This window comes from Budorcas taxicolor, chromosome 11, assembly GCF_023091745.1.
Source record: "Budorcas taxicolor isolate Tak-1 chromosome 11, Takin1.1, whole genome shotgun sequence".
Taxonomy (NCBI): domain Eukaryota; kingdom Metazoa; phylum Chordata; class Mammalia; order Artiodactyla; family Bovidae; genus Budorcas; species Budorcas taxicolor.
Window position 1 is genome coordinate 70621815 of NC_068920.1, and position 60774 is coordinate 70682588.

The following is a 60774-nucleotide window of genomic DNA, read 5'->3' on the forward strand; positions in this document are numbered from 1 at the left end:
AATATCGATGAATCTGCTTGCTTTAACCACCGCAAAATTGTCAAGAACTCTTCTATTTGTCTACACATACTATTTCATAAATGGGTGTGCTTAACAAGGACTAAACTATTTAAAACTGAAGTAGAAACCTATTTGCTTTGGAGTCTGATTGTATTACCCAGTAATTGAATGATTTTGTTCTATTGCTGTCTGGAAGAGTACTCACAACTTCTTTAAATTCTAAAAATAGTTGCTATAATAAAAAACATCTTTTGCCTCATTATCTCATTAACTTACAATTTTGAATCTTATGAAAGAACTACTATTTTCATTTTGAGTAGGGTTTTCCTGCCAGATAGACACTCTAACACACTGACATTAATCCAGTATTCAAAGAGGGATTGCTGATCTGAAAACCTGGCTAAACTTACCAGGTTTTCTAAATCAGAGAAAAGAAACTCCTGAAAATTTCCATTGGTTTGTGTTACATTCTAGACAAAATTGTTGGCCTGAAGTATTAGACAATTGTTTTTTGCCTAAAAGACTAACTTTTTAATGTCACAACACCAAAAAAAAATGTATTGAAAAGGAGTGTTTAATCTCTAAGGGTCACTGTGCAAAGCAATGGGGACACAAATATCTGTATGACACAGTTCCTACCCTAAGACCAGGGCATGGTGTTTATTTACACCAAATACAGAGTGACACATTCTATTTGTGGATGTGTATATGTATGAATGTATGCACAGCCTCTTTCCAAAAAGTTCTGCAAGCCTACTAGTCATTCTGTCTCAGGACACTATCACCACTCCAAAGCTTTATGCTGTGGTTTAATAGTTTAGCTCTTGATTGTCATACTGAGTGAAGTAGGTCAGACAGAGAAGGAGAAATATCATGTGACATCCCTTATGTGTGGAATCTAAAAAGAAATTATACAAATGAACTTATTTACAAAACAGAAATAGACTCACAGACTTTGAGAATGAATATACGGTTGCCAGGGAGGAAGAACCGGGGAAGGGATAATTAGGGAGTTTCGGGATTGACATGTACACACTTCTATATTCAAAGTGGGTAACCAACAAGGACCTACCATATAGCACAGGGAACTCTACTCAATGTTATGTGGCAGCCTGGATGGGAGGGGAATTTCAGGGAGACTAGATATGTGTGCATATGTGGCTGAGTCCCTTTGCTAGCCACCTGAAACTACCACCACATTGTTAATCGGCTATGCGCCAATATAAAATAAAGGGTTAAACTCTCTATACATACTTTAAACCCCAAATTTTGAAAGACTGTCTGTAAGTTTGTTAGTGTGATGACATGACACTTCAAGGTCTAGCTTAAACCCCGGCACAGGTATAGCCTCCTCCACTAGGCCAGCATCCAGATCTCTAATTTCTCCCATTCTCAGTTATGTATATTTTTCTTAAATTTCCCTGGAGTGATTTTGCAGGGGCATTGGCTTTTTAGACTTATGGCTGAAAGCGCTTATCAGATTTTTTCCATTCACAACCATAAATATGCAAGTCGGTGCTAGGATTCCCCTGGAGGTGGGAAGGGGTGGGGTGGTGGTGTTGAAAACTTCTTTTGATGCTCACAGCTCAATTCCTAGTGCCTAGGAAAGGTTGGGACCCCAGATGATATTCAGTGAAGATCATTGGATGCTCAAATGTTGAAATAAATGCTGTCTAACTGTCCCAAAAAAAGATTATTGGGATGGGTAATAATCATGGTGATAACTGAGATGAACAATGAAAATAGTGGCCATTATGTTCTTGGGACCAAATCTTCTCTACAAGACAGTTAGAACCAAGAGCAGAAAGAGTCCAAGGCTAGATGCCTTCATTTATTGAGCAATTTTTTATTAAGTACCTATCATACTCATAGATCAGTGTCAGGCCATGGGTTTACAATAATGAAACAGAAAAACTCAGCTCTTATTCTTTTAAGGCCCTCATAGATTAAAGCTGAGAGCCATCAGAAGGAAAACAAAAATGAGTAAGTTTCTCAAGCGGTTGCTAGGTGATTTCCATGCATTGAGACACCAAAACAGTTTATCTTTAACATTGCTAGGGAAAGAGGATGCTCAGAAAGCAGAAATGGAATGTGTACTTAAGACAAATTATTCACATTGTTAAAACTTTTTCTGTGAACCCATTGGGAATATAAAATCACAAATTTGAATTCCAAAAGCAAGAATTTGAGAAGAAGAGACGTGAAAAGAGCTGTTTACAAGAAGGGAATTACAAGTACACTGGGATCTTTTACATTTGTATACTACGAATGCATGGAAATTATGTTCTTTTTCAGCTAGAGTTTGGAAATACATTATGAGGAGGTTCGTTGAGAAGCCTACAGAAAAACCAGTAACATAAAGGCGAACCTGAGGTTTGGGGCTCCACCTATTGTTAGTTTTGAAGAATGGTATCTCCTGTCGTCAAGAAACACATCTAGTCAGGAAAATGAGCTTTTATGCATGCTTGTAAGGTTTTAAATGTGTGTCTATTATTACAACTATGCTTAAATTTGCACATATGCGGTCAATTTTATTTGGCATATTTTCTTCGTTTGTTACCTGCTAGTTAGCCATGAGTTATATGATTTATTTCCTAATAACTCAGAGCCATTTGTTTTAAGTAAAAGTGTCATTCTCAAGGTTGAAATTTCAGCAAGAGTTAAAGAGATAGGGCTTCCCCGGTGGCTTAGAGGTTAAAGCGTCTGCCTGGAATGTGGCAGACCCGGTGGGTCCAGGGGGAGATCCCCTGGAGAAGGAAATGGCAGCCCACTCCAGTACTCTTGCCTGGAGAATCCCATGGAGGGAGGAGCCTGGTAGGCTACAGTCCATGGGGTCCCAAAGAGTCGGACATGACTGAGCGACTTCACTTTCACTTTTCACTTAAAAGAGATAAGAAGTTTTAGGACTATTTGAGCTGTACAATTTGGGCTGAGGGATTTTATCATTTTATATTTGATTTACATATTTATTTGGAAAAATATTGGCACATGACCAACCACTATAACTTTGAATGCAAGATAAAGAATTGCATGCCACTGTATTTATACTCCTTGAAAAACATTCATTTATTTATTCAATGAACACCTGTTTACTGACTACCTACTATGTGCCAAACACTATTCAAGGGATTGGACATATATTAGCAAACAAGCAGGCAAAAAAATTAAATAATGCTGCCCTCAAGGATCGTATATTCTAATGAGGGGTGAGGGAGCGATGTATTACAAACAAGTAAGTTACCTGTTAGAAGATTCTAAATACAATGGGAAAAGTGAGTTTGGGTGAAAGGAATCAGATCGAAGGAAAGGAGAACTGCAGGGGGTACAATTGCAGTTTCAGACAGTGTAGTCAGGTAAACCCACGTTGGAAAGATTTGAGTAGAGACTTGGAAGGAACAGCAAGTACAAAGGCCCTGAGCCAGGAGATGGCTGGTGTATTTAAGGACCGGCAATGGCTGAGTTCATGCACAGATGGGCTCGATAAAGGACAGAAATGGTATGGACCTAACAGAAGCAGAAGATATTAAGAAGAGGTGGCAAGAATACACAGAAGAACTGTACAGAAAAGATCTTCATGACCCAGATAATCACAATGGTGTGATCACTCACCTAGAGCCAGACATCCTGGAATGTGAAGTCAAGAGGGCCTTAGAAAGCATCACTACGAACAAAGCTAGTGGAGGTGAGGGAATTCCAGTGGAGCTATTTCAAATCCTGAAAGATGATGCTGTGAAAGTGCTGCACTCAATATGCCAGCAAATTTGGAAAACTCAGCAGTGGCCACAGGACTGGAAAGGTCAGTTTTCATTCCAGTCCCGAAGAAAGGCAATGCCAAAGAATGCTCAAACTACCGAACAATTGCACTCATCTCACACGCTGGTAAAGTAATGCTCAAAATTCTCCAAGCCACGCTTCAACAATATGTGAACTGTGAACTTTCTGATGTTCAAGCTGGTTTTAGAAAAGGCAGAGGAACCAGAGATCAAATTGCCAACATGCACTGGATCATGGAGAAAGCAAGCGAGTTCCAGAAAAACATCTATTTCTGCTTTATTGACTATGCCAAAGCCTTTGACTGTGTGGATCACAATAAATTGTGGAAAATTCTGAGAGAGATGGGAATACCAGACCACCTAACCTGCCTCTTGAGAAATCTGTATGCAGGTCAGGAAGCAACAGTTAGAACTGAACATGGAACAACAGTCTGGTTCCAAATAGGAAAAGGAGTACATCAAGGCTGTATATTGTCACCCTGCTTATTTAACTTATATGCAGAGTACATCATGAGAAACGCTGGACTGGAAGAAACACAAGCTGGAATCAAGATTGCTGGGAGAAATATCCACAACCTCAGATATGCAGATGACAACACCCTTATGGCAGAAAGTGAAGAGGAACTAGAAAGCCTCTTGATGAAAGTGAAAGAGAAGAGTGAAAAAGTTGGCTTAAAACTCAACATTCAGAAAACAAAGATCATGGCATCTGGTCCCATCACTTCATGGGAAATAGATGGGGAAACAGTGGAAACAGTGTCAGACTTTATTTTTTTGGGCTCCAAAATCACTGCAGATGGTGACTGCAGCCATGAAATTAAAAGACGCTTACTTCTTGGAAGGAAAGTTATGACCAACCTAGATAGCATATTCAAAAGCAGAGACATTACTTTGCCGACTAAGTTCCGTCTAGTCAAGGTTATGGTTTTTGCAGTGGTCATGTATGGATGTGAGAGTTGGACTGTGAAGAAGGCTGAGCGCCAAAGAACTGATGCTTTTGAACTGTGGTGTTGGAGAAGACTCTTGAGCGTCCCTTGGAATGCAAGGAGATCCAACCAGTCCATTCTGAAGGAGATCAGCCCTGGGATGTCTTTGGAAGGAATGATGCTAAGGCTGAAACTCCAGTACTTTGGCCACCTCATGCGAAGAGTTGACTCATTGAAAAGACTCTGATGCTGGGAGGGATTGGGGGCAGGAGGAGAAGGGGCCGACCGAGGATGAGATGGCTGGATGGCATCACTGACTCGATGGACGTGAGTCTGAGTGAACTCCGGGAGTTGGTGATGGACAGGGAGGCCTGGCGTGCTGGAATTCATGGGGTCGCAAAGAGTCGGACACGACTGAGCGACTGAACGGAACCGAACTGAATGGCTTTGTTGGAAGTGGAATGAGTGACAGGGAGCATAGCAGTAGATCGTGTACTGCAGGGGTCAGCAAGCTACTGTTTTGTAAAGGAAGTTTTACTGGAACACAGCCGTGCCCACTCATTTACATGGTTTCTATGACGGCTTTCATGCTACCACTGAAGAGTTGAACAGCAGAGACAAAGGCAATCTGGCCCGTAAAGACTAATGTATTTACTGTCTGGCTGTTTATTTGCTGACTCCTGGTGTAGGTAGGGCCTCATAGGCCATTGCAGGGCCACTGGCCTTGACTCTAACAAAAATGAGAACATGGGAGGATTCAAACAGGACAGGATCTAGTGTTTTTCAAGAATCATTATGGTGACTGAGTTGACAAGTTTTAGGCAGGAAAGGGTAGGAAGAGAGAAGTCAGTCAGTATTGTGGTTCACAACATACACTGGGGTCCTCCCAGGATACCATACAAATTCACCAGGCTGTAGCAGGATATTTAAAATTGTTGAAGGATTCACAGCAATATTTGACATCTATTAGAGACCACGTGACTTCTATCTGGTAAGTAGTTCACAGTTTCAACATTAGGTTGTGCCGTATTCCTTTAAATGCTGACATATAAACCTGGGATTCTGGCAGTAGCTGTAACAAAAGACAAGTACTATTTGAAAATCAGTGTGGAGCAGGACATGAGACTAGCAGCATTCAATCTGATTCCAGAGTTTGAGATGTTGCATAGTGCCCGACAGTCCCCCACATTCCATTAGCAAATAACTGTGGTTATTTCAGAGTAAAATATATATATATATATATATTTTATTTTATCTGTATTGTTTTCCAAATGTCTGCCTAGTTATTGGAACATTGTATTATTATACAATGGAACAGTTTTCCTGTGACTTCTCTAACAAATCACCACAATTATTGGCTTAAAAAAGCAGAAATTTAATAGTTCTGGAGGCCAGAATTCTGAAATCAGTACCACTGGGACAAAATGAAGGTGTCTCTTGAGGGAGATTTCATTCCTTGCTTCTGCCACCCTCTGGTGGCTGCTGGCATTGCTTGGCTGGTGCCTGCAAAACTCGTCTTTGCCTTTTCATCTTCTGTCTCTATCAAATCTCTTTCTGCCCCCATTTTGTAAGGACACATAATGACTGTATTTAGGGCCTACCCTGATAATCCAGGGTAACTTCCCCATCTCTGGATCCTTAATCTGACCACATATGTAAAAATCTTTTTCTAAATAAGGTAATAATATTTATAGGCTTGAGAAATTAGGACCTGATCTCTTTGGGTGGCCATTTTCCAGCCTACTACAAACATAAGTACTTATTTATTGTTGCCACCCAGCTTCTTAATAAGTTAGATTGTTAAGTATTTCTTTGAGCCTATAGGTGAGACAGCAAGGGCTCTGTGAATCTAGAAAGTTTGGGAAGCTTCTGAGTTAAATGTCTCTCCCAGTAATCCGGGCAGCAAGGAAAGAGGTTAGAAGTGGACAAGTTCTAGATACAATTTGAAGGTAAAGAAGACGGAATTTGCTGATGTGCAGTTGGGAACAACAAAGAGGAGTCAAGCGGTTCTGAAGGCCTCTGGGCTGTGAAACTGGAGAAATGGCATTACCATGAACTGAGATGAAGAAAACTGTGCATGAACCAATATTTTTGCTTGGTAAGAGGGCAGGTTGGAGATTCCATTTTGTACATGTTTAGAAAAGTCAATAATAAGAGAGAAGGAAAAGAAGGAAGGGGGAAAAAAGATACACACTCCTGACCAGGACCTGGCTCCAGACTCTCCCCCTGTCCCCAGTTTATTCTTCCTTTCATGGTGGCCAAATGTCCCCCAATCCATGAGCCATTTAGGTTGTTGTGTTTTCACTTCCTACTCAAAACATGGGCTGAGCAAATATTTAGATGAAACTTAGAGAAGACTCAGAAAGCTTCACCTGACCCAGAGTCCTAACGTAGAGCAAATAGGTCTCTGCTTGGGGAACTGAAAATTATATGATCCCCAAATTTCAAATAATTGCGTCAAATGATGGAGCAGAACTTCAGAAAGATGGAGGCCGTGGTGTAGCTTTTGAATCTCATCAAACCCTCCCATCTGGGAAGCAGATCTGCCAGACTGGATGTAGTCAAACAGGAGATGGCAAGAGTGAACAAGGACATTTTAGGAATCAGTGAACTAAAATGGATGGGAATGGGTGAATTTAATTCAGATGACCAATATACCTACTACTGTGGGCAAGAATCCCTGAGAAGGAATGGAGTAGCCCTCATAGTCAAAAAAGAGTCTGAAATGCAGTACTTGGTTGCAGTCTCAAAAATGACAGAATGATCTCATTTCATGAAGGCAAACCATTCAACATCACAATAATCCAAGTCTATGAAGACCTACAAGACCACCTAGAACTAACACACAAAAAACATGTCCTTTTCATCGTAGGGGACTGGCATGCAAAAGTAGGAAGTCAAGAGATACCTGGAGTAACAGCTAAGTTTGGCCTTGGAGTCAAAATGAAGCAGGGCAAAGGCTAAAGTGTTTGGCCAAGAGAATGCACTCGTGAAGTCGTGAAGTCACTCAGTCATGTCCAACTCTTTGTGACCCCATGGACTGTAGCCCACCAGGCTCCTCCATCCATGGGATTTTCTAGGCACGAGTCCTGGAGTGGGTTGCCATTTCCTTCTGGTCATAGCAAATACCCTGTTCCAAAAATACAAGAGATGACTCTACACATAGACATCACCAGATGGTCAATACTGAAATCAGATTGATTATATTCTTTGCAGCCTAAGATGAAGAAGCTCTATACAGACAGCAAAAAACAAGACCTGAAGCTGACTGTGGCTCAGATAATGAACTTCTTATTGCAAAATTCAGGCTCAAATTGAAGAAAGTAGGGAAACCACACTAGGCCATTCAGGTATTACTTAAATCAAATCCCTTATGATTATACAGTGAGAGTCTCAAGTAGATTCAAGTGACTGGATCTGGTAGTCAGAGTGCCTGAAGAACTATGGATGGAAGTTTGTAACATTGTACAGGAGATGATGACCAAAACCATCCCCAAGAAAAAGAAATTCAGGAAAGCAAAGTGGTAGTCTCAAGAGGTCTTACAAACAGCTGAAAAAAGAGAGAAGGAAAAAAATACGGAAATAATAAAGAGAAGGAAAAGGCAAAGGAGAAAAGGAAAGATATACCCATCTGAATGCCGAGTTCCAGAGAATATCAAAGAGAGATAAGAAAGCCTTCTTAAGTGAACAATGCAGAGAAATAGAGGAAAACAATAGAATGGGAAAGACTAGAGATCTCTTTATGAAAATTGGAGATACCAAGGGAATATTTCATGCAAACATAAGCAAAATAAAGGACAAAAATGGCAAGGACCTTACAGAAGCAGAAGAGATTAAGAAGAGGTGGCAAGAATACACAGAAGAACTATATAAAAAAGATCTTCCTGACCCAGATAATCACCATAGTGTAGTCACTCACCTAAAGCCAGACATCCTGGAATGTGAAGTCAAGCAGGCCTTACAAAGCATTACCATAAAGAAAGCTAGTGGAGGTGATGGAATTCCACTGAGCTATTTCAAATCCTTAAAGATGATGCTGTTAAAGTGCTGCACACAATATGCCAGCAAATTTGGAAAACTCACCAGTGGCCACAGGACTGGAAAAAGTCAGTTTTCATTCCAGTCTCAAAGAAAGGTAATGCCAAAGAATGTTCAAATTACCATACAAATACACTCATTTCACATGCTAGCAAGATTATATTCAAAATCCTTCAAGCTAGGCTTCAGCAGTACATGAACTGAGAACTTCCAGATGTACAAGCTGAATTTAGAAAAGGCAGATGAACCAGAAATCAAATTGCCAACATCTGCTGGATCATAGAAAAAGCAAAGGAATGCCCCCAAAATACCTACTTCTGCTTCATTGACTACTCTGAAGCTTTTGACTGTGTGGCTCACAACAAACTGTGGAATATTCTTAAAAAGATGGGAATACAAGACCACCTCACCTGCCTCTTGTATGCAGGATAAGAAGCAAGTTAGAATTGGACATGGAACAATGGACTGGTTCATAATTGGGAGAGGAGTACATAAAGGCTGCATTATCACCCTGCTTATTTAAATTCTGTGCAGAGTACATCATGCGAAGTGCTGGGCTGGATGATTCACAAGCTGGAATCAAGATTGCCAGGAGAAATATCAACAGCCTGAGACACGCAGCTGATACCACTTTAACGACAGAAAGTGAAGAACTAAAGAGCCTCTTAAGGAAGGTGAAAGAGGAGAGTGAAAAAGCTAGCTTAAAACTCAACATTCAAAATCATGGCATCCACTCACATCACTTCTTGACAAATAGATGGGGAAATAGTGGGAACAGTGTCAGATTTCATTTTCTTGGGCTCCACAATCACTGTGGATGGTGACTGCAGCCATGAAATTAAAAGATGCTTGCTCCTTGGAAAAAAGCTATGACAAACCTAGACAGCATATTAAAAAGCAGAGACATCCCCAGCAAAGGTCTGTATAAGTCAAAACTATGGCTTCTCCACTAGCCATGTATGGATGTGAGAAGTGGACCATCAAGAAGGTTGAGCGCCAAAGAATTGATGCTTTCAAACTGTGGTGTTTGAGAAGACTCTTGAGAGTCCCTTGGACAGCAAGAAGATCAAACCAATCAATTTTAAAGGAAATCAACCCTGAATATTCATTGCAAGGACTGGGTGCTGAAGCTGAAGCTCCAATACCTTGGCCACCTTATGCAGAGTTGACTCATTGGAAAAGACCCTGATGCTGGGAAAGATTGAAGGCAAGAGGAGAAGGGGGTGACAGAGGATAAGATGGTTGAATGACATCACTGACTCAATGGACATGAGTTTGAGCAAACTCCAGGAGATAGTGAAGGACAGGGAAGCCTGGAGTGCTGCAGTTCAGGGGTCACAAAGAATCGGACATGACCTAGTGACTGAGCAACAACATCAAAACCCTCTCATGGAAATAGAGCAGCCAACACCACATGCCCATGGGTGGCAGTTGTTGAGAAACTAGAAACCCCCTCAGTCTCTGGTGAGATTGAGTCATTCACAAAAATTACCAGGCCGTGGTAAAAGGAGAACAAAAATAAACCAGATTCCTGCTGATGGGCAAGAAGCCAAAATGAAGAATATTGGATCAGGGCAGTGTGATTAGGCCCACAGATACTATGTCTTCTGATAGTAGTTATGAATAGAAACCAAATAATAATTGCTTATAACATGTAGGTGACCAACCCTTGAGAGCTAAGGCAGAGAGAAGGAAGGATGCCATTACACCTTGTCTGGGGTCACTGAGTTTCCTGGGGCTGGTGTGTGATCATCTTAGGTAAAATCATTTAACTAAACCATTTTTGCTAAGCGTTCATGGGGTCCTTCTCTGAATGGTGTCTAATGATAAAGCCCACTGGTTTATGCCTCCTGCAAAAGTTATTGTTATTCCAGAACAGGTGAAATATTGATGGAACCGCCAAGAAGAACCTAGTTCCAGGTGGCCTCACATCTCTCTTTCGAAGTGTTTTAAAACTGGTTTCACCTAAAAGCAAATAGCAGAAAAGGATTGGGATTAAATCCCATACAAAAGCAGTGTAAGGAAAGAGAGAATAAGGAGCAGAATGTCATCTCTTCAGACAATAAAGGCAAGTTGGAAAAGATAGGGCCACAAAACAGATCAAAACTGTAGCCTATCATTTCAAAGTGGGTGAAAAGACAGTAGGAAAAATGATGCAAAAAAATGAAAGAATGTGGATCGTGAAGGGAATGGGAAGTTACTATTTAATGGTTACAGAGTTTCTGTTGAGGATGGTGAAAAAGTTCCAGAAATAGTAAATGCTGATAAATGCCACCCGTGGGTATTTGGTGGATCTATTTCCATGAAAGGGTTTGGGGATTCAAAAACTATTCTGCTGGGCCCATCTTTTTGAGGTCCTGCTCAATGTTTTGATATAATTATTTTGAATTTGGACAGTGGTGATGGTTACACAACATCATGAATTCATTTAATGTCACTGAATTGTATACTTAAAAATGGTTGAAATCATTTTATGTATGTTTTACCATAATAAAAGATGAAAAAGCAGTATAAATTAGAATTAGGTAAGATAACAGAACAGGACAGAACTCAAAATAAAAGAAATAAATGCATAAATGAAGTCTGTTTAAAATAATACAAGTGTATATAATGTCTTAATAGAAACAAGAAAAGGAGAAAAATTTTATAATTTGATTTATTTGTTTATTGTTGCTGCACGAGCTGTTCTTTAGTTGTGGTAAGCCGGGTCTAACTTTTTGGTGCAGGGTACAGGCTTCTCACTGTGGTGGCTTCTCTCGTTGTAGAGTACAGGCTCAATAGTTAGGGCACATGGGCTTAGCTGCTTCATAGCCTGAAGGATCCTCCTGGACCAGGGATCAAACCCATGTCTCCTGCTCTGGCAGGCATATTCTTTACCACTGAGTCACCAAGAAACCCAAAAAAGGAGAACAATTTTTAAAATAAGATGCAAAGAATTCTAGAGAAATGGGAAATATTTTAAAAAGGCAAAAAAGAAGACAATCTATAAAGAGTAATATAAATATGTAGAAGAATCTGTTTTACCATAAAGGTGACATCTCAAATCTGTGAGACAGATTAGTCAATAAATTGTGATATATACATGTTGGGGTATAAATATTTCTCTGGAAGCAAATCTCTGAGGAGGGAAATGTGTGGCTGCAGAACTTAGGGAATAGGGTGAATTTACATTGAATACGTTGTGTACCTTTTCAAACGTTTTGTCGTGTGAAGTTTGCCTGAGTTCTAACCCCAGCTCCCCCTGTTGCTAGCTCTTAATCTTGGGCAAATTCTTCCCACTCTCCAAACCTCTGTATCTGTAAAATAGGGTCAATAACTTATCCTGGTACTGCCTGGCACAAGATAAACTCTCGATAAATGGAAATTATTTGTGGAAACCACCCAAATGTTCACCAATGGATGAAAGGATTTTTATGTTGGATTACACAGTCTTGAAAAGGAATGACACACTGACACAAGCTACAATATGGATGAACTTGAAAACATTACACTGAGAGAAGCCAGACACATCGGTCACATTTACATTATTTCATATACATGCAGTGTCCAGAAAAGGGCAAAACCATAGAGACACAAAGTAAATTGCAGGGGCTGAAGGAGGAGGGGATGAGGAGGGCCTGCTGATGGTTAAGGGGGTTTCTTTTCGGGGTGATGAAAATGGTGATGATTGCATGCATAGGCTTGTGAATGTTCTAAATGGCACTGAAGTTGGAGTTTCAGAAGGCGAATTTTAAGGTGTGTGAATCACATCTCAATAAAATAATTTACAAATGAAAAGTGCCAATTTTCCTATAGTCACTATCCTCTGCTTCCATCTCTCCCTCCTTCTCAGGCCCACCCTCTGCCACTCCCCCCAACCCCTGGCCCGAATTAACCCCAGCCCCCGGCTCTGCCACGCCCCCCCACTACTCACCCTCCACCCCTGCCGCCCCACCTCCTCATCTTAACTCCCTTGAGCTGCCTCCCAAGGAACCTCTGGACTGCAGGATACCTGCAACCTGTGGCTGCGGGAGCAGCGACCTACTGCGCATGTGCCTACCGCTCTCCCTGTTGAAAAAGGACACTTGCAGAGGATTTTTCTCGTGCGCTTCAGTTGATGGCGATGATTTGATGGCGTTATTTAGAGAAGGCAGCACGCGCACGGGTCAATGGAGGAAGCCCCTCAAGTTAACGTTTCGGCCTCTGCAGAAGTTTGATCTCTTCTACCAGAAACCTCCGGATGCTATGCTCTAAAAGCCAGGTTGGCAGCCTACCGGAACTTCCAAATACTGAGAACTTTGAGGGGCCTTTGGGCCTCAGATTGAGGCCTTGTCCCTCCGCATGCGATGGGACCTCAGCCCGTTGCTGAACCTCACTAAGTGCAGGGGCACAGGAGTACTGGCCTTGCCTGTTGTTGCCAGGGTTCACTCAACAGTGTATTGCTGCCCTGGTGCCTAGGTGTTGAGTAAATGGTGCTTTCTATCCCAGGCCCTGTTCCTGAGCCTCCTGCTGCAGCAGTTCACTTGGCCCCCGCCCGCTTGTCAGCTGCCAAGATAACGCTGAGCCCTTGCCACTCACCTGGTAGACTTCCCAGTTCCCCTCTGTCCTCACACTTAAGTAACGCAGACCTTTCAGAGGGGTGTCCTGAACCTCTTGAAATACCTATCTGGTGGTGGTGAGACATAAGGCCAATTTCAGGGAGACAGTTTTTCGGTCTCTCCTTGTCAAACTAGACTCATCTTCTGTTATCTTCAACTCTACTCAAATTTTGTTCTTTCAGCCCTAACCTCAGATCCTACATTTTACTTCTACCGTTTCCCCCACTCCTGCTTCCTTTTATAAAGCCATAAAAGCTCTTGGCCTTCCTAGCCCTGGGCCAAGTTCCTTCCTCTTTCCTCAGGTTTCACACCTTTTCCCTCCTTCTCTCATTCAACATTCAGTCTTTCCTTTCCTGTGCAGACTTTGATTCCTGCCCCAACCAAAAAAAAAAAAAAAAAAGAGGCACAGTTAACATCATCTCAAATTTAAAAGTCTTCTTTATTATTTGTCTACTAACTCTATTATATTTGTTCAGTTTTAAGTTTTAAAATATATCAGAATAAATAGAGAAATTTATATCTATCTATATATGGAAAAACAACTGGTACCCCAGGTGGCACCAACAATCCTAGCAGCTCTTACATGGCATACCCATAGTATCGAGCAATTTCCATCTCTTTTTCCCTCTCAATGAAATATTGCACTTTCCCCAAAGAGGTGTATTTAGCAGCATTCTCACGCTCTAGTTGAGCCTGCCTCTTCATGGCCTCCCGCTCTGGCCGCTGCTCTTTTGTGATCGGCTTTGACATTACGGGCTCAGGAACATTGGGTTTCCTCCAAGGAATGGGTTGGAAGCAGAAGTCTTGGAGTAGAAATTGGGTCTGAGGCTTGGGTGGGGACTGGTGCTTGGTCACAGCAGGGGGTACGGACTCCCGCTGGAGAGAAGTGCAAGATGAAGTTCTGTAGGGTACAGGCCGAGGAGCTGCAGGCTGAGGGACGCTAGGCCGGGTAGGTTTGGTCAAACCTGGTCGGGTTGGATTGGTCACAGTTGTCTGAGCTGGTTTGACAGGACCTGGCAAAGATGCAGGAGCTGGCCGGGATACATTGACTGCAGCAGGTTGAGCTGAGTTAGTAGAACCAGGGCAGGCAGGATAAGCCACAGCAGGCCGATATGAGGCCAGAGACTGTGGCCTCCGAGGAACAGGTCGAGCCTGAGGCTTGTCTAAGGTAGGAAAAGGCAAAGGTACTAACTTGACCTTCCCAGGAGGAGGCAGCTCATACTGCGAAGGAGATAGACTCTCTTTTGCAGCACTGTCATCTGGTTTCTGGGCTTTGACTTGAGTTTTCTCAGGACCTTTACCCTCACATGGGGTATTGAGCCATGACTTGATAGCAGGGGATGGCTGGGGGTCTTTAGGGTTGCTTGAATTTCCCAGGACCCGAGAGGAATTGAGTCCAGTTTTCTTATCACTCTTCTTCCCCAGTGCATGAAAAACCTGCACAGACTCCAGCATGTGCATGCCTAGGCAGCTTCGAGGCTTTTTAAAGTTCTCTTGGCTAAAGTCAGGTTGATTTTTCTTTCGCTTCATCTTGGGAATGCTTGGCTTTTCCTCTGCCTTGACTTTGTTCCCTGATGGCTTATTCTCTTCAGCCTTCTTGTTTTCTCTGGTTCTCTTGGTCTTTTCCTGCCCGCGGCTCTTAGTTTTGTTGATCCTGCCTGATGCAGCTTTCTGAGCTTTGCTGTTCGGCTGTCTGGCTGTGTTCACAGGAGCCTTGTCACTGACTGCAGCATTGCATATAATCACTTCTCCCCCTAACAGGCACTCTGGGTTCTTTGGCTGGATTTTGGCCTTGGGAGCATCACTGACAGACTCAGAGGCTTTATGTTTGTTCTTCCTGGGTTGATCAGAGGGCGCCTTTATGACATTTGGCTTTTCCTGCACCTGATTCACCTTAACAGCGCTGGTATCTTTGGCTATGATCAACTTTGGAGCTTCAGATTGATCAAGGTCTTTCAAAGAATGAAAGAACTGGGGAAGGTGAATATCCTCTACCAGTGTAGCAATGTCTGCAAAGCCACTGCTGGATTCAAACCCATTTTCAAGTGTCCCTAAGTCCTCAAAACTCAGGCTATTCTTTCCCAGATTCACATTTTCAGAAACAAGTTGCTCCTCTTGGCTGAGGGGATCAATGCTGGCCAGGAGCTCGTGAATATCAGAGATTTCTAAAGGGACTAGTGGAGGTTCTTGGTTTTCTATTGGGATCTGGTAAGCATCATCCAGAGGCTTTGAAAACTTAGTTTTAATATCATCCAAATTCTTATTCTCTGTTTGTTCCTGGCTTGGAACTGGAGGCAGTGCCAGGAGATTACTGGCACTCTGGACTGGAGCTATCATTGAAATGTCCCCAAGTTCAAGTGGTGGATTACTCTCAAGTATCTGGATATTTCTGCTAATGCAGGACCTAGGTAATTTTGAAGTTTCTGACAGACAAAATGTCTGGCTTGGAGGTTGCGATCCCAGGGAATTTTCCATCCTCAGGGAAGTCTCCATCACTACAGAGGAATCAAGGAAGAAGTCAGTCCCTGGTGATTGAGATGCTCCCTCCACCCCCAGACACCAGCACAGTAATCATGTACCTTTCAATGATGGGCAAGGCATTTCTACTACCTGGTTTTAAGGACAGTGGACACTGTCTTATGCTAGGAGCTAAGAGGTGACTGTTCTAATTCTTACTGGTGATCATTTGATGTCACTGATTTTTGGCTTTCTTTGTATTCCATAGGGATCTTATAAGCCAAATTAAAATGAGTCATATTTTTAAAATATAGCATGTCTTACAAAGCCTAGCATTCTCATGTAGAGTCCTTTCAATTCTCCCCGCTTTCCTGAAAGACTAAAAACACTTCACACCATGAACTATGAGAGGGAGTAGAGCTCTTCCTGATAAAGTAGATAAACAAAGAATCTTCAGCCTGCCTGCTCCGGACAGGATCTCAGACCACAAGGGCTTAAATCTTGGTGTAAAGTAAGGAAGTGAGGGACAGTTAAACTGGCACTATCATAATAAGAGTTCTGAAACACCTCCCAAGAAGACTATAGCAATAGATCAGGGAAGGGGGTGACACAGTGTGGTAGTACAGGGCGGGGACTGATCAACTAGAGCAGTGAAAAACGTGGTACCTTTGGGTACGTGCTTGTGGTGTTGGAGAAGACTCTCGAGAGTCCCTTGAACTGCAAGGAGATCCAACCAGTCCATCCTAAAGGAAATCAGTCCTGAATATTCATTGGAAGGACTAATGTTGAAGCTGAAGCTCCAATACTTTGGCCACCTGATGCAAAGAGCTGACTCATTTGAAAAGACCCTGATGCTGGGAAAGATTGAGGGCAGGAGGAGAAGGGGACGACAGAGGATGAGATGGCTGGATGGCATCACCGACTCAATGGACATGAGTTTGAGTGAGCTCCAGGAGCTGGTGATGGACGGGGAGGCTTGGTGTGCTTCAGTCCATGGGGTCGCAAAGAGTCGGACACAACTGAGCAACTGGACTGAATTATGGTTCTCTTACATGTAGCATAAATGACCTTTACAGTGTGCAACCTTCCACCTGCATTAGATGTTCTCATACACAGTCTAAAAACAGAGAGCACTGAGCAAAGGTAGTGGTTATTAAAGTCCCAGGATCTAAATTCTATCTGTCTATACGCCACTTCCCAACTGTAGATTTGACCCCATTTTTTGAATGCTGAGCTCATTCTACTTTCTTGCTGTTTGTACTTACCTTGACAACCTGTGTCTGTGATGGGCTGAGCAGACACAGAGTAGTAGATTCCAGAGGTAGAAGCTGGTGGTAGGATATTTGTGGGCTGAATCTCCTTTAGTACCATGACCATTTCTGGTTGGGCAGAGGTCCTGCTTCCTGCATACGACACAGAGCTATAGGACTGCAGGCAGGGGCCAAGTTCTTCAGATAGTAAAGGCCCCAGTGTGCCTTGGTGATAGTAATATACCTGGCCTCCTCCCTGGTGGGGAAGTGACAGGCTGTGTCCCTGGTTTGGAATCTGAGATGGTGTTCCCTGAACAAGGCTGGCAGAAAGAGATGGCTGTAGAGGGACCATGCTATTGATGTCTAATGTTTTGTCATACTGGGCTGCCATAGGCATGGAGGAAACAGCTGTGTCTTGGTCAATGACTGTCACAGTGAAGTCTCCAAGTGAAGAAGACTTCCTTTCAGTGCTTCCTGTGATGTCCCACTCAAAAATACCTGGACAGGAAGCAGCTGAAGTGGAGAGCTGGCTCTGGCCAGTGACTCCAGATAACATAGTTGTGCTGGAATGTTGGTAAAGGTAGGCACTACTCATGAGTGGCTGGAAAGAGGTGTCAGAGCCTGCTGGAAATAGCCATGCTGAACTGAGGGCTGGAGCAGAGACCCTGGAGAAGTTGCAGGCACTTTCTGTGAGGGAAGCTGCATTGCTCACCACAGGAAGAGAGAGCTGCAGAGAATTCTGGGTTCCAGGTACAGATGGATTTTGGAAATTTTCTGTAAGAACAAGAGGGTAAGAAAAAGATGAGTGAGATTGATAAATTCGCACTGTGTTTGAGGAACAGCATTATCTTAAGGTTCTTGCTATCAGATGCCTCTAATCTCAATACTTCCTGAGAAACCAAAAATCAGGCAGTTATGATGGCTGTAAGGGTTGGAGCAGTTTGACACTTCCTTATGTTGACTACCTGTGCCCCCGTCTTGGGCATACATTGTGCAGAAGACCCAAGTGATGTGATTCAGACATTGTTCTCCAGGCAGGAAATATCCTTCCTCCTGCCCTATCTTTCCCTTAAGTCTGCACTAGTATTGACTTGCATGCTGTTTCCTAGAACTGAAGCATTTTAGAACTAGGAGGTCCTTAGAGAACTTCTGTTCTTATAGTTTCATTTCATGAGTAAGGAAACTGAGGCTAAGAGAGTTCAGACTGACTTGTTCAAGTTCTCTCGTTATGTTAGTATCATTACCAGGTTTCAGAATCTAAGTATCCTGACTTGCTTGCCAGGATGCCGATCTGAGCATGATACGGCCAGAAACCAGGAGAAATTCAACTTATAATGTAGGCATTTGGAAACGGTAGAGCTATTACTATTGTAATCTTTAGTGTCTCACTTTGCTTGCACATTTCCCTCACTGTTACCTAGAGTCCACTGATGAATTTAAAGGGTCATCTTTACCCTCTTCAAGCCGGACTTCTCATCCCACCTCAGAATGATTATCTGAAAGTGAATTTCTGAACTGCCTTTTGAATGAAAAAAGTTATTTAACTCTCTGAGTTTCAGGATACTTATCTGTAGAGTGGTTATCACAACAAAAATAATAATAGCAGTAATAAGTAAACATGAATCATTAATACATTACACAATAAATAATAATACATGAATAAATGATACATTACATATGATTCATATGGAGCAAGATTTAATAAGTTCTAGAAAGACATAGAAAAGTCATGAAAAACATATTAGTTAATGTATATGTATAATATAGATATGAAAACTTCAGTATGTGGCAAGTGTTAAAGCATAATAAGTTTCATGATAAATGAAGTTCTGTATCATATGTACAATATTATGAGTGAATATTGCTCACTTTATCTCGGTAAATACTATTAATGAAAAGACACAAAAAGGTGACTTTGAATTAATTCCTAGCCAATACATACTGGCAGAGAAGATATATCTGTAAAAAATGCAGAGCAAGCTACAGAATGCAATAAATGTGAATGTATAGGTAGCCCAATATATGTAGACAATTATTTCAGTAAAAAAAAAAACAGTACAAAGTAGACAATAAAATAATGTATAAAAGAATTTCATTATTGGGCTCATTCATATTTTTATGCAGCAAGTAACAGGTACTAAGTCTAGTAAAAATATATATTTCAATGAATATAACTATGTCACAAGCAGAAAGGAAAACTTAAGAAGTATCAAGATGGTTTTCATATTTATCCTAGAACTTAGATTATAATCATCTTCAACATCCAGAAGGATGATATTCCAAAACCTGAAAGAACCATCTTCACTAATATCCAGTTTTAAAAGATTTTAAATGTAGGAAAATCCAAAGGACTCCACAACAATATTTTAGATAAATGCAGATTTTTTTTCCCCCCTAGCAGCACTGTGCAGTCTGGCAGTGAAAGCACCAAGTCCTAACCACTGGACAACCAGGGAATTCCCTATATGTGGAATTAGAGATACAGAGTTTGCCTTTTTCTTTTTCTTCTTAGGTAGCCAAGCTCTAAAAATGGATGATGGCTGTTGATCAACGTGCTCTCTGTGTTAGGAAGGAAATAATTGTAAAGATGAAAAGCAACCTTGACTTAGAACCTGCTATCATACAAAAGAATTAGTCCTTCTGATTTAAGTTAGAAAATGTCATTTTAAAATGTTATTTTTAATTGGTAAAATGTCTAATAGTTTCAAAGTCAGAATGAATGAAACACTGAAAATCAGCCCCCTAGATAATCACTTTTGTTTCTTGTTTATAGGAAGTATCATTTCTAAAACATATTTCTAAAATATTTATATTCAAAATTGTCAAGTGCCATCTGTGTTGAGAGAGGCAATAAAAGAAAAATCCTGAGTATGACTTTTCTGATAAGCTGTTTTTCCTGGTGATACCTTATTCTGGCCTTACTTTCCTTCCTAGTCTATTAATAGAAGCATTTGTAAAAATCAACGGTATTTTGCCCTGCTCTAAGCAGATTGTTCTCTGTGCTGTTTCTGCTTTAATTTAAAATCTTTGGATCCTGTCAACATTCCATCCCAAACTACTGTTTTCCTGAGACCTCCTCCTTGCTTTCTCTCCTCATTCTTGTATTTGCTCCTTCCTCTTGGTTCCCATTGGCCTCTGCTGATGAAGACAGTCCTAAACTTCCTTATGTTTGACTACACGCCTCCCACTAGCCCAGTGCTCTCCATCCTTTCTCCCTGTTTTCTCTTTTCAACTCATTTAGGTAGAAAACTCCAAAAACAAGTGAATATTACTTCTTGAGCAGCACTAAATTTCAAACACTAAGACTGAAATATTAACTGAGGGTGACCATTATGGGCAAAACAACTCAGTATATATTGCTAATTTTCTACACCACCTGGCTTTTCTCTGTTTCTGTTGAAACACTCTTGAGAAGTCTCTGATTTCATGTTCTACATGGGTCCCCTTTGAGATTCAATATTGAAAAGAAAAGAACCAGAGAGATAGACCAATGTAGCATCCTAATGTAACACTGGATGTAACATTAGATGAGGAAAAAACAGATCTTGTGAGACAGTGACTTGTCCAAAGTGTCCAAAGTCACAGAGATAGTAAATGTCCAAGTCAAAACTGAAATTAGGTCTCCAGATTTCTAGTTCAATACTTTCCTTCATTATTCATTTTGAATCTACTACTAAATTTACAGGCAGAAAAAAAAAATCTAATGAAAAACTTTACAAAGTTTCTTTCCATACCTGACATGGTCAGAGAAGAAGAGGAAAAATTAACTGCAGATACAAGGGAGGAGGAGATGATATAAGAGGATGTCTGGAATGATTGCAGCCAAGTGTACAGTACAAGTGTGTCCAGTACAAAGGTCACTGGTCACTGGTCACTGGTCACTTGCGATGATCCAAATTTATTTACAGACAACTCCATGGAAACCCCAAGATTCTACCAGGTGGCAGTAGATTTGGTGGGAGAATGATGTCACAAAGTGGGCAGTTTAAAGGTATGATACAGCCAATAGGGAGGTCAGATCACCAATAAGAAGACAGGATTGGATGCAGAAAAAAAGGTGTAGGAAACACCTAAATGTTTGAGCTCCGGGGAGGTGAAGTCCTCCAAGACAGATTTACTTCCCTCAAGCTCTTCCATGAAGGAAATCATTGCAACATTTCTTATAGATGCTCATTAATATAATTAACATAGTTACTTATATTCTATGTAGCATTATATTTTATGTTATGCACTTACAGTTACATATGTCTTGGTTAATTAATAACCTTAGAGAAGAAGGAAAGAGACATCCAGTTTGAACTATTATAGTTGTTCTGAAATCCTATCAGTCTATTACATTAGTGAACTTGCAGTAGCTTTTAAGGAGCAAAGGAAGGGATTAAGAAGCTCTCTCCGTAACTTCGTTAAAGAGTAGGGCAAAGCTGGTTGAGTGCACCTTGTGGAGAATGATGTGGTCCAAGGCTCTTCTCTTTTAGTTTCGTCTCCTTGACTCCTCCTTTTCTTGGGCTGGGCCAGGTTGGACTTGCTTTTCTCTTCTGCCCTCCATTTTTGTTGTTGTTGTTGTTTTAGGCCTTGTTTCTGGGACAACTCTTGATCTTGCATGCTTACCATCTTGTTTGTTACTTCCTGTCAACTTCCAGCATCGGAGTCTTCTTTTCAGTGCTTGATGCTTCACAAAATAGACTCAGCCCAATGGAAGCAAATACCAGAGAGCTAGGACACACAGCTGGTTGCAGACCTTTTCTCTTGCAGCCTTTGGTTGCAATTCTTTTGACCATAATTTACTACCTCTGGTTCCTTGGCCCACACAGGCATCCTGCCATCCAGCGCTTTTATATATGAGAGGCATTCTGGATACTGTCCCTTTTCCTTCCCACATAAGTATATCCAAGGTGGCAGTTGCTGTAGCCTCCTCCCCTTGGCAAACAGCCACTCTAGAATCTTGAGCCTCTAGGATTCTCTCTTGCATGCTTGGATGTGAGGCCAGACAAAATGAACAGGAGAATTAGAGATAGAAGAGGACATTTGTGGAAAATAGGCTGGGGGCAGGGTGCTGGTAAGGTGAAAGGGCGCATGTTAAAAGAGAGTCATGTAGGTTTTTCAATTTCTGTGAGAAGCAAGTGGACACACTTTGGCCTCACTTTGTATTAACAGAACCAACAATTTTAGAGACGGATATATTTATGTAGCTAGATAGTGCAGCAACTGCCACGAATTCTGTACACTAGAAAGAATAATCTTACAGGTATTTTTCATTTTATGTCATATTACCTTATTTATATCATTCACTGGTGTATTTATAGAATACAGACTGTTTTTAAATGCTCTGGTTTTGCCTACATGGTTCTTTTTTTGTCATATTTTCTAAGGGATCCAGCGTTTTAAGGCATACTGCATGTTTATTTTGAAGCATCATAAACTAACTTGGCCTGATGGATTTTGTGGAAAAGCTGTAAACAGCGTCTGTGAAAAAGGCATTTTGTTGAGTTGCACTGTGCACCCAAGTGGAAGGAGCCACTATCTGCTGTCAGCCTGACTTGGTCTGGAGTGCCTCTGCTTCCCACCCTCCCCTGCCCCGTTAGTGCTTTTCCCACTAACCACTCTTGTGATTTTGATAATGTGAGTTATGGCTGAGTTGCTAATGACTTATATGTGGGGTAAGCTGATTTGAAGGAGGGAATCTATGGTTCTATTCATTTTCCTTGGTAGTAAGCTATCTGGGGGTGCAAAAGAGCAATCTATCTGGGGACTTTGCTAATACCGACGTTTCTCATAGATGGGATCTCTGAAGACACATAGTTAATCTATATGCTTGTTTTCCCTTTTATGAAATATATGGGGGATGATACTTAACTGACAAGAAATTGTGAACGGTGTGGTGTACAGATGTGGCTTAGGCTTTTAAGTGTATATCAAGGTTTTCCCCCCTAAGCTTCATACTTCAGATGGCCTATTTCCATGATGCAAAAGAGCAATCTATCTGGGGACTTTGCTAATACCGACGTTTCTCATAGATGGGAAAAAAGAGCAATCTATCTGGGGACTTTGCTAATACCGACGTTTCTCATAGATGGGATCTCTGAAGACACATAGTTAATCTATATGCTTGTTTTCCCTTTTATGAAATATATGGGGGATGATACTTAACTGACAAGAAATTGTGAACGGTGTGGTGTACAGATGTGGCTTAGGCTTTTAAGTGTATATCAAGGTTTTCCCCCCTAAGCTTCATACTTCAGATGGCCTATTTCCATGATTCTAGTATGTGATGTGAGGCTAACAATATATACTAAATACCTGCAAGCCAAACAAGTCTCTCTTTCTCTATATTCCCATGGATATCAAGGGACTCATGACTGCTGCCTGGAAAATCCCATGGACAGAGGAGCCTGGTAGGCTACAGTCCATGCGGTCGCAAAGAGTCGGACATGACTGAGCGACTTCACTTTCACATGACTACTGCAGGTTTGGGTGGATGGTGTGATAGAGGGAAATGCAGTAAGACCAATTTTGGTAGCAATAAAATGTTTACATATTAAAATGTTCAGTTCCAGTATTCAATTCTACTTTGGGAAACTATGAGTTGGGCTTTTCCTGATTCCACCAAACCTAAGTAGCTTATTTGGTTTCCCTAGATCCAGTCATTGAAGTTTAGCTTGCAATCTCAGCATCATCTTATCCTCTAAGAGAATCTTACATGTAGGAAGAAGAAATTAAAGAGTTCAACACTTTGGAACATCAACCCTTCCCTGACCTTAGGTCTTTTTTGTTTTTTTAGTTTACTTATTTTTAATTGGAATATAATTGCTTTACAATGTTGTGTTGGTTTCTGCCATACATCAATATGGATCAGCCATAGCTATACATATGTCCCCTCCCTCTTGAACCTCCCTTCCACTTTCCATCCCATGTCACCACTCTAGGTTGTCACACAGCATGGGGTCAAGCTCCCTACATCATACAGCAAATCCCACTGGCTATCTATTTCACCTTTGGTAATGTACATGTTTCAATGCTATGCTCTTAATTCACCCCACCCTCTCCTTCACCCAATGTGTCCACAAGTCTGTTCTGTACATCTGAGCCTGTATTATTACCCTACAAAGATGTTCATCAGTACTGTTTTTCTAGATTCCATATGTATATGTTAATACATGATAGTTATTTTTCTCCTTCTGACTTACTTCACTTGTATAATAGGCACTAGCTTCATGCACCTCATGAGAACTGACAAATTCATTCTTTTTATGGTTGAGTAATATTTCATTGTATAGATGTACCACAGTTTCTTTATCCATTCATCTGTTGATGAACATCTAGGTTGCTTCCATGTCCTGGCTTGCCGGGGGCCAGCGTGAGGAACTCCGCCCATGGCAAAGGTCATGAGGAAGGAGGCTTGGCATACGCAAAGGCGTGATCAAGCCTCAGGAAACCCCCTGTTCCCGAGCATCTACCCCAAAACCAGAGTCTGTTTTATGCTCTCACCTACACCTCTGACTTTACGGGGGGCTCTCCTCCATAACCGTTTTTCTTGGAGAAGGAGTAAACGTGCAGCTCCAAGTCAATAAAAATTCCTGGGCATGACAAGAGTGTTTCAGCTTATGGACTCCTCTGAAGGTTATCTAGCCCGCCTGTATAGGTTCGTCTGGCCACATGTGATTGTTTACAGCTTCCCAACCTGAGAGGCACGAGATGTTTTAGACTTACTAGAGGCAAATTCTTTTGGGGAGTTGGAAATTATTAGTATAGTGGGTTGGTTAGGAATTATATTGGTGAAGGGTTTTTCATTTGTTGTGTCAATAATTGCTGCTAATTCCCTGCTCTGGGTGGAACAAGGATGTCTCAGGTCAAACCTCTCTGCTGACAGACTAGCTTGTGTGACAGGATTATCCATACTCCTGCCACATGATTGTTTACTACCTCTTAACCATAAACAGCACAGAGAGTTTTGGAGTATTTTGAGAGTCTTAATTAGCATAGGGCTTTTTCATCTTGTTGAGTGAATGATTGCCGCCAGGCCTCCATATCCTTAGGCACCTGGGAATATATAAATCAATGTATTTGGAATATAGCAAAGGAAATATAGTAGTTTTTGATGTTAGCAATACTAGACTTTTTGAGTTAATGGATCTTCTCTTTTGTAATAGATCACTGTACTTTGTTACAAATCACTGTGTCCTTGCTATGTAAAAATGTAACTTTATCACTATCTTAAGACTAAATAGATCTTAAGGGGAGCATTGGTGAAAGAATTTTCATTTGTTGGGCTGATGTTTGCTGCTAAATTTCCATATTCCCTGCCCTTATAATGAATATAACTAGCATATAGGAGAAATAAGTATTAACCTTTAAGCATATAGGAAGAAATAAGTATTAACCTTTAAGATTAATCATGTTAACCTTGGGTTAAATAAATTCCTTTCTTGATTGTAACTCACTACACCCTCACCCTATAGGAATGTAACTTTATTTGGAGGGTGGTGCCTGGTTTAAGAATAAACATCCTTGGAAGAAATAAGTTTTTTGGTTATCAGAAAGAAAGGATCATAAAATGTCAGCAGGTCTCACTCATGGCCAGAAGATGATGTACCTTTTTTTATACATTTATGTGAAGCACCTGATTTTGATAAAGTTCAGGACTGCTGACCCCCGCGTGACTCTGTATTCATCCCTATATGTAACAAAAGGTACATAAGCAAACCTAAAAATAAAGAAAATGGGATCAGTTTCTGGAAAGACTGATTCCCCCATGTCGCTTCTTTCTTGCTCCCGTTTTTCTGGCTGAATTCCCATCTGGAGCATGGATGCTATTCCACGTAATCCAAGTTATTCAGCCTCCTTTTCTACACTATCTCCTACTACACTATCTGTTTCTAATCTCTCTCTATATCTGTAATTAAATATGTATTTTTCCAAAGACACCGACTCCGTCCCCCCACCTTCGGATCACCCTGGATCCACCGGGGCTGGACCCCGGCACTGGCTATTGTAAACAGTACTGCTAAGAACACTGGGGTACATGTGTCTTTTAGAATTGTGGTTTGCTCAAGGTATATGCCCAGTAGTGGGATTTCTGGGTCATATAATGGTTTTATCTATGTTTTTTTTCTTTTAATCTCCTTACTGGTCTCTGCAGTGGCTATATCAACTTACATCCCCACCAGCAATGCAAGAGGGTTCCTTTTTCTCAACATCCTCTCCAGCATTTATTGTTTGTAGATTTTTTGGTGATGTCAATTCTGACAGTAATAAGGTGATACTTCGTTTTAGTTTTGATTTACACTTATTTAATAATGAGCAATGTTGAGCATTTTTCATGTGTTTATTAGTGATCTGTATGTCCTCTTTAGAGACATGCATGTTTAGATCTTCTGCCCATTTTTTATTGGGCTATTTGTTTTTCTGATATTGAGCTGCCTGAGCTGCTTGTATATTTTGGAGATTAATCCTTTGTCAGTTGTTTCATTTCCAATTATTTTCTCCCATTCTGAGCTTTGTATTTTAATCTTGCTTATGGTTTCCTTTGCTATGCAAAAACTTTTAAGTTTAATTAGGTCCCATTTGTTTATTTGTGTTTTTATTTCCGTTACTCTAGGAGGTGGGTCATAGAGGATCTTGCTGTGATTTATGTCAAAGAGTATTCTACTTATGTTTTCCTCTAAGGGTTTTATAGTTTCTGGTCTTACATTTAGGTGTTTAATCCATTTTGAGTTTATCTTTGTGTATGGTATTAGAAAGTGTTCTAATTTCACTTTTTTACGTGTAGCTTTCCAGTTTTCCCAGCAGCACTTATTGAAGAGACTATCTTTTATTCCATCGTATATTTGTGCCTCCTTTGTCAAAGATAAGGTGCCCATAGGTGTGTGGGTTTACCTCTGGGCTTTCTGTCTTTTTCCATTGGTCTATATTTCTGTTTTTGTGTCAGTACCATACTGTCTTGGAGAAGGAAATGGCAACCCACTCCAGTCTTCTTGCCTGGAAAATTGCATGGACGGAGGAGCCTGGTAGGTTACAGTTCATGGAGTTGCAAAGAATCGGACACGACTGAGCGACTTCACTTTCACTTTTACCATACTGTCTTGAAGACTGTAGCTTTTACCACTATTATTCAGCATACTTTTGGAAGTCCTAGCCATGGCATCAGAGAAGACTAAAAAATAAAAGGAACCCATATTGGAAAGAATTAAAACTCTCACTGTTTGCAGATGACATGACACTATACATAGAAAGTCCTAAAGATACTATCAGAACTAGAGCTAGTCAGTGAATTTTGTAAAGTTGCAGGACACAAATCAGTACACAGATATTACTTCCATTCCTATACACTAACATTGAAAAATCAGAAAGAGAAATTAAGATGTCAATCTCATTGACCATTACAACAAAAATAATAAAATATCTAGGAATAAACCTACCTAAGGAGACAAAAATGTTGCATGCAGATAACTATAAGATATTGATGAAAGAAATCAAAGATGACATAAACAGATGGAGAGCTCTATAATTTTCCTGAACTGGAAGAATCAATATTGTGAAAAAACTATACTTCCCAAAGCAATCTACAGATTCAATGCAACCCTTATCAAATTACCAATGGCATTTTTCACAAAACTAGAACAAAAAATTTCACAATTTGTGTGGCAACACAAAAGACGCTGAATAATCAAAGAAATCTTAAGCAGAATGGAGCTAGAGGAATCACCCTTCCTGACTTCAGACTATACTACAAAGCTTTATTTTTATAGTTAGGGTATTGTCTTGTCCCATAGACTCACTTCCTGCATTTTGAACCCATTACGTTAACTGAGATGTCTCGGTGTAACATATCCAGTTCATCTACCCGAGGCTCTTCTTAATTCACCTTATTGTCACATTTGGATTTAATTAAATACTGAAATCCCTCAAACCCTTGCATGGCCTTGCCAGATACTGTTATATTTTGTTAGTGTCAAACACTTAGATGTCTGGTGCTCCAAATATCCTGGGGTCCTTTATCTTCCATTCCGGTATACTGCATTCAATCTTTCCCAGCATCAGGGTCTTTTCTGATGAATTGGCTGTTAGCATCGGGTGCCCAAAGTATTGAAGCTTCATTTTCGGCACCAGTCCTTCCAATGAGTAGTCAGGGTTGATTTTCTTTAAGATTGACTGGTTTGATCGCCTAGCTGTCCCAGGGACTCTCAAGAATCTTCTCCAGCACTACAGCTCGAAAACATCAATTCTTTGGTGCTCTGCCTCCTTCATGGTCCAGCACTCACATCCATACCTGACTACTGGAAAGACCATAGCCTTGACTCTATGGACCTTTGTCAGCAAGGCGTTGCCTTTGTTTTTTATTACACTGTCTAGGTTTGTCACAGCTTTCTTGCCGAGAAGCGATCCTCTTCTGATTTCATGGCTGCGGTCACCACGTGCAGTGATTTCAGAGCCCAAGAAGAAATCTGTCACTGCTTTCACCTTTCCCTTCTATGTGCCATGAAGTGATGCGACTGTTAAGCAAGCTTTTTCACTCTCCTCTTTCACCCTCATCAAGAGGCTCTTTAGTTCCTTTTCGCTATCTGCCATTAAAGTGGTATCGTGGGCTTATCTGAGCCATTAGGCACAAATACGTATACACAAGTGTGAATGTAAGCACTTGGAAAATAGCTGAAAGCGCCACACAAAGCACTGGGAGAGTGGGAAAACTCTCCATGTCCCGCACTATTGGAATTCTGAAGGGTGCACACACGAAATCATGGACCTGTGCAACCCGCCTCTGGGTAAGGAGGCCATCGCAGCCAGAGTCCTGTTTACGGATCAAGTCTCTCAGTCAGCCGTCGTGATGACGTCATCTAGGCAGGCGGTGGCGCATGCGCAATAGAAGGAAATCCTGGCGCTGCGTGGGTTGCTTCTTAGGCGTTTCCGGTTTGGGTTCGTGCCGGCCCCCGGGTCTCTGGGCTGGCAGCTTTTGCACTCTTGGCGTTGCGTGCGCGGCATCTTGGGGGTCACATGAGCCAGTGGCATCATGCCGGTGGTCACTGGGACCAGGATCGTGTCTTTTCTGGACATTCGTCAGCCAAGAAGAAGGGCGGAAACCATATACCCGAAAGGTAATACACGCCTTGGTCCCTGGGAGTTGCCCTTTCCGCTCAGAGCCCCTCGGCCTGGTCTTCATCTCTTGTGCTCTCCGTCTGTCGTGTATACCCCGGCCGGCTTGGACCGTCCGCCTTGTGCTAGTCGGCATTGACCCTCTCACGGCTGCGTTCAGAGTAGCAGAAAGGGACGGTGTGTGATGTTCTGATTTCTCCCCATTGTTTCAAAAGGGAGGCTCTGGTCATTGCTTTTCAGGTAAAATGCCAAAGGACTGCTTTTTTAAGGTGAGACTGTCGGTGTTGGGGACACAGCGTAATTACCAAAATAGACTCCCCTTCAATTCCTTAGGTCTTCCCTGGTTGACTCAGACGGGTTAAAGAATCCGCCTGCAATGCAGAGTCCTGAGTTCGATCTCTGAGAAGATACCCTTGGAGAAGGGGATGACAACCCACTCCTGTATTTTTGCGTGGAGAATAGTCGCAGAGTCGGACACAACTAAGTGACTAGCACTTACAGTTTTCACCTCCAGTTCCTGAAGCTGTGTTGTTTTTGGCACAGAAAATACAGGAACTGAGTTTCAGTGGGGGAAAAAAAACAAAACAATACCGCCGAATTTTCCAAAGAAACAGTTGTGCGTTATTTGTGTTGTCTCCGGGAATCGTAAAGAGCATAGTCTTGCTTCAGAACCGGTGTCATTTGAGAGGTCTATCTCTATACATTCAAATTAATTTTGAGACTTTACTCATATATACAGTAAACCCATTTATTCCCTGAGACTTTCGTTTCTTCCACTGCATATCCTATTAAATCAACTCCATTTTATCTCCTGAATTTCTTTTGAATCTGTCACGTCTTCTTCATCCTAATACTGAACTTTTGCGCTCACTTTCTGTGCTTCAGATATACTGAGTTAACCTTAGTTCCAACTCATCTTACAGAAATCAGTTCAAATATTACTTTTCACTGTGATTCCTAGCATTTTGTGACCTTCACAATCCCTTTAATATCAAGTTTTCTTTTAAAATACCGATTTGAAGTTCCCTAAGTCTGAGTGAACTCAGGGAGTTAGTGATGGACAGGGAGGCCTGGCGGGCTGCGATTCATGGGGTCGCAAAGAGTCGGACACGACTGAGTGACTGAACTGAACTGAACTGAATTTGATGGCATCACTTACATGAGGACTTAGAATAAACTGGGAAGTGAAAGTATTGTGTTTAAACTATTTCAGTCAACCTGCTTGTATTAATGATACCTTAATATTCAACAGCAGGCCGTTTTAATTAGGGAGTCAGAAGTTCTGGCCATCTCTGGTTTTAGATATATTTTGTTAAGACCTTTGCACTGTTCTGTTACTTTTTATCTGCGTTCACGAGCGAAAAACTGGAACTAGGGGAAGTAAAGGTTATTACTAGGTGGATTTGAATAAAATGCAAAGCTGAAAGAAGAGGAATCTACTGTAGAGGACTTTCATTTCCATTTTGAAGGTGCATTCATCCTGTGCTGGGAGACAGACTAATATAAAATTTGCCTAACAAAAAATGTATTGATAGGTGGAAAGACTACCTCCCAGTTGGACAGAGGATGCCTGGGACTCGTTTCATTGCTTTCAAAGTTCCTTTGAAAAAGGTACGCAAAAGTTGATACAGTATTTTTTCAAAATCTATATTCACCAGATAGAACCCTAGTTCTCAACCCTGTTGTACTCCATTTTCCTTTTTTATACTTCTTTTTTTTCCTTTTTATACTTTTCACTACCCCCTTTACTATCCTAAAATGAATTCATAGATAAATACAACCTAATTTCATAGGGAAAAATCAACGTAATGCTTTAACTATAAGTAAAGAGTAAATAAAGTAATCTATAATAAAGTAATATGTACCTTGGGACTTCCGTGGGGGCTCAGTGGTAAAGAATTTGCCTGCCAAGCAAGAGACACAAGTTTGATCCCTGGGTTGGAAAGATCCCCCAGAGAAAGAAATGGCAACCCACTTCAGTATTCTTACCTTGGAAATCCCATGGGCAGAGGAGCCTGGCAGGCTACAGTCCATTGGGTTGCAAAAGAGTCAGACATGACTTAACCAACTCGACAACAACAACAACGACATATATCTCAGTATGTATATATTTGGGCAAGACTGTACCAGAAATAAAAAAAATAGTTACTTGTACCGTGAATGCAAAAGACTGTGGACTTTGGTAATGATGTGTCAGTTTTGGTCCATGAATTCTAAGAAATGAAGCACACTAGTATGGAATGTTGATCATGGAGAAGGCTGTATGGGATGAAGGACAGACGGTATAAATGGGAACTGTGTACTTGCTGCTCAGTTTTGCTCTGAATCTAAAACTGCTATAAAACTAGGCTAGTAATATATTTCAAAGAAAATGTGTTGCTGGGACTTGAATAACCAAACAGATCAATAGGAAAGAGTAGGTAAATAAGCCAAGTGCATACAAGCAATGAAAGCCATCCTTCATATATGTATTCAAGAAGTATTTATTTATATGTGTCTATTTATAGGCACTCTGCTTGGAGTTGGCAGTACAGTGGTAGGCAAAACTGATGTGGTCCCTGCCTTCTGGGAGTTTCCAGTCTGGTTAGGAGACCAGCATGAAAGAAACAAAACAGAAATAAATATATAGAAATGCTTCCCTCTAATCTCTCTGGAAGAAAGGATTGTAATATAGCTTGTAAATTCCAGAGGAGGAAACTTTGCTTTGAATCTCATGTTAGCATCACAGGGCTTGAGTAAATGAATAATATAAGAATGGATTTGAAGCACATGTTTTTTTTAAATTTCATTCTCTCTGACAGAGTTTTGAAAAGCATCTTGCCCCAGAAGAATGTTTTTCCCCCTTGGATCTTTTTAACAAAATCCAAGAACAGAATGAAGAACTTGGACTGATTATTGACTTAACATATACTCGCCGCTATTACAAGCCAGAGGTAAATGGAACTTGCACTTTAAATGGACCTTTTTTCTGGAACTGTAATAATTTTTAGTAATTCGATATTTATCATCTTATACTAAGGTGAATCCTGGCCTTCTTTCATGAGTAATAGTTCAAAAAGGAAAGTTGGTGGTTTCTTTAAGTACACATTTCTGATTTCTCTCTGCAATGAGATTAAGAAAATGAGATTGAAGACATGAATTGAATTATACCATTTGGCAATAGGCTCTGGATCTGCTTAAGAATTCTATAAGCTTCCCTGTTGTATAGTTTGAAAATGAAGTAAACTGTTAGTAAGAATAGTAAGCCTGAAAGGAAAGAACGTATATCCATTATGTCTTTATTTGTTTAAGTATCACAGTAAAAGGCAATTGTTCTCTTAAGTTTTATGCTTTCTTTTCCTAATATCTTTTGATATAATACAGAAACCTGTATATTCTCTTGGCCCTTGTAGGACACATCAGTGCAAAAGAATTCTTCTTCTTCTGATCTGTTCCATGGCCTTGGGAAACAGTAACACCTAATGTTTGTTAATACTTGTATAGCATTTTGCCGTTTAAAAAGTTCTTTCATATCCATTGTCTTAATTAATCTTCATAACAGTCCTTTGCTGTTGAAGTGGTGGTAGTACTAATATCTTCTGCCGTGCTTCCTTCCTCTGCACTTGGCTCAGAGGATAGACAATTACACTTACTAGTTTTACAGAAATGAAACAGATTCAGAAAAGGAAGAGCTGAAATTTGAACTTAGTTGTTCCTCTCTTTTTATTGTGGTTAAATATACATAAATAATATTTATTTTAACCGTTTATAAGTATACAATTCAGTGGCATTAAATACAGTCACAGTGTCATGTAGCCATCACCAGTGTCTACACGCAAAATGTTTTCATCATCCTCAACAGAAACTGTAATCTTTAAACACTACCCACCCCATTTTCCCTCCCACCAGCCCTTAGGAACCTCTATTCTGCTTTCTGTCTCTATGAATTTGCCTCTTCGCCGTACCTTGTGTAAGTGGCATCTACAAGATCTGTCCTATATCTGGCCTGTTTCACAAAGCGTAATATTTTCAAGGTTTATCATTGTTGTAGCATGGGACAAAATGCCATTCCTTTTTAAGACTTCATAAATCCTATTGTGTGTATATACCATATTTTGTTACTCTTCTGTTGATTGACACTTGGCTTGTTTCCACGTTGTAGCTATTGTGAACCATGCTGCTGTGAACACTGGTGTACATATATTTGTTCAAATTGTAGCTCTCCGTTCTTTTGGATGTGCAGTGTAGGTCGGAGCAGAGTTATTGGATTATATGTTAGTTCTGTGTTTAACCTTTGAGAAACTGTCAAACTATTTCCTACAGTGTCATAAACAACTATTGCAAATTTAAACATATACAGAAGTATACAAAATACTGAGTGTTCTTTGTATGTTGAGAAGTCCATGAAATCATCTCGCTATAATATTTATCAACTGATGTCTATCATGCTTCATTTATACCTCTGCCAGTTTCACTCTATTTCATTGTGTAGCAGATCCTAGATAACATTTAATTACACATAAATATTTTTTGTTATATATATATTTAAAATTTAGGACTTTTATTCCTTAGTATCATTCTTTAATATTATTAAATATCCAGTCAGTGCTGAAATTTGCAGTTGTCTCCTAAATGTCATAAAAGGCTGTTTTTAAGAATTCTGAATTGGATCCAAATATGGTCCACATGTTACTTGGTGTGGTCTTATTGTTAGGTCTCTAATTTTATCTTTATTTATTTTTTTGTAGGTTCTTCCATGTCTCTCTTTTTTTTCTCCTTGAATTTTATCTTTTAAAGAAACTGGTTTAATTGTCCCATCTAGATTTTGATGATCTCATTTGTTAATGTGTTTTTAAACATATTCTTCAGTCCTTTTATTTCCTGTAAATTGGTAGTTGGACCTAGAGGCTTGATCTGAATGAAGCTTGAATGTTTTCTTTTGGTAAAGCAGTTTCATAGATGAGAATGAACAGGTGTTGATCATCATAAGTGATGATGGATATAGGTCTTCGATGGAGACATATGGTTGTCTCTTTTTATGATATTAACAGTCACTGATGATTGATTCCTACATCCATTAACTCCGTTGGAGCTTCAAAAAATGGTTAATTCTATAGTTCCTTTTTCATTTATTAACTGGATGTATTTCTATCAGGAGAAGATTCCCTGCATAAGCTATTTGGTTGCCCAGCTATAGAGGCATGATTTTCTCCTTTTACTTAAAAGTGTTCAAAATAATGAGTTGATTGACAAATATCCTCCAGTGGTGACCAACTTTATTTATTTGTATCACTATGGACTGCGTTGGGCTTCCCTGGTGGCTAAGTGGTAAAGAATCCACCTGCCAATGCAGGAGATTCAGGTTAAATCCCTGAGTTGGGAACATCCCCTGGAGAAGGAAATGGCAACCCACTCTAGTATTCTTGCCTGGGAAATCCCAAGGACAGAGGAGCCTGGCAGGCTGCAGTCCATGGGGTCACGAAGAGTCGGACACGACTTAGTAACTAAACAAGAACGGTGGACTCCGTTACAGTTGTTCTAACTGAGGGCCTGTCTTTGGCCAGTGGAGCTTCTCAGTGACTTGCATCCTTTTGACATGGCATCAGTTGTTCCTAGGCTTTTTCAGTGGTTCGAGATAGGAAATGTGTGTGTTTGTTTTTAATACGAAATATATCACGGTTGAAGGCTTTCCAGGTGGTGTTAGTGGTAAAGAACCCCCCTGCTGATGCAGGAGACATAAGAGATGAGGGTTCAACCCCTGGGTCGGGAAGATCTGGGGGAGGAGGGTGTGGCAGCCCACACCAGTATTCTTGCCTGGAGAATCCCACAGACAGAGGAGCCCGGCAGGTACAGTGCATGGGGTCACAAAGAGTCAGACACGACTGAAGCAACGTAGCTCGCTCGCACGCATATCATAGGTTCATACTGCTACTTTCCATATAAGTTCCGAACTACAGAATTTTCACTTAGCCTATTCTGTCTTTTATTGATAATCTACTTTCTCCCACCCCAAGAATACCAGTTCTCAACAGTGCACGAAATTTGCTCTATTTTCCACTTCCAAGTTCTTTGACTCTACTGTACTATTCTACTTCAATCAATCACAGCTGCTTTATGCTCTTGAAATGTAAGACACTAGGTAGAACTATTTATCGCTTTGAGTTATATGCGCCTTCATTCATATTGATTAGCTTTTGCATCCCTAGTAACTGTCCTTTCTGTAGTTTAACGAGAATCATGTGGTACTTCCTGGTAAAACAGCTTTGGGAAAAAAAGTCCCTTATCAGAGTGAGTGACATACTTAGATTAATATAATGTCTTTGTTTATATTTTGCTTTCTCTAATTAATCTTTTGTTCTTTCCCTACAAATGAAATAATATCCATTCCATGGTTTTGCCTTCTAGGAATTACCAGAAAATATCCCTTATTTAAAAATTTATACGGTCGGACATCAGGTTCCTGATGATGACACTATTTTAAAATTCAAAAATGCTGTTAATGGGTTTTTGAAAGAAAATAAAGATAACGGTGAGTGTTTTGTTTTTTTGTTTTTGTTTTTTTCTCTTTACCTGAATTTTGGTATGCATTTCAAGTGGGGTTGGAGAGTTTTAATATTTTTAATAGTTCTGACATTAGGCCTGTTTGTTTGATAACATTAAGGTGGTGCTAACAGAGGCATTTTTCCTTTTTATGGTCTCAAGCAATTTAGTTTTGGGGTTTTTTTGGTGGGGGGTCAATTTAGTTTGGAAGGTGATTGTTGTGAGAAGTACAAACTGAACTAGCTTACTTACCTCTTTTTAAAAACTTTGAATGGGAAATATATAATAAAAATGTTCTTTTGTCCTGTTTATTGGTTGAAAGGTATCAAAGGGAACATGGTGTTTGCCATGTTTTAAGACTGAGTAATCTCTTGTCTTTGGAATGCCACTGACCCACACGACAGCATGCGACCCCTGTGTAGGTCTCTGCCAGCAATGGGCTAACTTCACCATGCTCTCTGACGTCTGGATCTTGCTTATGAACCCTTGTGGTTTCCTCTGCTATAAATCCCTCCCACAGATGCCAGGCTCACTGATAAAGAGGGAGAGGCTACACTCTCTGTTCCCTCAAATTGGTAGAGACTCAGAAAATAAATTGGCTTAGTAAACACTGAGAGCCTATTCGGTTTGTTGTTAGGGCATGGGGAAACAGAGGTGACTAGCAGTCTTTACAGTCTAGACTAGCAGACTAGTAGAGACTTATGGTTATCTAGGAAGATAAGCATGTAGTAACTATAAGACAGTGGGTTAATTATAATAAAAGAACCAAGTGCAGGGACTTCCCCAGCCATCAGTGGTTAAGACTCCATGCTTCCCATGCAGGGGTCGCAGGTTCGATCCCTGGTCCAGAAACTAAGATCCCACATGCTGCGTGGTGAGACCAAAAACAAATAAACAAAAATAAAAAGAATCAGGTGCCACAGAAGAAGCTGAGGAGACAGCATCTGAGCTGGGCTTGGGGGGAGAGGATCTTGCCAGAATGAGGAAAGGACAGACCAGGTATTGGAAACAGGTACAAAAGGCACAGGACTTGAACTTGTGCAGTGAGGGGCAGCCTCTGGTGTGACTAGAGGTAGTAGGGAAGGACAGAGGATTCATACGTTCATTTTCAACAAGAATATCGTATAACCATCTGAGTTGAAGGCACTGTTCTAGCAAGTAGGAACAGAAGAGTTCTTGCCCTTATGCACTTTACATTCTAGTTGGGGGAGAGAGAAATAAGAAACATATGGAGTGTCAGGCAGTGCGTGGTAAGTGCTCTGGAAAATAAGAAAATAAGATAAAGAAGTGAGGGAGTGTGGAAGGTGACCAGGGAGGCCCTCTCTGTTAAGATGTCAGTTGATCAGAGCCTTAAAGGAAGCAAGGAACAAGCCATTGGATATCTGAGGGGAAGAGGTGGGAGGGAGTGTTCTAAAGCAGAAGGACTAGTAGGTGCAAATTCCTTGAGGCACAGCTATGCTTGGCAGGTTTAAGGAATAGTAAGGCCAGTGGGGCTGAACAGCGGGGAGTGAGTGAAGTCAGAGAAGTAGAAAATGGGAGCAGAGAGGCTGGCAGGGGACAGGAGGGAGGTGGATGACACAGGTCAAAGTTTGAACTTATAGTTCAGTTGGAGAAACAGATTGATAGTTTGAATTTATAATTCAGTTGGAGAGACAGATTGATACTTGTTTATAAAGAGTTCTAAATTCTTTGCTAAAAATTTGGGCTTTATTCTGTGCTAAATGAAGACTTTTAATTAACAGCAATTCAGCCAGGTTTATATTTTAGAAGATAACATCTTCCATGTGGCAGGTCAGTTGAAATAGAAGGGGTTAGAAGTTGGGCAGTAGTAATCCAGGCCAGAGATGATGAATGCCACACACCGCCTAGTCACAAACACACCTTTTGCAGCAATCAAACGTGTTGTTTTCTATTTACTTTCTCTATACATATATTTTAAGTGCTAAACTAAGAGATACTGTGGCATAGTTGGAAAAATCTGAGACTTGATTCTAGTCTTTGTTCTGTTTGCCTGCGGTGCAGCTCGGGCTTACCATCTCAAGCCTTACTTTTTCATTGTGATATAAGAACAGTGCTATGTTCCCGAGAACGCCACAGGCATATAGACCCATGGTGTGTGTGGAGCAGCGAATGAGGGTAGGAACAAAAGCACTTTGGGAAGCCAAGAAGCCGTTTGTTCTTTTCATAAATACTATTGAGCATTAATAGTGAAGGCTTTCCATTTGTTTCACCCAAAAACAGATTTCATTCTTTTGGTAGTCTGTTTCGTTTTGTTTTTTCCCCACTCCCTTTTTCTGTAGTCAAATCAGTTCATGATGGGCATGCTCCAGTCCATACTATTGCATATGATTGGAGGCTATGCAAAATTGCCCCGAGGCAATGAATTTTGACTATATTAATTCTTTATAGTATCTTCCTGCTAAAACATATTTTTCTTCAGAGTTTTTCCATTTTAGGATAGTGGTGGTATTGTGGTAACCAATAAATGCTACTCTTCAGAAAGTTGTATAACCTGTCTTTAGGTACCTACTCCATTTATTTAATTCCGTATTCTCTGTTTTATAGACAGACTTATTGGTGTCCACTGTACCCATGGTTTAAACAGGACTGGCTACCTCATTTGCAGGTGAGTTGCCAGCCCCAAGAGGCAGACCATGTTTAAATTTTTTGTTTACAATAGTAATGTAAGCTGAATGCAGAAAATGAAGTCAGTTAAAGAAATGTATGAAGTAGAGGCACTCTTGCCCTCGACTTAAGAGAGTACCACCAGTAATAATTTAGCACATTTTTTTTTAAACTTAAAAAGCACAAATAGAAGCACATATAATCGTCCCTTGATATCTGCAGGGGATGGGTTTCAGGCTAGCCTATGGATACCAAAATCCTCAGATGCTCAGGTCCCCTGTGTAAACTGGGGAATGAAACCCGTGGATACAGAGGACTGACTCTACATGTGATTTCATGGTATAATATTTAGATGTTCTGGTTTATAATTTAATATATGGTAGACATCTTCCTATGAAAATATTTGGAGACTTTGTTCTTTTTTAAAGACTGCGTCGTTCCTTTGCTTATTGATGAAGAGAAAGTCAGAAGTTTTTGATATTATAAAACATTGAAGTAATGAACATTCCTCTGTGAATGTCTTTGACTATATACGCTTTGTCTCAGATAACTTAACTCAGAATAAGACTTCTGAATTAAAGAGTTTATGCCCTTACGCTTTTTGTGACTGTACCAATTTTTGTTTGTTCATTCAGAAAATATTTAAAATATTGAGCATCTGTTGTTTTTAAGCACTGTGCTGGGTACTAGCAAAAAGCCTTGGGAAATTGTGTGAGCAGAGAGACTTTACCTACCCTTTGTGAATTCTGACAGGCTAGAGAGGGAATAGAGATTCAAGAATTACACTCTGCACGTGCAGTTACAACTCTGACAAATGCCAAGGAAAGGGGCATGGTACCACAAGAACATATTTTAGGGAGGATTTGACCTCATCATGGAGATTAGAAGTTTCTCCCCTCCCCCCCCCCCCTTTTGGGCTTTTATTGAGGTTATTATTACATAGGCATGATTGATTAAATCATTGGCTGTTGGCAATGGACTCAACTTCCAGCCCGTCTCTAGCCCATAAAAGTTCCAACCTTCATACAATATTTCTCCTTTGAGAAAGTTTCTTTAGGGATGTTTGAGCTGATACCTGATGGAGAAGTAGGTGTTAACCAGATAGAGACATTGGGAAGAGATTTCTATGGATAAGAGATAAGAAAGACCCTGTAAGAGAAAAGCATGTGCTCTGTTGGAGGAACTGGCCAGGAAGGCAGGGGTGTGGGGGAAGCGTGTCATTAAAATGGAGCTGGAAGTGTGGGTAGGAGCTCAGTCATGCAGGTTTGTGTTTAAGGTTTTAGACGTTAGGAGTATTAGAAAATCATTGAACTGTTTTTGTTGAAGGTGAGTGTAATTAAGTTTGTATTTTCAGCCTCTCATTTGGCTACTGAGTGGGGAATACACTGCAGGGATAAAGAGCAAGGAAACAAATTAGGAGACGTTAGTAGAAACTGGGCATAATGGTGGCTTGGACCAGGATTTGGTGGTCATTTTGGTGGAAAGATGTGAACATATTCCAGAGATATTTAGGCAATATCATTGTTTAGGCCTTGGTGGTAGGTTGAGGATGAAGGTGAGGAAGAAATAACTGTCAGTGATGGCGATTCATAAGTTTCTGGTTCCTACAGTTGGTTAATAGTGTTTTTTTAAGATATGATGTTAATACTTTTCCTAATTTGTCTGTTACTTGTTGGTTCCTGGTGAGTACTCTGTCATACTAAGTCTCCTGTTGTTAGTGTGCAAAGCATTCTGATCAAAACTGACTGTTGTATCTTAGATACCTTTTTAATATTTGCCAGTTTGATCCTGTATTTTATTCTCTTTCATTTATTAATTGTTGTATTAGTGTAAGTAAATAATTAATAGATTTTCTAAAGCTAGGTCATCGTTGCATCCTTGGAATAAAGCCTTTTCGTATATCATTCTTTAATAATTACTGATTAGATGTGCTGATAGTTTCTTAGGACTTTTATATGTATATTTGTAAAGTGAAATTGGATCTTTTTTTTTTTTCAAAAATGATTTTTTTTTTCCTTTTTATTTACAAATGACTTGAATTTTGTTGTCTGTTAGGTATTTGATTGATGTAGAAGGCATGAGGCCAGATGATGCAATTGAATGTAAGTATGAGAGCTGTCACTGTTTTCCCTTTTTTAAAAAATTTGAAAGTAGAAATGTAGGTAAATTTCTCAAATTTCGGTAAAAGAGAAAAGTTTGTGATTCATTTGTTCTGACATAAGATAACCTTTTAGCAAAAGTTTATAAAGGGATGTATCTGGAAATAATGAGCTATGACAACCTGAAAAATCAGTAAGTGGACTTCCTCTTTGATCTGCTTTCTCTGGGAATGATTTGCTTTTTGTACACTTATTTCTAACAGTTCATCTTCTCCTCAGTATTCAATAGATGCCGTGGACATTGCTTAGAAAGGCAAAACTACATTGAAGACCTTCGGAACGGTCCCATCAGAAAGTAAGTTGCATTTTATACCTGGTATTTGTGGTTAGAAAGATCTATTTTTGTATCATGTAAATTGCACATATCCATTCTTCTTGTAGCTCATTAACTTGCTGTAGGAAGCCTAAACACATAGGAGTGTGGGGGTCAGGTGGGATTGTTTTTTTCATGGGCCAAAATATAGTCACTGAACTGATACCAAATTTGGACACCAATAATATTTTGTGGAAACATTCTGTTTGAGGAATTGGGATTCCAGTGTATCTAGAACAAGAGGTTTTGAAGATTCAACACGTATGATGGAGCCAGTTTTCACAGCTGCTAAGTCTGTTAACCGAAGACCTAACTATAACATGCATCAGACCCAAGGTTACCCAGAACCTCGGCATTTCCATACCTGGACTCAAGATTTACAGCAGTCAGAAAGGTATCTCTGCTTTCCCTTTGTCTAGCATTGAATTAGAAGCTAATATTATAAATTGGTGCAAACACAGTATGATAATATGAAGAACTTGTATTTTCTTGCTGGTCAGTGTCAACCAAGGAGGAGTTGTTTTCTCCATATTTTGCATTTAGGGCTGGAAAATCAAGTATAGGATGGGGAATAGGTGATTTTTCAGAGGCAGGCAGGATAAGGTCTTAAAAGTTTTCATTGATCCTTAAACTTAGTTTAAGGCAATAATTTGATGTGCGTGCCGAAAAGGATCTTGCATATTTGTCTGTGTGTGTTAGTCGCTCAGTCATGTCCCACTCTTTGTGACCCCATGGACTGTAGCCCGCCAGGCTCCTCTATCATGGGATTCTCCAGGCAAGAATATTGGAGTGGGTTCCCATTTCCTCCTCCAGAGGATCTTCCTGACCCAGAGATTGAACACATGTCTTCCATATTAGCATGTGGATTCTTTAGCACTGTGCCATCTGGGAAGTCTCCTTGCATTCTTGGGCTCCATTAATAGTGGTACAGTTTTCAGAATAAGGAAGGTTGTTTTCTTTAAGAGTAAACAAAAATTAGGGCTTCCCACGTGGCACTAGGGGTAAAGAATCCGCCTGCTGTGCAGGAGACATAAAAGGCTTGAGTTTGATCTCTGGGTTGGGAAGATCCCCTGGAGGAGCGCACAGCAACCCACTCCAGTCTTCTTGCCTGGAGAATCCCATGGACAGAGGAGCCTGGGGCTATGGTTCATAGGTGCAAAGAGTCAGACACTACTGAACTGACTTAGCACGGCATAATAAATGCAAATTATACGGAAAATAGTACAATGCCAGTAGAGAAATCTGCAGAGGAATTGAAGCATAATTCACACACATTTTTTTTACTTGAGAAACAGGAAAACCTCAGGACAATTAAAATAGCACAGTATTCTTCTTCGCCTATTAACTTGGCAACAGTTTTTGACAAGGTAGTCCAGGGTGGTGATTGTCAGGCTGAGCCTGGGTTTGCAGCCTACCTCTGCTGTTCACTCTCTCTATGATCTCAGTAAGATCTCTAAATTCCTGTTCTCTTATCTGTTGGATGGAAATTTTAATAATATTATAAATAAAACTTTAATAATACATACCTTGGGATTGTTATTGATTATTACATAAGTTAATTTAGCACATTGTGAACTTTCCACTTTCAAAAGATGTTGACATTTTTAGAAGATGTAAACATTTCAAAGATTATTGCTTGTGTTGCCAGGGACTCTGAAAATAGGTATAGCCCTTTTGAAACATAACTGTAATAGCCATAAAAACGCTCCTACCTGCTAACCTTGAAACTACAGAAAAAACTTCAAAATATGGAGAAATATATATGCATTCAATCATTCAACACATTTCTCTGAGTTCCTACTGTGCATCACACTCTAAACTAAGTGCTTAGGATAGAGTCATATATGTTCTGAAATGTTAATCCCCCCGTCATTTACAGTAGTGGAAAAATTGATAGCAGCTTGCATTTCTAACAGTTAAGAATAGCTAAGTAAATGATGTATCCATACTGTGATATTTTATAAAGTCATTAAAAGTGAGAGCTCACTTATAATAAGTGAAAATAATAGGTTATGATTCAGTAGTCAAAAAAAGATGCAAGAGGTAAAGACCAAAAGAAAATATTAACCAGTTTAATTAGATTAATTGGGGTTGAGGGGTTGTGGGGTGTTTACTTTTCTCAGATCTCCAACTTTTCTTTTATATGATTATATTAGATTTACCAGTGTTAATTTTGGGACAATTAAATGTTAATTTTCCAAGTTTGCTGCATGTGCCATGGTTAGAATTTCTACATTTTGTAATTAATTTATATATGTATTGACTTATACGGTGAAAGCAGGTTTCTGTTTTCAAACATAAATAGCTCATTCTGTTTCATGTCAGCCCTGCCACACTTGGAGAGAATATCTCCGATTAGAATAGTATGAGCATTTACCTCTACAGAGAAAGGTGGTAAAGGCTTCTGGGGACCTGCAGTGTGCCGAGTCGTTGTGGTGGGTAATAGAAATACGTTGTTTTAATTTACCTTCAAAACAGTCATGAAGATGGAGGGTTTTTAATAATACTCTATTTTGTAAAGCCCTGAGAGAGCCAAAGGTTAAGCAGTTTTATCCGCTAAAATCACCCAGGTTGAAAATAGTAGAACCAGCGTGTCTATGTATAATTTTATAAAGCTTGTTATATATAGTTATTAAAACTAATAATGTTTTATTACTTTCATTTTAAGAAAATTTTCACAGAATCGGAACATTTACCAGAGATGCCATGTCCCTCCTCCTGGTCCCCCTGGAGAGGACTATTTTCAGAGGAGATACTCTTGGAATGTAAAGCCAAATGCCAGTCAAGGAGGCCCGAACAGAAGGTTTTCTCCTGGCAGTTACTACAGAGTACCCTATTCAGCCTATTATAGATGGACCAAGTGACACACGCCTACCCTGGAAATCTGTCTGGAGACAGAGCAGGACTCAAATCAGCAAGTGACTTTTTGTAAGATCAGGTCAAATGAGGTTTATAATCTATTTTATTGCTCCCTTACATGTTCAAGCTTAAGGAAAAATTATATTGATACTTACTACTGCTGACAAATTTGCAGTATTTACAACAGTGAAGGAAATGATCTGTCATTCCACTCTCAAATTTTTTTTAAAAGAAGATAATATTTTAGAACTGATAAAGGTAATAAAGAATATCCCTTGTAAATTAATGAAAAATTCTACCTTCGTTTTCTATGTATTTTTTTCTGACTAAACTTGTGGTGTTAATGTGTCTGTGTGTATGTGTGTGTGTGCATGCAGAAACATGTTTTTGTCATATTCTATTATTGACCAAATCACTAGGGTATCTTTTTTCTCCCCCTAACTGTTCAATATTTTTGTTAAAATCTACCTAGGAGATAATTTCTTTAGAACCTAATCACTATTTGTAATTAGTTGTAGTTTTTTTATCATTAGACATTTCTTTCATTGGCAGCCTGTTGTGTTATTATCAGCTTCCTTTCACTAAATTTTCAGATAGGCCATCTAACACAGGAATGGATAAACTTTGAGACTGATTGTGAGTTGAGCAGAAAAGACCAATTGAAAAACCTAAATACTTAATGCTGAGTAATTTACCTGACAGGGTAACTGTTATCAATTGGGTAGAGCTACTCCGAAAACTTGAAGGCTTTTATAGACTGTAAAGGTTGCTTGATGAACTGAATAAGATGTGAGATTTAAAGCCTGCAATATCCATGGAGACTTGCATGGCTCCCAAAGTTGTTGCTTTTCTATTGAATGTAACCTGCTGCAGTCTTTTTCTACTATCCTCTCACCATGGAATGGTGCCTGACCTTGACTTTTTCTAAGTTATCTCTTTAGCTGGTTTACACACAGATGGATCGCTTGGGAGGTAGTAATTATTTTTAGTTGCAGAGGAAGCCAGAAACCTTTGTTTGCTCAAGAAAGGGTGTAACTGTCATGACATCATAAGCCTTGGTAGATACTTGATGAATACTTGGGCAAATTGGCTTCATTTTGTAAGCCTCTGATTTTGGAGTGTTGTGTCATAGAATGATACTGCCGGTGATGCTTGTTTGCCCTGTTGTGTGTCATAAGTGAACATCCTGTGGAACCTCATGCTAAGGAGGTGCTCTAACTCACCTCCTCCCTGGTCTGTGTCTGATGAACCTAGTCAGGCTGCTACCCTTCATCTAAATGGTGGCTTGGAAAAAATTTTTTCTACCCACCAGATTTAACAGAGATACAAGAGTTGTTCTTGCTGAAAGGCTGTGTTTGTGGAATTGTTTCCTCGCATATGTCATGAACTCTCACTTGGAAAGAAATTGGAGCAGGACAACCGGTGAGGCAGAAAGAGAACAACCAGGGACAGGCATGGGGCTCCAGCGAGCCTACTGTTCCATGGAGCTCCTGGCCAGCGGTTTCCGAGGAGGACGCTGCCGGCACAGGCGTCAGGGAAGCAGCGCCACCTGGGAAGCCGTCTTGGGTCCTGTCCTCTCTGTCCCCGTCTCATCTCAGCTGTGGACACGGCTTGTTGAGAACCACACTCCTCTCATGTCTCATTTATTCTTCAGCACACTGTGGTTTTGGCTTCTGCTCACATCGCACCACTGAAAGTCCTCTGGCTAAAGGGACCGGCAACTTCCTCTTTTAAAGCTGTGTCGTCGTCTGTTTAAGTAAGCTTTTACATTTTTTATTTTCATCACGTCAAAAACCACATATAAGAAAAACACACGTACATAGTTTAAAATTCAAATAGCTCTGCTGAGATTTTCATGAAAAAGAGCAGTCTTCCCATTAGCACACTGCCCCACCCCCTGATTGTCACTCCCCAAGGGCAACACTCTATGTATTTTTGCATTATTATCTAATATTTACCTCTGTTATTTAAATACTAGGCTTATATGACCACTTCTTGATTTTTCAGTTCCTAGTACTTTCTGTTGATTTCCTACTGTAGAAGATGAGTGTTTTTTAGCTCTTTCATAACATTTTTCCACATACACACTTCTGTTCCCCGCATATTTTTAGTATAGTTATTTTCCAGCTTTTGGTTAAATTAATATCCTAAGTTTATGTTATTTTCTAGGTAAGTGTTCACCTCTGAACCAGGGTGTGCCATGGTTATTTTAACGCCACTTTTGCCCCTACATTTTTGTGTCTTTTCCTGTGGACCTAATGTGGATAGGGAAGACACATCAGACTCTTTTTTTTGTTTGAAATCTTCCTTGGGTTGATTGGATTTGTTCTTGACTTGGTCTAGGTTAGACACTGTTTGCCAGGGCTGGCATAAAAAAAAAAATCACGGACTAGGTGTCTTAAACACTGGATATTTATTTTCTCACAGTTCTGGAGGCCAGAAGTCCATGATCAAGGTATCGGCAGGGCTGGTTTCTTCTGAGGCCTCTCTCCTTGGCTTGTAAATGACCATCTTGGTCATTTGTCTATACATGGTCTTCCCTCTGTATCTATGTCAAGGTTTCCTTTTCTTTTATGGAAACCAGTCACACTGGATTGTGCCCCCCCCTAATGAACTCATTTAAACTTCACTTTTTAAAGACCTCATCTTCCAAGTACAGTCACATTCTGAAGACCAGGTGGTTAGGATGACATCAACATACAGCTTTTGCAGGGACACAACTCAACCTATGACAGGTCCACAGTGGTGGTTCTCTACACCAGGGGCACAGCTCTTGCCCTGGGGTTTCTCTTTGCCTTCGCTCTGGTCATTTCCTCTGTGCCGCTTCTGTTTCCTGGATCCACAGCTGCTGCTTCATGGTTTACTTCCCTGTGCGGTGGAGCGTTTTCTTCCATGGTTTCCCAAGGATCCATGGGATGCAAACTTTTTGAGGCTTTTGCATGTCTGAAATGGGTTTATTTTATTCTTTCACTGCATTGATAAGTTGATACACTATACATTTGTAGGTGGACAGTTGAAAATGCATTTATTCATTATTTTTCCATAGTTCATTGCTGCTGTTTAAAACCCTGTGCTATTCTGATTTCTGTGCTGCAGTCCATGGGGTCACAAAGAGTGGGACACAATTTGGCAACTGAACAACAGTAACAATTCTGATCCCAGAACTTGTATTTGTGACCTGTAATTTTTGTTCCTGAAAGCTTTAGGATCTTTATCTCAAGTGTCCTGAAATACCATGATATGGCTTGCCGTGGGTAATTTTTTTGGCTGCGCTGGGTCTTCGTTGCTGCGTGAGGGCGTTCTCTAGTTGCCGCAAGCAGGGGCTGCTCTTGCTGTGTGCAGGCTCCTCTTGTTGCTGATCACAGGCTCTAGGGCACATGGGCTTCAGGAGTTTCAGCTTGAAGGGTCTAGAGCGGGGGCTCAGTTGGTTGTGCCTCTCAGGCTGAGTTGCTCCACAGCATGTGGCATCTTCCCAGATAAGAGCTGGAACCCATGTCTCCTGGCATTGAAAGGTGGATTCTTAACCACTGGACCACCAGGGAAGTCCCTGGTGTGGGTGTTTTTAAAATTCATAATGCAAATGAGGCGTTCCAGTCTAGCAGGCTCTGTGCATCAGTTCTGGGAAAGTTTTTTCACTTCCTCTGTATCTTTTAGCGCTTCCCCAATTTGCATGTCATCCTTGTGCAGGGACCATGCTAATCTCTATATTGTTCCAATTTTAGTATATGTGCTGCCGAAGTGAGCACTACCTTCTCTGTTTTCTTTTGGGGGAACTTCTATTAGTTGACTATTTGATTTTCTGAAATGTACCTCTTAAGTTAATTGTATTTTTGTCTATTTTCCATTTTTAATCTTTTTTTTAATCAAAAATTTTCTCAGCTTTATTTCTACCCTTCTATTGGTTTTTTGCTACATATTTAGATCTGTTTTTTCTGCTATATGTTTTTAATTTCCAATAGCTAGCTCTTCTTTTCTGAATGGCTGTCTTTCCCTGGCACTTCATTCTTTTTTTTTTAATGACTGCATTATCTTTTCTCTCTTTATAAAGTTATCAGTTTTTAAGTTTCTTCTGTTCTCTGGATCAGCTGTTTTTGGTTTTGGTTTTCTCCTGTTTGTTGATGCCTTTCTCTCTTGTTAGATGTGATCTTGGAATATCTGGTGATCTTTGCCTGTTGTTTAGTACTTAAAATTTGAGCACTCAGAGCTGCTGGAAACTGCTCATGTATGGTAGACTTGTAATAAGGCGGTCACTCACCTTGTTATTTTTGTTTAGCTTCCCCTTGCTGCACAGAATCAGGTTTTATTTTTCTCCATTTTTTTTTAAGCCCTTAAAAATTTTCTTTTATATTTCTGACTGTGCTGGGTCTTCGCTGCTACACTGGCTTTCCTTTAGTTGCTGCGCATGGGGCTGCTCTCGAGTTGGAGTGCACAGCTTCTCCCTGAGGCGGCTTCTCTTGTGGAGCACGGACTCTAGGGCTCCTGGGCTCCAGAGCGGGGCTCCAGAGCGCAGGCTCAACAGTTGTGGTGCACAGGCTTAGTTGTTCCGAGGTTTGTGCGATCTTCCTGGACGAGGGATCACTCTTGCATTGGCAGGTGGATTTTTTACCACTGAGCCACCACGGAAACCCTGTTTGTCTCTATTCTGATAGTTAATATCTTTGAAAGTTTTACTGTACTCTCTCATCTACCATTCATCCTTCCTCCCCTTCTCTTGTGAGTTTTTAATCTTTGGGAGTTTATCTGTTTTGGTGGGGTTTGGGTGGTGAGTAGAGATATAGACATGAGTTCAATCTAGCCAGTATTGCTGGGGTCCAGCCCCGGTGGATCCAGGGTAATTTGAAGGGGAGATGGAGTCGGCGTCCTAGGAAAAAGCTATATAATTAGAAATATAAAGAGAGATTAGAAAAGAATAGTGTAGTAGGAAAATTAGTGGAGAAAAAGAGGCTGAATAACTTGGTTTACATGGAATACCAATAAAACCTTGAGAAAAGAGGTTTGCACACCTACGTAGGCCACCGGCGCCCACTTGAATAGCGGAGGGTGCCCTGCCTTGGGCTCCCTCTCGAGTGGGTCTTAGAAGCCAGGGCAAAATTAGCAGGCTTGGCGAGCATCCACGCTCCAGATGGGAATTCAGCCAGAAGGGGAAAGAAACAACGACACGAGGGAATCAGTCTTTCCAGAAACTGATCCGTTTTCTTTATTTTCAGGTTTGCTTATATACTTTTTGTTACACATAGAGATAGAATACAGAGTCACGCAGGATCAGCAGACCTGACCCTTGTCAAAATCAGGTGCTTCATATAAATGTATACAAAGGTCTTAGGGGCTTTACATTATCTTCTGGGCATGAGGCCTGCTGACATTTTATGGCCCTTTCTGATAACGGTCAGTCAACCAGAAAACTTATTTTTTCCAGGGTGATTTTTTTCTTAAACCTGGCGCCACCCTCCGAAGGTACCAGATAAAGTTTCATTCCTATAGGGTGAGGGTGCAGGGGGTTATAATCACGAAAGAAATTTACTTAGCCTTCTTGGAAGGAAAGTTATGACCAACCTAGATAGCATATTCAAAAGCAGAGACATTACTTTGCCGACTAAGGTCTGTCTAGCCAAGGCTATGGTTTTTCCAGTAGTCATGTATGGATGTGAGAGTTGGACTGTGAAGAAGGCTGAGCGCCAAAGAATTGATGCTTTTGAACTGTGGTGTTGGAGAAGACTCTTGAGAGTCCCTTGGACTGCAAGGAGATCCAACCAGTCCATTCTGAAGGAGATCAGCCCTGGGATTTCTTTGGAATGAATGATGCTAAAGCTGAAACTCCAGTACTTTGGCCACCTCATGCGAAGAGTTGACTCATTGAAAAGACTCTGATGCTGGGAGGGATTGGGGGCAGGAGGAGAAGGGGCTGACAGAGGATGAGATGGCTGGATGGCATCACTGACTCGATGGTCGTGAGTCTGAGTGAACTCCGGGAGTTGGTGATGGACAGGGAGGCCTGGCGTGCTGCAATTCATGGGGTCGCAAAGAGTCGGACACGACTGAGCGACTGAACTGAACTGAACTGAACTGAAGGTTTAACATGATTAATATCAAAGGTTAATACTTATTTCTCTTATATGCTAGTTATATTCATTCATGTGTATAAGGGCAAGAAATATGGAGACTTAGCAGCAAATATTGGCCCAACAAATGAAAACCCTTCACCAGTATAATTTCTAACCAACCCACTATACTAATAATTTCTAAGTTCTCAAAAGAATCTGCATTTAGAAAGTTTAAAGCATCTCGTGCCTCTCACGGTTGGGAGGCTGTAAGCAATCACATGCGACCGGACGAACCTGTTCAGGCAGGCTAGAGAAACTTCAGAGGAGTTTGTAAGTTGAAACATTCTTGTCACGCCCAGGAATTTTTATTGACTGGAGCTGCAAGTTGACTCCTTCTCCGAGAGAGGTGGTGGGGGACAGCCCCCCGTAAAGTCAGAGGTGTAGGTGAGAGCATAAAACAGTAAAGTAGGCAGACTCTGGTTTGGGGGGTAGATGTTTGGGAACAGGAGGTCTCCTGAGGCTCAATCCCTCCTTTGCGTATGCCGAGCCTCCCTCCTCATGACCTTTGCCACAGGCCGAGTTCCTCACGCTGGTTCCTGGCATGGTATAATGAGACTTTGTCAATTAAATGAGTTTTGGATTTAACATCAGTCTGGTAAGCTTGATTTTTAGGCATTACATTCCAGAATTGCAGGCCGCTCAGTGCCCTAAGTCATGATCTGGACCCATACAGTCAACTACAGACACTCCTACTATGGAGAAAGCCCTACCTAGAATCCTCTTTGAACCACCTTTCTAGTGTAATTCTAACAGCTGCCCCAGAATTATATCCTAAAACAAACTCATGAATGTTATCCCACCCTTGGAAATTTTGAATGGCTTATGGCCTTGAGAATCCATTTCCAACTCCTTGGCAAGACCTTGTGTGATCTGACTCCCAGCTGACTTTTCAAAGCCTCTGCCATGCTCCACTCCATTCTTCACTGTGCCAGCAGTTCTTGAGCACATACACATTTATGCCACGGTATCTCTGTCTTTCAGATTGTTTCTTGGCTGTACCAGCTCTCCTGAAGCCTCTATGGGCAAATCATTCTCAAAGCCCCATCTCCTCAGTAAAGCCATCTCTCCCAACCTTACCCACCTTCTGAATTACTCCTTTAGCTACAAGTTACTTTGTAGGACTATTTAGCATTTATTTCATTTATATCCTGTTATGTGAAATACAGATTCCAAGAATGGTCTCCTCCTCCTTCCTGAAAGTGCCATCTGCCACCTGGCCCATGCTCCCCAGTTTTGCCTTTGCAGGCAAACCTAGCACTCCCTAAGCTGACTGGAGCCCAAGTTAAACTCTGGGCCTGCATGGCCCTTACAGCCCCCCTATGAAGCCCTCTCTATCAGCCATCCCTCCACTTTGGAGTTGGAGGAAATGCTGTGTGTCAGGCCACGAGCTCTGGCTTTATAAGCTGCCATGGAAGGGTGAGATGATGTACAGAAGTGTAGAGCAGCTGACTCCCGTGTGAGGAGCCTTAAATAATGAAATGCAGAAGAGAGAAGGGAGCCTGGCAGGTGAATTCCCCCTCCATTCTCCCTTCTGTGGAATACTCGTGGAATGGCTTTTCCTACCAAGCCTTCCACAGAAGAACCAACCTGCTGAGTGAACACATATACCAAACAACCTGTCTTTTTGGCTCACTGTGAAGCCTGTTCCTCACCCTCACCACTCTATTCTTATATACCCCCAATAGAATTGTTATTTAGTCACTAAGTCATGTCTGACTCTTTGCGACCCCATGGACCATAGCCTACCAGGCGCCTCTGTCCATGGGATTTCCCAGGCAAGAATACTGAAGTGGGTTGCCATTTCCTTCTCCACAGGTAGGTGGTAGTGGTTGCTACTATATCGACATTAATGACTTCAGAAATCGAGGGTAAAGTAGAACTACCTCAAGAGACCAACTGTGACCACATACACAGAGATTATAAGGGAATATTAATAGCATCAAAGAAAACGGAAATATTAAAGAGCCCTCTTTCCATCTGCTAGAGGTTATGTTCAAGAGAGAACATTTTCAACAGCCTGACACAAGGCATTTTTCTATTTCCGTATGAAGCAATTCAGCAAATTTAATTTCCGTTTTAAACTTTTTTTTTAATTAAAGTATGGTTGACTTACAATGTTGTGTTAGTTTCTGCTGTACAGCAAACTGAATCAGCTATACATATATATTGAATATATATTCTATTCCTTTTAATATTCTTTTCCATTATGGGTTTATCACAGAATATTGAATAGTTTTTTGTGCTATACAGTAGGATCTGTTCTATGTAAATGATGGAATCACAGGATACACTATTTTTATGTCTGACTTTTTTTCAGCATAATTTTGAAATTTGTCAATGTTATTGTATGTAGTAATAGTTGATTTCCTTTTAACTGCCAAGTTGTGTTCCATTGTATGGATATACAGTTTGTTTATTCACTTAACAAGGGTTTGGGCTGTTTCCAGCTTTTGGTGATCACAGACAAGTCACTTTGAACTGGACAACTTTGTCTTTTTAAATCAACTTTACTGAGAAATTTTACAAAATGTACTCTTTAAAATGACATAATTTGATGCATTTTAATGCAGGTTCCCTTGTAATTAACATGACATCAGGACATAGAACATTGGCTTCATCGCAAATGTTCTCTTGGGTTTTTTTTTTTTTCCAGTGTCTCCCACTTCCCCATCCCTAACAACCACTAATTTGCTTTCACTCTAGAATAAATTTGCTATATTTGCAATCCCTATAGTTTTGTAGAAATGGAAACATACAGTAACAATTTTACTTTGTTTTTTTTGCTGAGCATGTTTTTAGATTGATTCATGTTGCAAGTATGTTCATTCCTTTTATTACTGAATAGTATTTCATGACATGAATTTACCACAATTTGTTTATCCATTCATGTATTATTGGGCACTGGGTTGTTCCCAGTTTGGGGCCATCATGAGTAGAGTTGCTATGAACATTTATGTTCAAGCCTGTGGGTGGACACGTTGTCACTGCTCCTGGTTAAATATCAAGGAGTGGAACTGCTGCGAATGGTTAAGTACGCACGTGCAAGGGAGTGTGCTCAGTTGTTTCAACCGTGTCTGACTCTTCTTAACCCCATAGACTGTGGCCTGCCCGGCTCCTCTGTCCATGGGATTCTCTAGGCAAGAACACTGGAGTGGGTTGCCATGCCCTCCTCCAGGGGATTCTCCTGACCCAGGGATCAGACCAGCAGTCTTGCATCCCTGCACTGGCAGGTGGATTCTTTAACACTGGCACCATGCATTTAATTTTTTAAGAAACTGCCAAACTCTTTTCCAAAGTGGTTACACTATTTTTATTTTATACTCCGACTAGCAATATGTGAAGGTTCCAGTTCTGGATGTTTGACAACACTTGATATTTAAAAATTTTAAGGTCTTTCAAATTTTAGCATTCTTATGGGTATGTAGTAATAACTCATTATGTTTTTAATTTGTGTCTATTTCCCTGACTAATGATGAGCATCTTTTCATGTTTTTATTGGCCTTTCATGTATCTTTCCTAAAATGTGTTCAATTGTGCCATCTATCCTTAATCAGGTTGTGTCTCTTACTATTTTCGAATTGGAGTTGGTTATATAATCTGGATACCAGTCTTTCCTCAGAATAATTTCATATATATTCCCACTGGGCTCAAGCCACACGGTTCTCTTTGCTCTTTCTTAAATGAGGCCATATCTGTTCTGAGTCTTTTAACTCTCTCTGTTCTCTCTGGAATTGCTGCTCTTCAGATACACACAGAACCTGCCTCCAAACCTCCCCCAGTCATAAATGGCCCCTTTTGGTGAGATCTTTCTTAACCATCCTATTTTAAACGGTAATACTCACGGCCTGACATTACCCCCTATTCTCTAGTTTTTTCTCCATAGCACATATCTATCCTATTTATTATTTACCTTTTTGTTTAAAGAAAAGTATTGACCTAGATGAGCCCCCAAGCATAAAAAACATGGAAGAATAACATGTTAGAATAACATGGAAGAAAAACATCCATTTAGCGGATGACCTCCTCTTTCGGAGGCTCATATACTCAGGGATGGCAAACTTGTGAGCCTGCTGGGTGAAGAGGTTGTCCTGACACCTCTCTCAAGTACCCTAGGCAGATCGCCGAGCGCCTTCGGCTCCAGGAGATCCTGGCCAAGTGGACCTCGTCCAGAACAAGAAAAAACTGAGTCCTGCTTGCCTCGAAAAAGAACTGTAGAATCTCGAGCAGCGGAGACATATGTAGAGCTCATCGGAGCCATTAATTTTCTTCGCATAGGACGAAACAGGATGTCTCGTTCAAGGCCAAGCGGCTTAAGGACGCGGCCAAGACCCGCACTCAAGCTTCCGGCCCGGTCGGAGGAGCCTTGCCGCCACTCTCACAGGAAGTGGCGGACCGAGCCCCTGCTCCCCTTCGGGTCAGCAGACGCGACTCACGCCGGCGAAACACTGTGTAAGGAGGTAGCTGAGAACCTTCCTCCGACCCCGACCTGAAATGACACTGCAGGGTCGGGTAGGGAGAGGAAGAAGCGCAGCTGCGGCAGATCTCCCGGAAGTTGAGGGCTTTGTTTCCGTGGGGAAGATCTTACGAGACGGACGGGGACGCGACGGTGAGTACTCCTGGCGCCACATCGCTGGCCGGGTCGGGCGGCGACTGGAGACCAGTGATTTTCCAGATGATACCTGTGATTCTCGGCGCCCTCGTTTATCGAGCGTTTGCCAAGGTCGGGTCCTGGGATGCAGCCCGGCAGTGATCGGCTCAGCCTCCCTTCGAGGGCGGACGATACAGCATTCTGATGAGCCTCAGACTCACCAAAGTTGTAACAGAGGAGCTCGTAGAATAGGAGACTAGTCCTAGGGGCGCTGGCAAATGGGCTTTTACTGGCCAGTCGAAGGGAGGGAGGATTAATTCAGCGTAACCGCCTGTCTGAGGGCGCGTGCTGGGTAGGGACTGGGGGTGGTGACAAGCTGGAAGGGCCAGTGCGGCTGTGGGGAAATGAGCGCGGTCTGCAGGGCTGCGCTAGGAAGCGGAAGAGGGAGGAAGGTCTCAGATCACAGTCTGGGACTCCGTGACATAAAGGGACTTGATAGCAGGGCAGGATTTGGTGTACGTTTTGAAAAGATCACTTTGACTCCCGGGTGGAAGTTGGATGATAGGAGGGAAGGAATTGTGAGGCGACTTCTAGGTCACCGCTGTTGAGGAGAGAAGGTGGCCAACGGCGGTGGCAGAGTAGGTATGGGAGAGAATTGGACCCTTCAAGATGGTACTTAAAAATTGACAAGAGTTTTGCATAAGATATGGGATTTGAGTGGAAGGTAAGTATCCAGCGATGGTTCGAAGTTTCTGACCTAAGTGAGTGAGTTATATAAAACAAACCAAAACCATTTTTGACATTTGATAGGCGCCCTTTTCCCCCTATTGTAAAAACAAAAAACACAAAAAAATTGTTTCCTCCCTGGTTATATGTACTCATTATCTTTTGTGTGCTCACTGTAGAAAATTCAGAACATGCAAAAATATTTTTTCTAGAAAACAAAATTGTCTGTAATTCTGCTACCCAAGATGGCCATATTTTGGTGTGCTTCCTTTGTTTTTGTTTTCTGAGTCCATTTTTTGGGGGGGGGGAGTAGAATTGGGTATACATTCTATGTATATATATATATTTTTTCCATTGGATGTTATCGTGATAATAAAGATTGTGTGGCCCTGCTGTGCCAAGACATTATTAACAATTATTAATTTTCACAATTTTATTTTTCCAGATGGTAACCGAAAAAATCATATGTAATTCCGGCAAGTCAAAGATAATATTTTGTTGTTTTTTTCAGTAGTTTTCTTTTTGTGTACATTTTTAAAAACCCACATATTATGCACATTTTGTGTTTTATTTTCCAGTCAGATGTTAAGTACTTAATGTTATTTATTACTATATTTACACATCCTTAGCTACTCTTCAAGACTACAGTTTTTAGTGGTTGGTCAGTAAAGCCACTGTAGTTGGGCCTGTTACTAGTTAGGTAGGTTTTCAACCTTTTACTCAGAATGATAAAAACATCTTATTACATAAATCTTCAGATTGCCAATTTATTCCTTCAGAAAAATGGTGGAAATAAAACCTCCTAGATAAAAGGATAAAGTGAACCTATATAAAATTGCTTCACCTAAATATCTCTCTGACTTTAATTGAAATTGTTTTAAAGATTATATTTTTGCAGTGCTTAGTTTTTTCATTCAAAGATAGATTATGTCTCTCCAGTTATTTGCTGTTTATGCTGGTTTTATGTTTTTGTATATACCCTGTCCTTTTCTTGTCAAGTTTATGTCTATAAAGGGTGTTACTATTTAAGAATTGTACCCTCTAGGCTTAAATTCCCATGTATGTAATGAATATCTTTTGAGTTGTGTCATACTTTCTTCTATAAGATTGTTTTCTGCCTTACATTTATGTCTAGATTCTGCCAAAATATAAATAAAATGGTGAGATTAGAAAGCTAAAAAGACTAAGTTGGAGTGAGGTTTCCTTAATGCTTTAAGTACCCTGTGGTCTAAAAAGTGTTTGGTACCCTGCTCCTAGTTGTTGAGAAGCTCCCCCTCATCCAGAGCCTGCCTTTTCTGTACAACTAGGGGACTGGGTGTTGCCCTTGATCGTTTCCCAGGAAGGAAGCTAGAATAGCTTAGCAGGGTTAGGAAGACAGTCTGTCATCAGGCTGCCAGATGTTTTGGGGTGGAGTTTTCAAGTTTAACAGTTCTACATCTTACTATTAAAGCTGTAACACTTTAATTGTGAGCAAGGATATTCGGTAGTGACTTACAGTTGTTGACTTTTGGTCTTTTGGTCCTGTGCAGTAGCGTCCTGCTTATCTATGAAATGCAGTTAACACGTCAGCTGGACCTATTTCCTGAATACAGGGTGACCCTTCTGTTATTTAAAGATGTAAAAAATGCTGCGGGCTTGAGAAAAAAGGCCATGGAAGGTGCCATTGATGGCTCATTAATAAATCCTACAGTGGTAAGTACTCATGGCAATGAGTGATTTTTCATGATGTTATGGGTTAGCCCGAAATTGTTATCTTCACGTAAAAGGACTTGTCTAACCTGTAGAGTGGATTCAGATTTGGCCAGCCTTCAGTTTAACAGTGAATAGAAACCAAGTGGGAGAAGGCAATGGCACCCCACTCCAGTACTCTTGCCTGGAAAATCCCATGGACGGAGGAGCCTGGAAGGCTCCAGTCCATGGGGTCACTGAGGGTCAGACAGGACTGAGGGACTTCACTTTCACTTTTCACTTTCATGCACTGGAGAAGGAAATGGCAACCCACTGCAGTGTTCTTGCCTGGAGAATCCCAGGGATGGGGGAGCCTGGTGGGCTGCCATCTATGGGGTCGCACAGAGTCAGACACGACTTAGCAGCAGCAGAAGCCAAGTGCTAAGCCCCGTCCTGACGTGAAAGGTGGTTTCCCTCTGATATGATGGCAGATGCCTAGATATCCATCTTCTTGTGTGACCTAGAAACCCTCTGTAAAGGAGGCGTTGCACAGTGGTAGAATCACCAGTACTTAAATCCCAGTTATGCCATTTATTATGACTTTGAGCATGTGGTATTCAGCCTTTATTCAGTGCTTATTTGGTAAGTTCTTTATATTACTGCTAACTCACTTAATCTTCACAACAACTCTATGAAATAGTGAGATGATTATCTGCTTCTAAAAGATAAAATGCTAAGGAATTTGCCCAGGTTCCCTTGGTGGTAAGTGGCAGAACTGAAATTCTAACCCATTCTTTGCCTTGGTTTCCTCATTTATTGCACATGAAAAATAATAAAAGATATCAAATAGGGTAGTTTTGAGTAGAATAGAAAATAAAGTTTAGATGTTGAGAATATGGCCTTTCCCATAATAGTCCTCAATAAGTTGTTTTAAAACTTTTTGTATCTTAATTGCCTGCAGCTGTAAAATTCTGTGATTTTTCTAAACACCTAGGCCCTTGAGATTTTGACAGTTTTGAAAATACAGAAATTATGATGAAGTAAAACAGCCTGACACTCGAGGGTACAGGGCATTGTTCTTCAGAGTGCTCCAGATTCTTTGTGTGTAATTCTTTCTGTTCTCTTTGGTAGATCGTCGATCCATTTCAGATAATTGTGGCCGCAAACAAAGCAGTTCACCTCTACAAACTGGGGAAAATGAAGACAAGAACTCTATCTACTGAAGTTATTTTCAATCTTTCCCCAAATAACAATGTAATTAATATGGAATGTATACTTTCTTTATATCTTTTGACCTTGTCATGGTAGCCTGTGTGTGACTCAGTGTTAACAGTGAAGAGTGAGTGCTGGACAGAGTTGAGGTTTAGCATTGCCGCCTACGAGACAAGTAAGCATTGGAATCACTGGTGAAATTTAGCTAAATTAAGTGAGGATAGTTTTATTTGTCCTTCCTGACATACAGAGTCAGGACAATGCTATTTAAATCTCATGATAAAAATAAGGCATGGGTATTTGTGTGTTACCATGCGCATCTTTTATTCTCCCTATAAACTCTTTGAGGATAGAACCATGCCTTTTCCATAGACCAGAAATCTGCCTGATACCTAGACTAGCTCTTAACACATGCTCATACACGCAGTACATAGGAAGAGTTTGTGTTTGAGATATTGATAGTAATCAGTTTTTGAGTTAAAAACATTCCACCTGGGCATATTTTTTAAAAAACCAACTAATTTTGCTGACGAAGTTTAATTATTACTCATGGGGTCACAGAGTCGGACACGACTGAGCAACTGAACTCACTAACTAGTAACTACTAAACACAGTCAAGTACTGACATGGAGAGAAAGATTAGGAAACGTGTGGCATGGTTTAAAATACAGATGTTTGAAAAATTTATAAAATGGGTAGTTATAGAATTCCCCAATATCTTGGGGAAAATTACTGGGTGATTGTTTCTTTGAGATCACTGAAATAACTCAAGAGACTGCAGTTCATAAACATGTGTTAAGCTTGCCCCTGTTCCAGTCTGGGGTCAGAAATGTTCCCAAGAAAGGCAGATGAACAAGACAAGGTTCAAATGTCCTAAGATAATTGATATAATGGAATAATAATGCAAATCTGTGGGAACAAAGAAGCAATTCATGCTATAAGGAGGAAAGTGCTAAAGGAGTGACCTTTGAACTGGACCCTTGAAAGATGCTGGCAGCCCAGATAGAGGACAAAGTGCAGGCACAGGCGAGAAAAGTAGGAAAGGACGGGAGCCCAGACAGCCCCACTGGCTGGAGGGCAGGAGGGCGTGGCGAGTCACTGGGTCCATCCAGTTAAGTCCAGGCTGGATTCTGTGGGAATGAGGTGCAGCTTCGAGCGGGGAGTACTCTAGAGGCAGAGGTGGTAGAGATTAGGGAGGGACATGGCAAAACTGTAGGCAGAACCACTAGGATATGAAAAATAAGAATCTGACCAGGAAAGGCTGCAAATGGGGAGAGGTTTCACATGTTGAGACTACTGATTTTATTGTCTTTTTCACCCCTTAGATTTCAGAGGCCTTGAAAAAATTTGGTATCTCAGCAAATGATACTTCAATTCTGATTGCTTATATTGAAGAGGGTGAAAAACAAATAAATCAAGAACACCTAATATCTCAGGTAGAAGGTCATCAGGTTCCTCTGGAAAATCTCCCTGAAATAACAAATATTACAGAAGTCAAAAAGGTTTGTAAACCTGTATTTTTAGAAAGAGCATGATAGATGTGGAATAATACTGTTTGCTTATTGATCACCAATGCTTCTATATTGTTTTCACTTTTAAGAAAGGTTAATATAATTAAAAATTACTTGAAAAATGATAAGACATGCAAAGAAATGCAGATTTATGTAAGATATAATTAGAAACTTAGTTGGTAAAGACATTCTTTTAAAAAGAATAGATAACTTTAGATATCAAGCTTACATTTGAAATATAAAATATAGTATGAAGTTAATGTCTAGATGTGTGCTTTTAAAATTGATACAAATGTTTTGATGTTTAGAGAGTTATCACTATAACTGCAGTTGAAACTTTTGACATAAGTGATGAGTTGCTGTTTACTTTGCATACCTTAATCACATTGTGATTCCATCCTATTATCCCAATAATTGAGTAATAAATTAGGTCACATATGTTTTTGTATAATGAAAATTAGTAGTGCATGAATATGTCAGCATGTCATAATCTGTCTTTTATGCTTATAGGTATATAAACTATCTTCACAAGAAGAAAGTATTGGAACATTATTGGATGGTATCATTTGTAGAATGTCAACAAAAGATGTTTTGTGAAATGACAGAAATATTAAAATTTTTTCAGCTTTTATAAAAAAATTCATTGTTTTTCCTAGATCATAAAATCTGTTGTGTTGTATAAAGTTTTAAAACACAGAATAGTAACAAAGGGAAAAAAAACCACTCCTGGTCCTACCTTTTCATATTTTAAAAGATAATCACGGTTATTGTTGTTATTGTCTTCTGTTTCTGTCCAAATATATTTTATTTTTATATAATTGGAATAATTGCAAACATTTATTGAATGTCTACAATATACGAGGTTCTTATCTAAATGACTTTATATCCATCAACTCATACTCTTGCACTTAATTCTGGCTACTCCAGCATCACCCGTTCCAAGCTTCCTGGTTCCAAGTTTTTGTATGCAAGAATTCATTTAATTATCACAGCATCATATGAAGTCGATTACTCCCGTTAAAAGGTTGTACAAATAATAATGTGCGCAAGGTCGTACAGCTAAAAATCATGTTTTATAAATGTTTTTTTTCTTTTTCATATTTTGTCTTAAAATATGGTTGTGTCAGTCAAGATAGAGTAGGTTACAGGCCGTATGTTAATGTTTTGCTAAGTTTGCTTGTTCTTAGTCTTGTCTATGCATGGGCAAACACTTCTTTTCTGAAATATTTGAAAGTAAATTGCAGACCTTGGGGCACTTCACCCTCTGTTGTATTTAGTTGCCATGTCTCTCTCAATTATTTTTTAACTGAAGGAGAATTGCTTTACAGAATTTTGTTGGTTTCTGTCGTATATCCACAGTCATGTCTCTTTTAAAGGCTCCTTTA

General features: G+C 40.5%; 3 protein-coding genes and 1 non-coding gene across 8 annotated transcripts; 2 read left to right on the top strand and 2 right to left on the bottom strand.

The window, feature by feature from the left end:
- Nucleotides 1-13893: 13893 nt before the first annotated feature.
- On the bottom strand, nt 13894-28997 carry C11H2orf78 (chromosome 11 C2orf78 homolog). Its single transcript, XM_052648231.1, has 4 exons — nt 28875-28997; nt 20756-20828; nt 17037-17795; nt 13894-15809 (listed from the first exon to the last, which is right to left on the bottom strand). The coding sequence occupies exons 1-4, from the start codon at nt 28995-28997 to the stop codon at nt 13894-13896; spliced, it is 2871 nt and encodes a 956-aa protein (XP_052504191.1).
- On the top strand, nt 28938-43878 carry DUSP11 (dual specificity phosphatase 11). Its single transcript, XM_052649188.1, has 9 exons — nt 28938-29110; nt 30644-30719; nt 31910-32041; nt 35493-35616; nt 38193-38253; nt 40308-40354; nt 40631-40706; nt 40936-41118; nt 43393-43878. The coding sequence occupies exons 1-9, from the start codon at nt 29010-29012 to the stop codon at nt 43586-43588; spliced, it is 996 nt and encodes a 331-aa protein (XP_052505148.1). The 5' UTR covers nt 28938-29009; the 3' UTR covers nt 43589-43878.
- A 3347-nt stretch (nt 43879-47225) lies between these two features.
- Nucleotides 47226-47329, bottom strand: LOC128057035 (U6 spliceosomal RNA). Its single transcript, XR_008200229.1, has one exon. It is a non-coding gene; the product is annotated as a U6 spliceosomal RNA (small nuclear RNA).
- A 6871-nt stretch (nt 47330-54200) lies between these two features.
- Nucleotides 54201-60095, top strand: TPRKB (TP53RK binding protein). Of its 5 annotated transcripts, none has more exons than XM_052649287.1 (5): nt 54201-54290; nt 56528-56690; nt 57798-57920; nt 59204-59380; nt 59900-60095. In XM_052649287.1, exons 2-5 carry the CDS (start codon nt 56550-56552, stop codon nt 59984-59986), a joined length of 528 nt encoding a protein of 175 aa, XP_052505247.1. In that variant the 5' UTR covers nt 54201-54290; nt 56528-56549; the 3' UTR covers nt 59987-60095. The 5 variants fall into 5 exon arrangements, with proteins under 5 accessions (XP_052505247.1, XP_052505248.1, XP_052505245.1 ...); XM_052649288.1 differs by having other exon boundaries at nt 54290-54404; nt 56531-56690; XM_052649285.1 differs by lacking the exon at nt 54201-54290 and adding an exon at nt 54300-54404.
- Nucleotides 60096-60774: the final 679 nt, after the last annotated feature.

What these genes read in the sequence shown, in the direction of transcription:
- C11H2orf78 (XM_052648231.1), bottom strand. Translation starts at nt 28,997, where the DNA reads ATGCCGCGCACGCAACGCCAAGAGTGCAAAAGCTGCCAGCCCAGAGAC. An exon ending in CCAGGATTTCCTTCTATTGC is followed by an intron (nt 20,829 to 28,874) that starts GCATGCGCCACC and finishes CAATCATTCCAG; the next exon opens with ACATCCTCTTATATCATCTC. An exon ending in TTCTTCTCTGACCATGTCAG is followed by an intron (nt 17,796 to 20,755) that starts GTATGGAAAGAA and finishes TTGTTCTTACAG; the next exon opens with AAAATTTCCAAAATCCATCT.
- DUSP11 (XM_052649188.1), top strand. Translation starts at nt 29,010, where the DNA reads ATGAGCCAGTGGCATCATGCCGGTGGTCACTGGGACCAGGATCGTGTC. An exon ending in GGAAACCATATACCCGAAAG is followed by an intron (nt 29,111 to 30,643) that starts GTAATACACGCC and finishes ATGTATTGATAG; the next exon opens with GTGGAAAGACTACCTCCCAG. An exon ending in GCCAGATGATGCAATTGAAT is followed by an intron (nt 40,355 to 40,630) that starts GTAAGTATGAGA and finishes TCTTCTCCTCAG; the next exon opens with TATTCAATAGATGCCGTGGA.
- TPRKB (XM_052649287.1), top strand. Translation starts at nt 56,550, where the DNA reads ATGCAGTTAACACGTCAGCTGGACCTATTTCCTGAATACAGGGTGACC. An exon ending in CATTAATAAATCCTACAGTG is followed by an intron (nt 56,691 to 57,797) that starts GTAAGTACTCAT and finishes TCTCTTTGGTAG; the next exon opens with ATCGTCGATCCATTTCAGAT. An exon ending in ATATTACAGAAGTCAAAAAG is followed by an intron (nt 59,381 to 59,899) that starts GTTTGTAAACCT and finishes TTATGCTTATAG; the next exon opens with GTATATAAACTATCTTCACA.